Source organism: Oryctolagus cuniculus, chromosome 4 (assembly GCF_051225735.1).
Source record: "Oryctolagus cuniculus isolate XC-2025 breed Fujian yellow rabbit chromosome 4, ASM5122573v1, whole genome shotgun sequence".
NCBI classification, from domain to species: Eukaryota; Metazoa; Chordata; class Mammalia; order Lagomorpha; family Leporidae; genus Oryctolagus; species Oryctolagus cuniculus.
In genome coordinates this window covers 96,323,983-96,393,358 of record NC_142870.1, presented here as the reverse complement: position 1 = coordinate 96,393,358, position 69,376 = coordinate 96,323,983, and the positions used below count along the sequence as shown (strand labels likewise).

The window sequence follows — 69,376 nt, the reverse complement described above, 5'->3', positions numbered from 1 at the left end:
TCCTGACCTTGCCCTGAAAACAGGCCCTGCATGCTCAGGCCTAGCTGTCCTCTCGGGGCACACTGCTGGTCCTTCTACATCCTGGAAAACTCACTCCTGAGGGTCTGTGCAAATGCTGTTCTGCCATCTGGAAAGAGCTTCCCCAGGCCCATTATCTCCAAAGGGCGATACATCTCTCTTAACCCCACCTCTACAGAGGGGCCTTCCTCCACTGAGGGCTCCTCAAGATTCTATCTAAAATAGTTCCATCCCTCTCCATTTCCCCTGCTGGTGTAGAACTTAACAGCATATAATTTGATGTGCTTGTTTTTGGTCCTCTCCTCCTTCTAGAATGTAAGCTCCATGATGGCAGAAGCTATTGGTTCAGATAATTATGGATCCCCAGTGCCTAATACAGACTGGGCTTGGCACCTTTCCATATTTTTGTGGAATGAATGCATGATTCCAAGACTAAACAGTGAATTGAACGATCAACAGCAAATCTGTCAAAAACTCACTGAATGATTGTTGCTCAGAATGATCTCTGATATAATCTAATCCAACCTCCTTCATGAGCAGATGGCCAACGGAAGTGCACAAAGTTGGCACAAGTTCCCCCAGAGCTATATTGCTGGTTACTCTCTCTGCTTTCTGAAAACAGCATCAAAGATTAACAGATTCAGCTGGATGAAAAATGAGTTGACAGCAGATACAGCATCATCATGGACAGATCAGCCATTCTCTAAGTACTAACCTGGATTTGAGACCATCAAAAGGGCTCCCACTTCACTGATGTAATATGATTTTTCATCCTGCAAGACAGAATGTGTTAATCTTTCCATTAAAAGACAAGTTTATTGTGTTGCAAGGCATTTTTGAGATCCATGCACATGGATCTGAAAACCATGAGGATCTTCGGAAAATGCATATTGTGAAACAGCAATGCATGGATTTCAATGTTTTGTGGGTACTTCTGTGCCTGGCTCTATTTAATCCTCGCAATAACTATGAGAAGCAAAAGAGACTCAATGAGTTGCCCAAGGTCACAAACATAAAAGATATTACCTCAAAGCTGAGTGTATCCAAGTCTAGCTTTTTCATTTATTTATTTTATTTGAAAGACTGAGAGACAGAGATCTTCTACCAACTGGTTCACTTCCCAAATGCCCACAACAGCCAGGGTTGGGCCAGGCCAAAGCCAGGAGCTCAAAACTCCATCCAGGTCTCCCAGTGCATAGCAGGGACTTAACTACTTGTGTCATCACCTGCTGCCTTCCAATGGTGCACATTAGCAGGAAGTTGGATTCAAACCAGAGCCAGGACTTGAACCAGGCACTCTGATACAGGATACAAGCAGCATCTAAACCACTGCACCAAAATGCCTGCCCTCAAGTCCAGCTTTCACTCTTTTATATTCACCCCATGCCAGGCATTCTAGGAAGGGGTTTGTGAAGTTCATGGAGAGGCCAGTGTTGCGCTACAGCAGATTAAGCCACTGCTTGCAAGACCAGCATCACATATTGGAGTGCTGGTTCTGTTTCTGGCTGCTCTGCTTCTGATCCAGGTGCCTGCTAACACACCTAGGAAAAGCAACAGATGATGGCCCAAGTACTTGGACCCTGCCTGGGAGACCCACTTGGAGTTCCAGGCTCCTGGTTTCAGCCTGGCCCAGCCTGAGGCTTTGTAGCCTTTTGTGGAGTGAACCAGGAGATACAAAATATCAATCGCTCTCTTCTTCTCTGTGTGTCACTCTTCCTTTCAAATAAAATAAATAAATAAATAAATAAATAAATCTTTTTTTAAGTCAATGGAAAGTAGAATTAAATGATAAGCTTACTTTGTTGCCAAACACTTTGAAATCCATGCATGCTTTTTCCTTTATATGTATTTTCCAAGAACTTTTTAAAACTCCTTGGAGAAGACCTGGTGGCGCCCCTCGAGGTGTTCAGTCTCAGGGTCTCAAAAGCAGTTGAACAACATGCTTGGACCATCTGTGGTCCAACAGCAAAACATCTGTGACCCAACTCCTTTCTGGTTTGCTTTCACATACCATTTATTCAGCTTATTCTTTATTTGGGGCTCTTTTTTAGCATAAGAGAGACCTGTACTCCAGGGCCCATACTTACAAGGCCCTCTGCCCATCCTAAGGGCAAAGAGGTTCCCTTAAAGGGACCTGACAGGAGGACAGTGACAGGAGCAGGCCTTCGTTTTTAGAAACTGATTGGACTGCACTATGAGAATGATCTAAGGAGCAGCAGGAGAACAATGACTGGTGAGGCAACCCCCCAGGAGACCTCCTAGAACCTTCCCTTCCCTTTCACATCTCCCAGATCTGCTCTCGCCCAAGGAAAGTAGGCTTGGCATTCGCTAAGGGTCTCACAGTTGGCCAGCTGCATGCACCCACCTGACCTCGCCGTCTCACTGACCATCACAACAAGTCAGGACAAATATCATCAGCCCATTCTACAGCTGAGAACAAAGAGGCTCAGAAGAGTTCAGAATCCACCTCAGAGTTACCTAGCTTGCAGGTCACAAAGCAAGATTCTGCCTTCAGGATCCTGTCCTAAGTTTTCCTCCATGCGATCTGGGATATGTGGGTATAGACAAAAAATTCATTATGTGAAAACTTTCTAAGACACTCCCTGAAATGCACTTGGAACTTAAAGCCCTCTATAGAAAGCAAGACTGGGCCCAGTACAAAGTGAAAATGTAGAGTTTCTGGTTCAAAAATCATTCAGAATTTCAAAAGGCAACAGCAAAAAATATTAAAGGAGGCATGAACCCTTCTAAACGCACAGGTCACATGCCTGAGAAGCTGGCCCTCATTAGAAGATCTCTCCTATTCCACAAGAATCAAGCTTTTTAGGGCTAATCCAAGACACAAAGACTTCTTTGGCAGGGTTCATATCCAAGTTCCTTTTTTAAATGCAGAAATGCTGCAAGAGCACTAAGGCTGTGAGCATTTTCACCTTCTGTGAGCCTCTTTGCTACCCTCCTGCTATGGATAAGGTCAGGTGCTGGGGAATGGGACTGGAGAATGGCAGGAAAAAGGCAAATGGACAGGAAATGCGGCGACTGCAGCTCTGGAAGCCATGGATTGAGGAAGGCTCACCTTGCCCCTTCAGGAAGGCGGCTGGAAAAGGTCATGAGGAAGGGAGAACCTGCTTGTTCTTCTAGCTCTATCTCATCACTCATGCCCTGTCCAGGAGGGAGGGAGAGGGAGAGAGAGAGAGAGAGAGAGGGAGGGAGGGAAGGAGGGAGGGAGGGAAGGAGGGAGGGAGGGGCAATTAAGAGGCACATAGAATTTTAAGAAAATTGAGAACTCAACATTTGGGTGGAGTTTGATCCAACTGGAGGCATCTGAAAGGCCAGACCGGAGCAAAAGGAGACAGAGGAAAGTAACAAAAGGAGAGGCTGAAGGGTCCAAGGAGAGCCTGTTTGCAGTTCCGCCTGAGGCCTGCCATCCGCAAATGCTGGGGGTTTCTAGTACCTTCCCGTAGGCCGCTACGCACACAGGGATCCGGGCAGTGATACAGGTGGGACTGGGCCCTGAACTAAAGCACAAATGTTTATGTCTGTCTCTTCTGCCATTTGGTGGCTTTTTAAGAAATTCCTGACACCTCTATGGTTCTACAGTTTAACTTCAAGTGCTCAGGGAGAGAGCGTGAAGTCTCCCTCTTCTGATGCGAGGGGGTTACGTCTTTTCCACTTGGCACCCAAAGGGAATCCCTGACTTCTCAAGTTCATCCCTACTTTTGGAGAAAAGCATCCTCCAGGAGGATGAAGCCTTTGAGACCAAGTTATAACAACAACAACCATAGCCACACCCTTTCCTGAACATGGTGTTAAATAATAAAATGTATGGAGGCCATTGGACTGGATGGGACTCACTCCTGCACCAGGCCCAACAGGTTACACCAAAATGAAGCTACTCATGCCGAAGTTCCAGGCCAACATGTTGAAACTAGGTTGTTTATTTGACCTTCCAAGAGATCAGGAGAGAGAGAGAGAGAGAGAAAGAATCCCTAAACAAGCCAGTTTTACTTAGCATGGTAAGGAAGTGACCCCCCCCCCCCACAGGAAAAGGAACTTTGACATGACCAATTCACTTCTTGTTTCTGCTCTCTTTAGCCTTTTTCTGTCAGTACAACCAACCTCCTCGGCTCAGTTCCTCAGAACACGCATTCTATTCTATAGAATGACACATCACAGCAAGTCCCAGCGTCACAAATAAAGGCCAAGGGAGACTTCTAAACTGAATTTGTTCGGTGTCCTTGGATGGTTGTTAAGTGCCAGACCTTGTGCTAGACAGTTTACATACCCCATTTCTAATCCTCCATGGGGTCCTGCTAGGTAGGTGTGAGTGTTCCCATCTTAAACATGAGGGAACAGTCCTCAGCTAGCCCATGATCAGGCAGCAGGTCCCAGCTGAAGGGTGCTACCATGCCTCCTCCCTCCCCGACTCTCACTTGGCCTACTCAGAGACACCTTGGGGCAAGCAGGGGCGAGTCTGCCCTGCAGAGTGAGGGGACAGCTTCACCCAGGCCCCAGAGCTTTCGCCTAACTCTCTCACTGCAGTTACAGCCACTGTCTGTCTATGCGCATGCTCTTTACAGAACTGACTACTAATTCTCTGCCCTCATTTTTCAGATAACACGATTCAGCTTGGATGGGTTAAGTTGCCTGCCCAGTGTCACAAGGAGAGCAAGTGACAGAGCTGAATTGGTGACTGACCCACTGACTTCAAGGCCCAATGCTCTGGCCACTCCCCCTCATTGTCTACACACTTCCGGAAGATGGTCTGGAAAGCCCAGTACCTGGTTAGTCCCTGATTTTTGCCCACTGTGGTTGGAAAGAACCCATTCTGACATTTGCTTTTGGTCTTAGAAAAATCTTGCTTCTCTGGGGTTCACCAGGAATTTCTAGGGATCTGTTGATGTGTACAACTTCCTCCTTTGGGCGGCTGCAAAGGGCATGGGTGGTTCGGTACCCCAAGGCCAAGTCTCCCCTAAGAGGCACTGAAGGCCTCCTTGGGCTACACAGAGGGGGCTGAGGGAGAGGAAGGCAAACAGGAGATGTCGACACTTCCCTCCTCTCCCTCCCCAGGCCCCTCATCTTATCACACAGACTTCAAAAGGCTCTCAGATCTATTTCTGCTGGGCCTTAAACTCAAGTGTGGGATTGCATCACGGGGTCCCAGGGTGTGGCAGAGGAAAAGCCACAATGGAGCTGGTTACCGCCAAAGAGCTCTTGCTTTACCCTGGTAAATGTCAGATTCACAAATCCACGCTGGAAACTCAAGAGAAGGTTGGATTTTCGGCAGCCACAGTTCCCAGAAGCTTGGGTTGTGTTGGGGTCAATGTTGAAGTATCTCTGAGGTGAAAAAACCTAGAATAAATCAGACAGATGAGCTCAGTGAGGTTTAGAAGGAAACCCTGGCAAGGGAACTGCAGGCACAGAGAGCCCAAAGCCAAGGCTGAGAGGGTATTCCCTTGAGAACTGCGAAGTCCCCATCCTCGCACTTCCAAACTGTTACTTCCAAAAGCGTTCTTTTTTTCTTTTTCTTTTTTCAAAGATTTACTTTATTTATTTGAAAGACAGAGTTACAGAGAGAGGTCTTCCATCCGCTGGTTCACTCCCCAGATGGCCGCAACGGCCAGAGCTGTGCCAACCTGAAGCCAGGAGCCAAAAGCTTCCTCGGGGTCTCCCAAATGGGTGCAGGGGCCCAAGGGCTTGGGCCGTCTTCCACTGCTTTCCCAGGCCATAGCAGAGGGCTGGACTGGAAGAGGAGCAGCTGGGACTAGAACTGGTGCCCATATGGAATGCTGGCGCTTCAGGCCAGGGCGTTAACCTGCTGTGCCACAGCGCCAGCCCCCAAAAGCTTTCTTTTTTCTTTCTTTCTTTCTTTTTTTTTTTTTTTTTTTTTTTTGACAGGCAGAGTGGACAGTGAGAGAGAGAGAGAGACAGAGAGAAAAGTCTTCCTTTGCCGTTGGTTCACCCTCCAATGGCCGCCACGGCCGGCACACCACGCTGATCCGATGGCAGGAGCCAGGTACTTATCCTGGTCTCCCATGGGGTGCAGGGCCCAAGCACTTGGGCCATCCTCCACTGCACTCCCTGGCCACAGCAGAGAGCTGGCCTGGAAGAGGGGCAACCGGGACAGAATCCGGCTGCCCGACCTGGACTAGAACCCAGGGTGCTGGCACTGCAGGCGGAGGATTAGCCAAGTGAGCCATGACGCCAGCCCATAGTCACTGTTTACAATGTTTTCACTTATTGGCACTGGTGCTGTGGCTTAGCGGGTAAAGCTGCTGCCTGCAGTGCCGGCATCCCACGTGGACCCATCTGCTCCACTTCCGATCCAGCTCTCTGCTGTGGCCTGGGAAAGCAGTAGAAGATGGCTCAAGTCTTTGGGCCCCTGCACCCACATGGGAGACCTGGAGGAAGCTCCTGGCTCCTGGCTTCGGATTGGTGCAGCTCCAGCCATTGCGGCCAACTGGGGAGTGAACCAGCGGATGGAAGACCTCTCTCTCTCTCTGCCTCTCCTTCTCTCTCTGTGTAACTCTGGCTTTCAAATAAATAAATAAATCTTAAAAAAAAAGTCTTCACTTATTTATTTACTTGAATGTCAGACAGAGGTCTTCCATCTGCTGGTTCACTCCCCAGACTTCCACAACAGTCATGACTGGGTGAGGCCAAAACCAGGAGCCAGGAACTCAATCTACGTTTGCCACATAGAAGGCATGGACATAACCACTTGAGCCATCACTTCTACCTCGCCGAGTGCACATTAACAGGAAGTTAGAATCAGAAGTGGAGCTGAGGCTCAAACTCAGACCCTCTGCCCCAGATCTTCCAATGGAGCACTGTGGAGAAAGATGAGCTCATAGCTATTCACTTTCATTCAAAGGCACGGATGCAGGGGAGTGCTCACGTGTAGCAAGACAAACTCCACTCAAGCCTTTTGCAGACGGTGTTACGGCCCGACAACCCCAACTTACCGACTCCTTGTCTTGAACCATAAGCTCTAACCCCATCTCTGCTTTTATACAGAGTCTGCTTCCATTTAGAACTTGATAAATTCCAGTCTTGGCTGACGAAGGCTGAGGTGCAAGGGTGGGCCCACTAAGTGTATAGGCAGGGGAAGTGGTCCGGGTGTCATTGTGTGCCGTTGTAGCTGTTCCTGGGGCCTGGGAGGGCTGGATAGACTTCTGACTGGTTGTGTTTCTGTGTGGTGCTGTGGTCCGAGTTGTCACAACAGTGGTCTGCTTACTGGGTTGGGTGGTTTTCCCAGGTGTGTGGCTGACAGTTGATGGACTGCTTCTGGTTGTATGGCCTTGTGGGATGGTGGTGGGTAGCTGGGAATGAGTGGCTAAGCTGGGACCAATTGTAGCCTCTGTGACTGGAGCAGCTGTGTGTGAGTTGTTGGGTGTGGCCTGAGTTGTGATGAGGGTATAGATAGCAGTTGGGATGGTGGATGGGGTACTTTTGGTAGTTGCTGGGGTAGTTGGGATTTCTGCTGTGTGTGTTGTTGAGTTCTCAGAGGCGCTGCCAGTGGCCATCATTGGAGAAGTGATGAGCCCATCTGTTGAACTTGCTGGCGAAGTGTTGCGAGGCATTTGGCGAGTTGGCTGCTGGAGAGAAGGTTGTGCTCTGGCCTGTATTGTTGCCGCTGTCGTGGGCTGAAGATGGCCTCTGATTTCTGGAAAAGCCTTGGCACTCATTTGACCGCCATCCTGCAAAGTTACTGGGATTTAGGAAACAAAAGTGTTAGAACAACAACTTATTGGTCATTAAAAAAAAAACAACATGCACAGTTTTAGATCTGAGGGACATTCACGAGGCTATAACCACAAACAAAAGATTGCCAAAGACTCCTTCACTAGGCTACAACTCTAATGTTTCGGTTGTACTCAGGTTTTTTACAGGGGAGTGATCATACTGCACACATTTGTCCGTACTCAGCCCCTTTGTCTGGATGGGGCTTAGTCCTAAGACACAAAGCGATTGCACTCAGCTAAATATCTAAGTGTCAACACATCTTTCACTACCCACCTTCAAATGTGAAACCAGTCAACACCAAATACGTAGGTACTTTAAAAAGCATGCAAAAACAGAATTAAAAGATAAAGTTATTTTGATGCAAAAACCAAAAAAAAAGGAACCACCTTGACATCCATGTATAGTTCTTTCATAACTTTCCATGAACTTTTGAAGACTCCCCTGTATGCTTGGATTTTGCAAAATTTTGCACCACAATAAATTTATCTTTTAATTCTATTTTCCCCACAGATTTTGTGAAGTACCCCCGCAGTGCTCCTAGGTAAACAGCTGCACTGATGATCCGGCAGCTTGGATAATGACAATTTACAGGTTTTATAGAATTTTATAGTTTTCATATCAAACAACCTGAGATCTGCAAGGAGTCTTAAAGTTCATCTCACGCAAACACTAACCTGATGCATGAATGGTTCCTAGGAATATTTCTCATGTGTTACACAAGCTAAGCTTAATTACCCCCAATGATGGGAGACTCATTTCCTTACAATATAGTCCCTTCTGCTTCTTAACATTATTTATTTATTTATTTATTTATCTATTTTAAAGGCATAGTTACAGAGAGAGAGAGAAAAAAAAAGGGAAAGGGAGAGACAAAGATCTTCCATCTGCTGGTTCATTCTCCAAATGGCCACAACAGCTGGGGCTGGACTAGGCTGAAGCCAGGAGCCTGGAACTCTATCCAGTTCTCCTAAGTGGGTAGTAGGGACCCAAGCACTTGGGCCATGGTCTATTGCTTTCCTAGGAGCATTACAGGGAGCTGGATCAGAAGTAGAGCAGCCAGGGCTTGAACAAGCACCCATACGGATGTCGGCACTACAGACAACCTAACCCACTACACCACAACACTGGTCCCCTTCTGCTTTTTATCATTCACCAGTTGTTTTTCTCAATATAGGCCAGTGTATGCCACTTCCTTGCTGCACTCTTTGAATGGCTGGGCCTTTCTCATCCAAGAAAGAAAATTAAGTCATAATTGCTCTGTTATTGGGTGGGCTGTGCTTCCTGCTTTGGCTCAAATCCCAGCTCTCTAAAAGTCTTCCTTGTCCTTCTGATATAAAACAGGTCCTCACCCGCACACTCATTTCTGAATACCTGGTTTGCAAAATGGGAAAGATAAAAGCATCAGTTCAAATAGCCTTGGATAACTTTTTAAAAAGAGTTATTGCCATGAAGTGATTTGAGATTAGTGTTTAAAGAGTCGTCTTTGTATCTAATTTATGCGCTTGAATAAACTAAATGCAACTTGACAGTTGTAGATTTTAAGGTTACTACAGATGGGACCTTGACATCTACATCGTAGAGCTGGGAGGACGATTTTTCACCTCCACGGTTGTTATGGAGGTGAATTCTGTTGAAGATTTATTTTAACAATTCGTTTGAGCTAAATATGAATTCCTGGTTCTTTGATCGGGAGCCAATAAGAACTGCACTTGGTATATGCTATTCCTACAAAGAAAGAGAAATCACTGTCAGATGTGGTTCCTAGAAATATCTTGCGATAAGAAGTAAAGATTGCCACAGAGAGCTTCCGCAGACTAGGAACCATACGCCTGGTGTTCTCTTTGGGAGGTTATCACATGCTTGCTAAATTCCTTGTAAATTAAAGCAAATTATCTCAACCAAGTAGAAATAACTAAATGCAACAGCACACCCTTTAAAAAGGGGGTGCCTTTTATGAGTTGCAATTAGAACTCCCCTTTCAGGAGTGATGAACGAACTCAAACAAAAAAAGAAAAAAAAAAAACACTTTGTCACTCACAAACCAGTCAAGAAAACGCATGGTACCCCATCAGGGTACGAGTCTGGCGTGTAGGAAGCCTTGGCAGACGACTGGAGGGGATGGTAGTCATGGCGTCTGCTCTGGCATGCAGGTGTGCCGTTGGGGGATGAGGAGTGTGGATGGTGGACAAAAGACTGGGTTGGCAGGGAGCTGCACCAAGAAGCCAAGTTCACTGCTGTGGTACAGACCAAATCACACTAGGGACTGAATCACACTGACAGTCCCCTTCTCCTTCTCCTTGACTCTCTCCTCTCTTCCAGGTATACAGGGCTCCTGAAGCTTCCATGTTTTGCCAGTACTCTTCCTCCTGTCTGGAATACCATCTACCCTCTTGTCTGCCTAAAGAATTTTTCCTTGTGTGGGGTACAGAAGATGGGCAGGTAATGAGATGGAAAACCCATAGGGTTGATATGGAGTAGGCCAAAACTGGGGCATGGTTTTTAAATTGGACCTTTAATTGCCACAAGTTCATTCAAGGTCACTAGTCTTATGTAAGAGGGAAGGGGGCAGAAGCAAGTTCAGGGCATAGCTCAGAATCTGTCTAGACCTTCCCTGTATTAAAAGAACACAGCACTGGGAGCAGGCGTTGTGGCATAGCAGGTAAAGCTGCCACCTCCAGTGCCGGCATCCCATATGGGCACTAGTTCAAGTCCAGGTTGCTCCACTTCCCATCCATCTCTCTGCTATGGCCTGGGAAAACAGTAGAAGATGGCCCAAGTCCTTGTGCCCCTGCACCTATGGGGGAGACTCAGAAGAAGCTCCTGGTTTCAGATCAGCTCAGCTCCGGCCATTGCAGCCATCTGGGGAGTGAACCAGCAGGTAGAAGACCTCTCTCTTTCTCTCTACCTCTCACTCTCTCTTTCTCTCTTTCTGCCTCTCCTTCTCTCCATGTAACTCTGACTTTCAAATAAATAAATAAATCTTTAAAACAAAAATAACACAGCACTGGAGTTCACTCACTGATCTGCCAACCTCTCCCACCTCAGCATCCCCTCTCCAGGATTCGGGAGACTCAGATCCCGAGTAGCCCAGGGTCTTGGTGCACTGCTCAGACTCCTCTAGCTGACCACCTGCAGCACGAGGCGTGAGAAGGTTTTGGTTCCCCTGTGACCAGCAGGAGGGGCTGAGATGAGTCACTGCCCAGTCCCCAGGGGAAATCAGCGGCCGTGCAAGGGCTCAGGATGACCTCTTCCCTCGGTTATTTCCCTGGCCAGCAGTCACTCCCCAGACTGCCTTCGAGCCGTCTCCCTGCCGCACCCAGCTCACTGGGTCTGTAAAGGCCTTCAAGGCAGGCTCATGCCAGGCACTGGTGCAGGGAGCTCTAAGCCCCTGCACACTCCTCACTGGAACAAGGGTTATCATCCAGCCCCGGTGCGATGGGAGTGTGGGGTGGGGGCGAGGAATGCAACACAAGGAGAAAGTCTTCAGGCAGTAAATGGAGGAGAGACGGTCTTCCAGACAGGAGGAAGAGCAGGGGTAAAACATGGAGGCTTCAGCAGCCTGGTGCATTGGGAGGGCTGTCAGGGCTCAGGAACACCAGGAGTGTGGAGCAGCGGGCAGAGGGGGCACAGGCCAGGCAGGACATAGAGAGTGCACTTTGCCTGCAGTGCTCTTATGGGGAGTAAATGGAAGTTCATGGCCATGTCCAGGTATGGGGCTGGAGTCCATCCCCACCCACAAGCACCTTGCCCAGAGCCCAAGCAGCCCCAGCAGAGTACAGCCAAGAGGGAAAGGAAACCCTAGAACAGAAGGCACTTTGGGCCGCCGTGCCAAATCCAGACTCCCCTTGCTCCTTCCTTACAGAACGTTGAGTTTAAGCTGAGTACTTACAGAACGCCATGCCCGAGCCTCCTCTCTGGGCGTGGGCATGTGCGACTGAGTTTTGGGCAAAGCAATACAAGCGACAGGGTCCTGTGGGCCTTCTGAAAAGGCTGGCTGAAGGGCGCTCAGTTACCTAGGTAGCCTGCTTCTTACTGTTTTACCTCCTGCAACCTTGTTTGTGATGGCTGGAGCTCCCACAGACATATGGAACCACGAGGAGACCATGAAGCTGGAGGCTGTATATACTCGTATGTTGGGAGATCGCCGACGATGAGCCCCCTTGCTGAAAGCAGTACGAATTCTTGTGGTCATGTTTGCATATGAGAGAATAACAAACAGCTGTCTGGCTTAATACTGTTATTTTGTTCTTGTCCCGGACACGCAGCTGAGCATAAACTTCACCGATATGAACTTCAACAGGGAGGAATTTGAGAGCAGGGGAGACAAGTGACAGCATAAAGATTACTCCTCTAGTTCACCTAGAAGCTATGCTTCCCTTTGCAAAAAGTCTAGTGCCCTTTGTTCATATCCAACTCAACAAGCATTTCTTTTATTTCTTTTTTTTTTTTTTTTTTTTTTTTTTTTGACAGGCAGAGTGGATAGTGAGAGAGACAGAAAGGTCTTCCTTTGCCGTTGATTCACCCCGCAATGGCCATTGCTGCTGGCGCACCGCACTGAGCTGAAGACAGGAGCCAGGTGCTTCTCCTGGTCTCCCATGCAGGTGCAGAGCCCAAGCACTTGGGCCATCCTCCACTGCACTCCCTGGCCACAGCAGAGAGCTGGCCTGGAAGAGGAGCAACTGGGACAGAATCTGGCTCCCCGACTGGGACTAGAACCCGGTGTGCCGGCACCACAGGCGGAGGATTAGCCTATTGAGCCGCGGCACCGGCCAACAAGCATTTCTTGAATCTAGGCATCCAGTACCATGTAGGACACCTGTGCGGACCAGGAACCCGAAAGCCAGACTTCTTAAATGCCAGTCACAGGGCTGCCACTTGCTAACTGGGAGAGCACGAGCCTTTGCCTCAGCACCCTCATCTGTAAAATGGGGATAATGATAGCACCTATTTTCAGGATTCTTAGAAGTAAGACAGGCTAGCAGAGAGCAGACAGCTACTGCAGGCGCAGACCCTAGTTCAGAGCACAACTCTGTCACTGACCAGCTATGTGACAGCGGACAAGTTATTACACCCCTTCCTCTGCCTCCACTTCCTCACAAGCAAAGTGTGTTCCTCACTAGCTGGTTGTGTGATACAGTGCCTAGGACAGTGCCTGGCACACAGGAAGTGGTGGCCATCACTGTTCCCACCGCGTGTGGTCAGCAGGTGGCACCGGTGAGGGGGGAGAAGTGGGACGGACAGAGCTGAGCGAAGGCAACAGGGCTGCTCTCGGCAGATGCTGGCTCAGTCTGCCTTCCCAGCACCCCTGGGAGAGGTCAGGGAGGGAGCTGAGCACCCGACAGGCCAGGCACGGTGAGTGGGCCTGCCTGCCATGAGTGTCAACCCCTCAAAGGCCATGCAGGCGCCATCTGTCCCAGGGCAGAGAGAGGTCACTACTGAGGAGGAACCTCTCAGCTTCTGCTTTGCTCACCTCTGAGTACTGCCGTTCAGACAGGGAAGGAGAATGGGCCGTTTCTCCTCCTCTTGGCCTTGCACTTGTCAGAAGTCCCTGGGGTCCTGAACCTGTCAGTCACCTGTCAGCCAATTGGCAGCTGTTCAGTGAGTAGGGTTACTACTAGCTGGAAATGTTGGTTTGTTTGTTTGACTTGCTTGCCCTGTAAAATGCAGCAATGACTTCTTCTGTTCAAAGAACATGGCCCTTTAATTCTGAAAGCACAGCACAGGAAAGCCAGCCTGGAGTAGGGCAGTGGCATGACCCTTCACACTGCCGTGACAACACCCAACATTGATGTCACAACCACGGGCCACCATGTGCCTCATCTGAACCTGCTACAGGGCAGCCTGGACGGAGCAAGTCATCCCACACAGCCAATTCCAGTGGTTCTGGGAGGAACTGGGAATGAACTAGTGAACACAGTAACAGGACCCAACATCCTAGTTAGAAAAATGCTCCAGTGAAAGCCAGGGATTGGGGTTTATAAAACACAAGGGTATGGGGGGCCAGCACTGTGGCGTAGTGGGTAGATCTACCGTCTGCAGTGCCGGCATCCCATATGGGTGCTGGTGAGTCCCTGCTGCTCCACTTCCCATCCAGCTCTCTGCTAAGGCCTAGGAAAATAGTGGAGGATGGCCCAACTGCTTGGGCCCCTGCACCAGCTTCGGAGACCTGGAGGAAGCTCCTGGCTTCTGGCTTTGGATCAGCCCATTGCGCCCAGGCAGAAGCGCAGGCAGAAGACTTTCTCTCTCTCTCGTTCTCTCTCTCTCTCTGCACCTACCCCTCTGTAGCTCTGCCTTTCAAATAAACAAATAACTCTTAAAACACACACACACACACACACACACACAAGGGTACTACAGACAGTGGAATATTAAAAGATAAGCCTTAGGCCGGCGCCGTGGCTCACTAGGCTAATCCTCCACCTTGCGGCGCCGGCACACCGGGTTCTAGTCCCGGTCGGGGCGCCGGATTCTGTCCCGGTTGCCCCTCTTCCAGGCCAGCTCTCTGCTATGGCCAGGGAGTGCAGTGGAGGATGGCCCAGGTGCTTGGGCCCTGCACCCCATGGGAGACCAGGAAAAGCACCTGGCTCCTGGCTCCTGCCATCGGATCAGCGCGGTGCGCCGGCTGCAGCGGCGGCCATTGGAGGGTGAACCAACGGCAAAGGAAGACCTTTCTCTCTCTGTCTCTCTCTCTCACTGTCCACTCTGCCTGTCAAAAAAAAAAAAAAAAAAAAAAAAAAAAAAAGATAAGCCTAAGGGGGCTGGCATTGTGGCAGGGTGAGATAAGCCGCTGCCTGTGACACCAGCAACCCATATCAGAGCATCAGTTCAAGTCCCAACTGCTCTGCTTCTGATCCAACTCCCTGCTAATATGCCTGAAACACAGAAGATGCTCCAGGTACTTGGGTCCCTGCCACCCATGTAGGAGCCCTGCTTGGAGTTGCAGGCTTCTGGATTTGGCCTGTCCCAATCCCAGCAGTTGAGGTGGTTTGGGGAGTGAACCAGCAGATGGGAAGATCTCTGTCTCTCCCTCTATCTCTGTCACTCTGCCTTTCAGATAAATAAAATCAATCTTAAAAAAAGACAACTCTATTTTGATGCCAAAGACCCATTTGAAATCTATGCACGGTTCTTTCATAATATGCATTTTCCATAAACTTTCTGAAGACCTCTCAGATTATTATAAACTCTGCTTCCCAGATAGCATCCTGAATCTTCAGTGCGGCAGCCGGTTTGTTTCCATCTTTGACGCCCTAGCTTACACCTGTCTGAAAAGGCAAGTTAGACCACCCCTGATGAAGCATCTTCACAGTTCCCTGTGCTCTGATACAAGCACAACCCCTCCATGGGAGAAAAAAAGCTATGACTGCTTTTTCCAGATCACAGAGAGATCCCGTTTCTAAGCCCGGGCTCTATGTCCCTCTCCTAAATCTAAGTGATTTCGCAGACTCTCCCTGATGGGTGCCCAGAACCCATTTACTCCTCCTCTTCTACTCTACCTGCCTCACCTAAAACATGTCCAGCTACGAAAGCCCTTGGTGAGAATGAGCGGCGCCCCACATCTGGAAGGGGCAAGTTGGAGGCGTTTTCCGGAGGAAGGATCCACGACCTCAGGCGCGGGATCTGCAGCCCGTCCTGCCTGGCCAAAGTCAGGGACATCCAAACGCGCTTCAAGAGGACCCGACCTGGCAGGGCCACCCTGGGAAGTCACTCACCGGCCAGAGACACCAGGAGCGCGGCCGCTGCCGCCGAGAGCCGAAGCATGGCTGGCGGGCGCAGGCGGGCGCGGGCTGCGCGCAGCGGCGGCTTCCGAACCTGCGGGGCTGCTCCCGGCGCACGGCGCAAACGCGCAGGAACACGCGGCTCCCGGTCCCTCGGCCACGGGCGGCGCAAAACCGAGGACCCACTTTATGAGAAGTGGCTGAGAGGCCCGCCCCAGGGGCGTGCGGGCGGGCGGGCGGAAAGCCACGAGGGCCCCGGCTGCAAAAGCCGGTGCTTTCCTCGCGGCAGTCGGGGTTTGCGCGGGCGGGGACGCCGTGGGGTCGACCGAGGGCCAGGGCCACTGGGCTTTCTCGTTCCCTCTTTTGTCTAACCGCTTGGGAACATTTGTGGAAGCCCACGAGAAAACCGTCCCTCGGTCTCCAGAAGGAGCAGGAGGCTTGAGACAGTGGCTGGACGCACAGTCTCTGGCACTTTTACAGAGGGTCCCAGGCCGCCTCGCTGGGTGGGAAGCAGAAGGAGCTTGAATTTGACAGAGAAATCTGGGTTTGAACCTGACTCTGCTAACGCCCTGGCTGTCTGACCTTGGGTAACCTCTCTGAGCCTGCTGTGAAATGGGTACAATGCTGCTTACTCCCGGGTGCATCTGCAAACCCCAAATCCCTGCAAGATGGAAGATACTCGATATCTTAGGAAGGCAACCTTTAAAGATGTCTTCATAGCCCCCAGAACCTAGCAATGTTCTGCCTGGCAGTGGATGGGGTGGGAGACCAATAAAGTGGCTCCAGCTGCTTTTGAAACACCCAGCTGTGGCACCTCTCCTGCGATCCAAGGCTGAAATCCTGAAAACCAACTTAAATACTCTGATCCTCGAAGCACCTGCTCGGGAAGATGGGTCACTGACATCTGCCAGTAAGTGCTGGCTGAACCAATGAACGAAACTTCTGGCAAAGCCATTCAGGCCTTACCAAGTTTCAGAATAATCTCTGCTTCCCTAGTCAACACTCTCTCTCAAAGCCTTCATTGTCCCTCCTCCCTGCTCCCTCAACCCCATTGCTTCCTAGGTTGAGGCTGTACTCCTTTATCTGGCGTTTTGTAGTATCTCCAGGGTGGCACTGTCTTAGCCTTTCAGTCACATTCTCCCTGCTCCCAGTACTCTGGCCACCACTCCAGAGATTTTGCTGGTCCAGCAGAAAGGACACAGGCTTCAGGACCACACACGCCATCATCCAATTCTTGAGCTGTTGTGTGATGGTGGGTAGTTCAATTTCCACATCAACAAAATGGAGGTTTAAAAAATTTTACCTAGGCTGGTGCCACAGCTCACGAGGCTAATCCTCCACCTGCGGCGCCAGCACCCCGGGGTTCTAGTCCCAGTCGGGGCGCTGGATTCTGTCCTGGTTGCCCCTCTTCCAGGCCAGCTCTCTGCTGTGGCCCGGGAGTGCAGTGGAGGATGGCCCAAGTGCTTGGGCCCTGTAGCCGCATGGGAGACCAGGATAAGCACCTGGCTCCTGGGCTGGGCACCACAGTGCATCAGGGTAAGCCGTTGCCTGGGACACCCACATCCCATATTGGAATGCCTGGGATGGCATCCTGCCTCCGTTTCCAATCCAGCTTCCCGCTTGCGCATATCCTAGGAAGCAGCAGAAGACGGCTCAAGTAGTTGGGTCCCTACCCATGTGGGAAACCTGGTTGGTGTTCCTGGCTCAAATAAACTTTTAAAAAATTCTGAAAACTGGCCGGTGCCATGGCTCAATAGGCTAATCCTCGCCTGTGGCACCCGGCATCCCGGGTTCTAGTCGCAGTCGGGGCGCCGGATTCTGTCCCGGTTGCCCCTCTTCCAGTCCAGCTCTCTGCTGTGGCCCGGGAGTGCAGTGGAGGATGGCCCAGGTGCTTGGACCCTGCACCCGTGTGGGAGACCAGGAGAAGCACCTGGCTCCTGGCTACGGATCAGTGCAGTGCGCCAGCCACAGCGTGCTGGCTGCAGCGGCCATTGGAGGGTGAACCAATGGAAAAGGAAGACCTTTCTCTCTCTCTCACTGTCCACTCTGCCTGTCAAGAAGAAAAAATTCTGAAAACTATATTCAAGTCTAATACCAACATTTTAATATTTTTGAGTCATAGAATCCTTAACTGATCTACATGCTTCTAAAATACTCAATGGTGAGAATCACAGTATGTGGTAGGAGGTACTCTTTTATGGGAAGTTAAATTAACTGAACTCAATAACACTAACCTGGCCCTACAGAAGAAAAAACTGAGGGAATTCATCTCCTCTAAACTGGCCTTACAGGAAATCCTTAAAGGAGTTTTACAAGTAGAAGCAACTAGATAGTGCCTAGCATCATGAAAGCATGAGAAAGCATACAACTCACTGGTACAGCAGACACACAAAGGAGAGGGAGAAAGGAATCAAATGTTACCACCACAATAAATAAATAAATCACTAATCCCCAAACAAGAAGAGAGCAAAAACAGAACAAAAGATATACAGAACAACCAGAAAACAATTTACAAAATGACAGGAGTATGTTCTTGCTTATCAATAATAACCTTAAACTAAATGGGCTAAATTCCTCAATGAAAAGCTGTATGCAATCTGCCAGAAACTCACTTCACTAGGAAAGACACAGCAGTAAGAACTGAAAGAGGGACTAACGCTGTGGCATAGCGGCTAAAGCCGCCACCTGCAGCACTGGCATTCCATGTGGGCGCCGGGTCAAGCCCCTGCTGCTGCACTTCCGATCCAGCTCTCTGCTATGGCCTGGGAAAGCAGTGGAGGATGGCCCAAGTTCTTGGGCCCCTGCACCCTGGTGAGAGACCATGAGAAGCCTCCTGACCTCTGGCTTCGGATCAGCACAGCTCCGGCCATTGTGGCCATCTGGGGAGTGAACCAGCAGATGGAAGACCTCTCTCTCACTCTCTCTCTCTGCCTCTACTTCTCTCTGTGTATAACTCTGCCTTTCAAGTAATAAATAAATAAATCTTTAAAAAAAATACCTGAGAGAGAGGAGATGGGAAAAGATACTCCATGCAAATGGAGACCAAAAGCAAGTAAGATTGGCTCTATTTATATGTGATAAAAATAGACTTTAAGTCAAAAACTGTAAAAAGAGGCAAAGAATGATATTATATAATGATAAAGGGATCAATTCAGCAAAATGCTATGACAGTTGTAAATACATGTGCACCCAATACTTGAACCCAAATAGATGGGGGTACTTCAACACATTTGTGGGAAAGTGGAATTAAAAGATAAAATTTAGGGTTGGGCATTTGGCCTAGTAGTCAAGATGCTGGTGAAGGCATTCATGTCCCACGTCCGAGTACCTAGGTTCACTTCCTGGCTCTGGCTCCTGAGTCCAGCTTCCTGGTAATGAAGACCTGGGAGGCAGCGGTGATGTCTCAAGTGGTTGAGTTCCTGCTACCCATGTGGGAGACCTGGGTTGAGCTCCTAGCTCCTGCTTTGGTCCCCGGCTGTTGAAGGTATTGGGGGAGTGAACCAGCAGATGAGAGTGATCTGCCTTCTCTCTCTTTCTCTCTCTTTTCTTCTCAAATAACTTTAAAGAGGCAAATTTATTTTGGTTCAAAAGTACTTTGAAATCCATGTACAGCTTTTTCATAATACTCATTTTTCATAAACTTATTGAAAATGTCCTCATATGCATGGATGAAACAGATATATTAAATGTAAACGGAGAGATAGTCTCCAATACAATAATAATTTGGGGACTTTAACATCTCACTTTCAGCAACAGGTAGATCATCTAAACAGAAAATCCATCAAGAAACATTGGCATTAAACTACATGTAGAGCCTGGTGTTGTGGCATAGTGGGTAAAGTCACTGCCTTACAACACCAGCATCCCATATGTGTACTGGTTCGTGTCAAAGGCTACTCAAATCGAGCTCCCTGCTAATGGCCGGGGGAAAGCAGCAGAAGATGACCCAAGTGTTTGGACCCCTGCCATCCATGTGGGAGACCTAGAAGAAGCTCTTGGCTCCTGGCTTCAGCCTAGCCCAGTGCTGGCCTTTGTCACCACCTGGGGAGTGAGCCAGCAGATGGAAGATCTCTCTCTTTCTTTCTGTGTGTCTCTCCCTCTCTCTACAACTTTGACTTTCAAATAAATAAATAAATAAATAAATCTTTAAAAATAAAGAGATAAAGTATACTGTGGACCAAATGGACCTCATAGACATCTACAGAGCATTTCGTCCAATGTCTGCAGAATACACATTCTTCCCACTGAGACATGGAATGTTCTCCAAGACAGACCATAGATTAAGCCACTAAGCAAGTCTCAACAAGTTTTAAAAAACAAAAAATGCATCATGTATCTTCTCTAACTGCAATGGAATAAAACTAGAAATCAATTATGCTTTTTGAAAAGCCTAAAAACTCACAGAAATTAAATGACATGCTCCCAGATAACCAAAGGGTCAATGAAGAAATTAACAAGGAAATAAAAAAAATTGAAGCAAACAAAAATAGAAATACAACATACTAAAACCTATGGGATAAAGCAAAAGAAGAACTAGGAGGGAGTTTTATAGTAATAAATGCTTACATCAAAAAAAGTAGAAAGATATTTAAGTAAACAACCTAACAATGCACCTCAAGGAAGTAGAAAAGGAAGCACAAATCAAACCCCAAATTAGTAAATAAACAAATTGAGTAACTAAAAATAAATTGATAAACAAATTGGAAACTAAAAAGAAATATAAACATCAATGAAGCAGAATTGACAAACCTTTAGCTAGACTAAGAAAAACAAAGAGAAGGTTCAAATAAATAAAGTCGGAGAGGAAAAAGAGACATTGGAATGGGTACCACATCATAAGAAACGGCTACAAGCCATTATACAGTAAGAAATCGGAAAGCCTATGAGAAGTAGATAAATTCCTGGACACAGATAACCTAGAAGCTGAACAGAAAAGAAATAGAAGAGTATAAACAGACCAATAATGAGTAATGAGATTGAAGTAGTAATAAAGTCTCTCTTCAAAGAAAAGTCTAGCGCTTCACTGCTGAATGCTACCAAGCATGTGAAGGAGAACTCATACCAATTCTTTACAAGCCATTGCAACAGGACCTCTCGGAGTTACCCTCCATTGAAGTCTCCTCAGTACAATGGGCCCAGTGTGTGCTAAGAAACTTCTTGTTTTCCTGCTGTAAACCTATCCTGTTTACAGGGAACTGCACCAACTATGAATTCAGGAGAGCTCTCTTTGCTGTTGCTAATGATTTGTAATGTCTCTTTATAGATCAAGGACATTTTTCCATTCCTTTGTGTGTTTTTTTAAGATTTATTTATTTATTTGAAAGGTAGAGTTACAGAGAGGCAAAGAGAGAGCGAGTCTTCCATCTGTTGGTTCACCCTCCAAATGGCTGCAAAAGCCGGAGCTTTGCAACCTGAAGCCAGGATCCAGGAGCTTCTTCCGGCTCTCCCACACGGGTGTAAGGGCCCAAGGACTTGGGCCATCTTCTACTGTTTTCCCAGGCCATAGCAGAGAGCTGGATCAGAAGAGGAGCAGCCAGGACATGAACCGGCACCCATATGGGATGCCAGCACTACAGGCAGCAGCTTTGAAGTAGGCAGGCATACAGGTTAAAATCAATTAGGTTTGTGAGCTGGAAGACCATGCCTTCACCACGTCCCTATGTGACCTCACGCCCTACCTGATACCTTCGCCATGCCCCTGTGTGACCTCATGCCCCTACCTGGCCACACCTGGGTGCCCACCAGCCAGTTAGATTAATTAACCACTCCCCTTTAGAAGTGGGTTAAAAGCCTAGGACATGGTGTGTCCTGCCTCTCTTCTTTGCCCTGGCCTCTTGCCAGGAGGGGGCTAGCTGTAGCCCTGTGCCCCCTAGGCTTCCTGGCCTAGATGCTGCTCCAAGTGGCTGGTTCTGTTTCTCAGTATGAACCCAGATTTACCTCCCTCTCTTATGTAAAGTGCTCACTCTCCTACGTATCTTTCTCACTAAATAAAAGCTTAAAATGTACCATGCTGCCTCATTTATTTATGCTGGTATTTAGAATGCTTTTCTAAATATTAGGCATGAAACCTCTCAGGCTTATTAATATTGGAGATCTATTAATAAGCATGTGGTGATACCGTATGGCACCCCTAATTCCGGTAACATATGTGACATCCCAGATGGCACTTCTGGGGAACTTTAAGGGTCACATTTTGTAGATTTTAGATATCAGCTTTACCCAGCTAGGCCACAGCACCAGGCCCCTCCTTTGGGTTTTGAAAATGTATTTCTCTTTGGACTTTTTAACTGTTTTTCTATGCAGATGTTCCATGAGTTATGATGCAGTCACACTCCAATAAAATCCTTAATGAGGATGGAGAGCCGGCAGTGTCTGACAGTGTGTCTGACACTGAGCTAGGTGCAGAGAGCAGACAGTGGTGGGTGGGAAAGTGGGGAGGAGGCTGTGAATCCCTCAAAAATGGCACCCAAGCAGGACCCAAAGCCTGAATTCCAGGAGGGTGAGTGAGTGTTGTCCTTTCATGCGCTTTTTTTTTTTTAAGATTTATTTTATTTATTTGAAAGATTGAGTTACAGAGAGGTAGAGACAGAGAGAGAGGTCTTCTATCTGCTGGTTCACTCCCCAAATGGCCGCAACAGCCAGAGCTGCACTGATCCAAAGCCAGGAGCCAGGAGCTTCTTCTGGGTCTCCCACATGGGTGCAGGGACCCATGGACTTGGGCCATCTTCTACTGCTTTCTCAGGCCATAGCAGAGAGCTGGATCAGAAGTGGAGCAGCCGGGTCTCAAACCAGCGCCTGTATGGTATGCCAGTGCTTCAGGCCAGGGAGTTGACCCGCTGCACCACAGTGCCGGCCCCAGTGCCTCTTCTTTATAAAGCAAAGTATGTAAAGGTTGCTAAAGGACAAGCAAAGGAAATATTTTATGCATTAGAATGGTTGGAATAAAGATTGAGGTGAATGGGTTCCATACAGTAGAGTACTTTAATAGTGCACCATATATATATATATATATAGTAATAGGGGAACCAAGGGAACATAAGAGGAGATGTCGAGTGCCATGGGACAGGTTGGACCTCAAAACATTATTTATCAACATTGCAAATCCTTGTCCTTTCCTGGGAGCTGGGAGCCAGACATTCCTGAGAGCCACTCTGGACTTTGTAGACAACAATGATGTTGCAGGGGATGGTGGAAAAACCAGATGCCAGGAAACTGGGACCCCAAATGTTTGGAAAGCAGAGCAGCCTGCACACCCCAGCTGACCGAACTCATGAGACAGAAATATTCTGTCAGTCACTGTATTAACAGGTCTCTTTTGTATAGCAGCTTAGCCTGTCCTCTTATGCATACGTGAGTGCTATTACACTCGACAAAGGGAAGGGTTCTGTGCTCTGGCAAGGAGAGGAAAGGATGAGTTTAAGAAAAGTATACAGACTTCCTTCCTGGAGGAATTCTCAGCTCCTTTGATTTGTTAATTAAGATGAACCGAGAGAGGGATAGAATGTGCAATATTTTAATATGTATTTATTATTAGATACTTTTTTCTTCATAGCATATTGTGGCATTAACTCTCGAAACTCTTACACATTTCTGCATATTCTGCAAATGCACTCTGGGGATGCTGGTTTAGAGGTTCTCTCAGTCTTCTTTTTAAAAAATATTTGTTTTATTTATTTAAGAGATAGAGTTATAAAGAGAGATAGAGACTGGGAGGGGGTGGTGGTTTCCATCTGCTGGTTAACTCCCCAAATGGCTGTAATGGCCAGAACTGAGCTGATCCAAAGCCAGGAGCTTCTTCTGGGTCTCCCACATGGTGCAGGGGCCCAAGGACTTGAAAGACATTCCACTGCCTTCCGAGGCCATAGCAGAGAGCTCAATCAGAAGTGGAGCAGCCGGGACTCCAGCCTGTGCACTCATATGGGATGCTGGCATTACAGCCCGGGGCTTTAACCTGCTGTGGTTCTCAGCCTTCTAATTCCTCATAGTGCATGGCTGGTGCTTAGTATGGATGCAGGCACCCTCCAGATTTCATAGATTGGGGCTGTTTTTAGAGGCCCTGCTGTAGCCTGGATTTCAGTCTGGGGCCATGGCACTCCTAGTCCTTGGCAGCACACTCAACTTTGAGCTCCCCTAGTCGGCAGCAGGCAACGTTATAAAGCTGTGGAGGACTTCAACCATTCCTAAGGAGAGCTGAGGAATTTTCTCTTGTGGCTTTGGATTCTTTTCCAATTGTTCAACTGGGAAGATGACACAAATTTCACTCACATAAAAAAGAAAAAAAGAGAGAGAGAGAGAGAGAGACGAAAACCACTATTTTCCTCCTGCTTTAAAGAACTTTAAAAATTACTACTGCCTTAGCAAGTGGCATGTCTGAGCATAGAGGAGGAGATGCAATGTCCCTGGGGACCTACTGTGTGCCTGGCATGACTTTATAAGAACGATCCCACTATTATTTTATTTCCCCCAAATTTATTTATTTATTATTCATTTGAAAGCCAGAGAGATGGAGAGAGGGAGGCAGAAAGAGATCTTCTATCCACTGGCTCACCCCTCAAATGCCTACAAGAGTCAGGGCGAGGCCATTCAGAAAACAGGGTTCAGGAGCCAGTGATGTGGCACAATGAGTAAAGCTGCTGCCTGCAGTGCCAGCATCCCATGTGGGTGCTGGTTTGAGTCCCAGCTGATCCACTTCTGATCCAGCTCTCTGCTATGGCCTGGGAAAGCAGTGGAAGATGGCCCAAGTCCTTGGGTGCCTGCACCTATGTGGGAGAGCCGGAAGAAGCTACTGGATCCTAGCTTTGGATCAGCCCAGCTCTGGCTGTTGCAGCCAATTGGAGAGTGAACCAGTGGATGAAAGACCTCTCTCTCGCTCTCGCTCTCTTTCTCTCTCTGTAACTCTGCCTTTCAAATAAATAATCTAAGAAAAGAAAGAAAGGAAGGAAGAAAACAGGATTCAGGAACTCCAAATGGGTCTCCCACATGGGTCAGGGGTTCAAGTATTTGAGGCATCACCAGCTGCTCCCAGGTGTGTACTAGCAGGAAGCTGGAATCGGAAGTGAGCCAGGACTCAAATCCAGGCCATATGGTATGACATGTGGGTATCCCATGCAGTGTCTTAACCACTGGGACAAATGCCTACTCCACCCCATTGTTTTCATCCCACCCTGCTGTCTACCTTGGGCTCAGTGGAAGTCGGCAGCTTTCTCCCCAAGGACACCCTATGCAAAGCAGCACTGCAGGGCTTTGACCAGAGGTCAGAGTGGGAGGTCTGGTAGGGCAACACCATGGAACATTCAGCAATGGCCAGGGTGAAGGTGGCTCTCCTGCTCTCCCGCTGTGATGTGAGACCGCTGAGAGCTCCTCCAGGGAGGGTCAGGCACTTTGCATTCTGCCAGCACCCCCGGGCGGGCGGGGACATTTTCACAGAGTCAGGGAGAGAAACAGATCCAGAGGCAGAGTGCTCAGAGCTGTGTTTCTTTAGTGAGCAGCTGCCTATGCCAGGCTGACGCGTGTTTGAGAGAGGCCAAGTGGTGCGTTTCCTGAGGCAAGTGCCCAGAATGTTGAAGAGTCTTCTGTTCAGCTAAGACGTGAAACCGTGGGAAGTTCCTAGCTACTCTCCTCGAGAAATGGACACACTGTGATTGACAGGATAAGCAGGGAAGTCGCTGAGAAACGCGCGCGCGCGCACACACACACACACACGCCCGGGACTGAATGTACGTGTGTTATAAAATGTGTGCAGATACGCCATCGAAGATTGTGTAGGACCACACTTTCTTTGGACTTGGCATATATCTTCATTGTGGTTAACACAGCAAAGGGTTTGTACGCTTTTTTAAAAAATCCCAGTCTTGAATTCACAAATGCAGGTTGGAGCTGAAGCAGCTTCCCCTCGGGGAGGGGCAGCTGCACCCCTTTCCAGGGTGGCTGCTTGCAGCTGGAGGAAGTCAGCTTCGGCTATGCCGGGAGCCCACTTCCCAGGGCGCTGGGAACTAACCCTGCAGAACTAACCCTGGCAGTCCCCGCCGCAGCTCTCCGCCGCTCTCCTCGCCTCCACTGCCCTCTGCCGACATCACCTGCGCTTCACAGCTGGCTGGTCCCAACCCTCACCCTCTACAGCTGCTGCTAACGCTGGAATCGGAAGGCGAAGGAGGGAGGGACTCAACTCCAACAGACTAGCGAAAACAGGGGTGGGAGCACAGAGCCAGGGAGGAGTGAGTTCCCACAGATGTGAGCTTCGCAGGGAGCAGCGCGGTCAGGAGAAGCGCAGGACGCGGAGGTCGCTGGCTGCCATCTTGCAGGGTCGCGGTGGGGACCCCAGGAGGCGGGGTCAGGGTTGCGTCGGTGCCTGTCTGAGCCCCGGGGCCAGCAGCCCCCGCCAGGCACGGCTGCTCCGTGTCCCCGAGCCTGAGCACGTGCAGTCCCTCCCGCTAGGATGCCACCCTCCCTTCTGTCCACCTGCACGGCCGCTCGGGTGTCACCCTTCCCTGCCTGCACCAGGAAGGCTGCGTGGATCTGACTGGGGAAGGTTCCAGGTGTGAAGCAGCCAGCAACAGGAGGAGCTCCAGTGGCTGCAGCAAATTTCAGCCCAGCACTGCTGGAGGATATCACACTGACACCAGCAGGGTTTCACGGCAACAATGGCACGAGCCCCCCACGGAAGCTTCTCCCAGGCCCTCTGCAGATTGATGACATAGAGGCCATCACTTTTCCTTCTGTAGATGTCTTGTTCCATTTGGAAGTCAAGGTTGGTGCCACCTGGGTGGGCTCCTGCTGTGAGGAATTTGAGGACATCCTGCTCCTTCATTTGTAGACATCAAGGGCTCCGGACATTGTGACAGCATCCTTTAAGTTACACTGGGAATCAAGAACAATGCTGTATGGACCCCTTGGTAGGAAGTGCAGAAGGCTGGGCAGAATTTGTACTGTGCAAAGAAGAACTGCTATAGTCTACAAATTTGAAACACACGGTATCTACCAGGAAAGATAATTTGTCCTCCAGACAGAATGTGAGCATGGAAGGGTGGCCCTGCACTGTAACTCTAGGAAAGAGTCTGGATCCATTTTTGTTTGATTACTGACAGCTTCTCAAGCCCACCTCCCCAGATCTGGGACAGTTGACAAGAAGCGCACACTCGGCCCTCGGCACCAGAGAGGGAGTCCAAGCCACAGAAACTCCAGCCCTTGCAGGGCGCCCTCACCTTAAGCACAGCAAAAAACCAAAGCCCGGGGCCGAGGACGGTGCTGTGGCATAGCAGGTAAAACCTGCAGTGCCGGCATCCCATATGGGTGCCGGTTCTAGTCCCAGCTGCTCCTCTTCTGATCCAGCTCTCTGCTAAGACCTGGGAAAGCAGTAGAAGATGGCCCAAGTCCTTGGGCCCCTGTACCCACGTGGGAGACCTGGAAGAAGCTCCTGGCTCCTGGCTTCAGATCAGTGCAGCTCCTGCTGTTGTGTGTTTTTAAAAAAGTTTCTTCTTTTTTCACCTCTTCCTCCTCCTCCTCCTCCTCTTCCTTCTTCTTCTTCAAATTTATTATTTGAAGGGGAGAAAGAAAGAGAGAAGGAGAGATTTTCCATCCACTGATTCACTCCCCAAATGGCCACAATAGCCAGGGCTGGGCTGGGCCAAAGCCAGGAGCCAGGAGCTTCTTCTGGGTCTCCCATGTGGGTGGGAGGGGTCCAAGTACCTAGGCCATCCTCTGCTGTTTCTCAGGCACATTAAAAGGGAGCTGGGCCGGCGCTGCGGCTCAATAGGCTAATCCTCCGCCTGTGGCACCGGCACACCGGGTTCTAGTCCTAGTCGGGGTGCCGGATTCTGCCGCAGTTGCTCCTCTTCCAGGCCAGCTCTCTGCTGTGGCCTGGGAGTACAGTGGAGGATGGCCCAATACCTTGGGCCCTGTACCCGCATGGGAGACCAGGAGAAGCACCTGGCTCCTGGCTGCAGCCAGTGGCCATTGGAGGGTGAACCAACGGCAAAGGGAGACCTTTCTCTCTATCTCTCTCTCACTGTCCACTCTGCCTGTCAAAAAAAAAAAAAAAAAAAAAGAAGGGAGCTGGATCAGAAGTGGAAGAGCCGGGACTCAAACTGGTGCTCATAAAGGCTGTGGGTGTCACAGGTGGCAGCCTAGCTCACTGTACCACAATGCTGCCCCCCTCCCCCAAGGTCTTCTTTATGAACAAAGTAAAAAACACTTTTTATTTTCTCTAATTAAAAAAATTAAAATTTATCTGAATTTGAAAAGCAGAGAGATAGACAGAGATTTTCCATCCTCTGGTAGGCTCCACCAATGCTGCAATCGCAGGGCTGAGCCAGGCGTCTGTGTCTCCCATTTGGGTGGTAGGTACCCAGCTATTTGAGTCACCACCGCTGGTGTGTATAACCTGGAGGCTGGACTCATGCGTGGAGCTGGGACTCAAACCCCAGCAGTCCAGTATGGATGCAGGTGTCTCAAGCAGGAGCTTAACCACTGTGCCCAACACCTGCTCCTGCTTTCTAATTCTAAAGTGATGTCCTTCAGTGGGATGGAAGGGAATCCTCTCAGGTGCTTGTCGGCCCTCACCATCCCAGAAACAAATTAGCAGACAGACAGCAGGCTCAGCCACATCTGTGGTGAGCAAAAATTTATAATCAGATCACCCGTAACATTTCCAAAATGAATTAAATCCAATATCAACTCTGAAGCAGAGTAACTCCAAAGCTAAGTGTGTTTGTTAGTAAGCCTTGATTTCTCAGCTTCCAGCCTACTCTTGAAACTGAGTCCCTATCCCCAGTGCCCCAGATGGAGACTTTGTCAGGCCTCAGTCTCTCTCCCTTGGCTTGCAGGTTCTCTGCTTCTGCTTTGATAGTTACAAGTCAACACCTTAGTAAAGACCTACTCACTAAATTAGGGCAAGGGTCAGGCCATCCTCATGAGACCCCAAAGACTCAATTCAGTCATCACCTCTATAGTTAGCATCCTATAACTAGACTCTATTTTGAGACGCTCCATGGGAATCCCAGATCCTGCAAAGTAATTACCAGTCTACCCAGTAAACCCCAGATGGACTAATGCCTGCATTGCCATTACAGCATCTTCAGAAGAACATGCTGGGCTCTTATCGCTAACCCACCAAAAGAGGGCCACATGCAAGCTTACTCTGCACTGCTCTGTGAGATTCACCACCCTCCCTGCCTAAGGAACCTTGGGAAGTGAGTGATAGCTGCCCGTCTCCTTGCTCTGCATTGTATAATAATCACTGACTTTGTTCCACCAGCTCAGTGTCGGTGATTTCCTTGCTGTGGGACAGGTGAGCAGACCCAGGTTTGGGGATCTAAATGCTTTTCTATGTCTACCTTGTCGTGCAGCCACACGAGTCCTTGGCCGGGTTAATGGAGGCTGGAGAAGACAGAGACATGCTTGTGTTACACTTCCTTGTGACAGAGACACACTTCCTTGTGTGCCTGGTCCCAGGGGAGCACTTCTCCAGCCACAGTTGGTTCCAGTGATGGCAGTGGGTTCTGATTTGCCATTTTCACAACACCCCCTTAACCAGCCTCATCAGGTCCCTTCACAGACACCAGCACCAGCTGGTCACGTTCCCTCCTCAGAGTTCTGCACCCATGATTCCGCATCTGGACCCCAGCCTCCAAGACCGAGTCCCCTATATCATCAGCAGTGCTTCCTCCAAGGACTCTCCCCAGCTGCAGAAGCCACCCCCAAGCTTCTGAGTGTGTGTTAATTCCAGTCTTTTCCCCTGTTCCCTTTGCTCCTGGGGCAGTAACTGGTTCTTGCAGTTGAAATCTTTGTGGTATTGCAATATCATTTGTTATTGGATTTTTAGTTCTCTAATAACTAGGTAAACATTCTTCATATTACTATCTCTGGAAAAATAATCAGCATGGTGTCTCTGCCAGTGACCGGATCCTGACAGATGGTGCCATCAGGCCTCTATATTCATGGGTTCTGCATCCATGGGTTCAACCAACCATGGACAGAAAACATTTGAGAAATAAATTGCATCTGCACTGAATGTGTATAGATTTTTTTGGTCATTATTCCCTAAATAATACAATATAACAACTAAATAGCATTTATGTGGTACTGGGTATTTCAGGTCATCTAGAAATTATATCAATTGTCTAGGAGGATGTGAAGGCTGGCTACAAATGTGATGTGATTTTATAGACGGACTTGAGCATCTGCTGACTTTGTTATCTTAGCAGGGGACCTGGAATCAGTCGCCTACAGATACTGCAGGACGACTGTGATTCTCAAACTCAGCAATCTGAAAACAAATAAAACCAACAACGAAATAAGTAAAAGTACAGGAAAATTTTTAAAAGAATTGTAAATAATACCTCTGAAAAGAATTCAAAAATGTACAGCAAAAAAAAAAAAGTTTCTGAAACAAATTCCTGCACATAGTGAGCAGGTGTTTGGTGCAGTGGTTAAATCCCTGCTTGGGGCACTCACATCCAGTGTTGGAGTGCCTGGTTGGATCCAACTCCCTGCTAAGCCAAACCAGGGAAGATGCTGTTTCAAGTATTTGAGTCTCTGCCTCACATGTGGGAGACCTGGAGGCAGTTTAGATCTTCTGGCTTCAGTATGGCCCAGCCCTGGCTGTTGGAGGTATTTGGGGGGAATGACCCAGCAAGATGAAAGATCTCTGTCTCTGTCTTTTGCCTTTCGATTAAAATGAAAAATAGCTTTTCTGAAAATAAAAGGCTCAATACTATTGTGTAGGTATGGCTTGAATGTGCTTTCCAGGGGTTCATGTGTTGAAATTTAATCCCTGCTGAGAAAGGCAAAGAACCTTCTTGGAGAGTAAAACCTTTACTCTGGTCTCCTCAGCTCTTGGTGGCCTGGGTGAGGGTTAGGACTCCTGGAGGCACCGTGGACCTTCCTCTGTTAAGTGTGTAGCAGGGTTTTCCTAATGTCTTGAAGTAAGATATAAATGCTAAGTCTTGACCCAGAGCACACACACATGCAGACACACATCTGAAGACAAGTTTATACAACAGTTGTAACTGTTTATTTGAACCCTGGGAACTTAATGAATGAGCAGATGAGAAGGCGATTAGCAAAGAATTTTATGGACACAAGTGAAGAGACAGAAATTGCTACACCTGATAGAGCAGGCAGGTGTCTCAGGGAAGCCTGAGAGCGCACTCCGCATTCAGACTGGGTCTTTATGGCCCCCTGCTTCTTCTCCCCTCCCTGCTCTTCTGGGGAAGTCTGGGTGGGGGACTTTTGGACGTGGAGTTCCCCTGAACAAACCCCTCCACACAACTCTGGCTATCAAAGTTCTTATCTACTGCAGAAGCAAATGACTCCTGCAGTCCAGTCGGGCCAGCTGCATCCCTCCCTCAATTCAGCGAAGTCCTTCTGATATAGGACAGGTGAGGACACCTTGGGCAGGGAAGACAGCCAAGAGGCTGGGTCCTGCTCTCAGGACCTGTTTCCTCATTCCACTGCACATGAATTCATTTTCTTTAAAACTTCACATTTTCTCCAACCCCTCGTTCACACGTAGACTAATACCTAGCTGCCTTAACACAATACCTGCCTTTGTGTTCTAGTTCATTGTTTTCAATGCTGATACAGACCCACCAACTTGCTAAAGTGTTACACCCCACAGTTAGAAAAGCACCGTTTCAGCGCAGGGCAGGGGGAGAAAGAAGAGGAAGCGTAGCAGAGGGGAAGTGGGAAGAGCAAGGGTGAGAATGAAGGCAGGGGCAGAGTGGGAGGAGCGTCTTGTGGGAGATGGTGGGAGGTTTCGCAAATGCCTTTGAGGCATCTCCTATGACATAAACCACATTCCGCTCTGTGTGGCCTGAATCTGTGTTCTCTACTGGACTCGGAGCTACATGGCAACAGGGACAATATTTCCTACCTCTTTCTGTACACATTTCCAGCACAGGAAGTCTCAGAATCAGGCAATACTTGGAGAACATCCCTCCATGAAGACAGCTTCACTTTGCAGGGGGACTCAGTCAAATTGTTCACCACCAGGCGCAGTCAGAATTTGCTGATGCAGGGTCACAGGCATCAGTCTCTTATTTCCTTTCTAAAATTTTTTAAATTAATTTTTATTCTATTTTATTTACATATTTATTTGGGAGGTGGAGTTACATACAGAGAGAGGCAGAGACAGAGAGAGAAAATCTTCTGTCTGGTGGTTCACTCCCCAAATGACCCCTGATCTGAAGCCAGGAGCCAGGAGCTTCTAGGTCTCCCACATGGGTACTTGGGCCATCTTTTACTGCTTTCCCAGGCCATAACAGAGAACTGGATCGGAAGTGGAGCAGCCAGAACTCGAACTGGCGCCCATTTGTGTTGCTGGCACCACAGATGATTTTTAAATTTATAATATGTAAATATAAATGTTTTGGGAAATCTAGTGCTTAATATTTACAATACTGGGTTGTTGTTTTTCCTTACCAAGATTAGTGAATCTGTTAATAAGTGAACTTAGTACAGAGTTTAATCTTATACAGTCAGGGGACTGGCGCTGTGGTATAGTGGGTAAAGTCACCGCCTGCAGTGCCGGCATCCCATAGAGACGCCAATTCAAGTTCCTGCAGCTCCTCTTCCAATCCAGTTCTTTGCTATGGCCTGGGAAAGCAGTAGAAGATGGCCCAAGTTTCTGGGCTCCTGCATCCATGTAGAGGACCTGGAAAAAGCTCCTGGCTCCTGGCTTCAGATCAGCCCAGCTCCAGCTGTTGCGGCCTTCTGGAGAGTGAACCAGAAGATGGAAGATATCTCTCTCTCTCTGCCTCTGCTTCTCTGTAGCTTTCAAATAAATAAGTAAATCTTTTAAGAGAGAAAATATTTGTTAAAAAATTATACAGTCAGGGACTGGTGCTGTGGCTTAACGGGTAAAGCTGCTGCCTGTAGTGCTGGCATCCCATGTGGGCACCAGTTGGAGCCCCAGATGCTCCTCTTCCGATCCAGCTCTCTGCTATGGCCTGGGAGAGCAGTAGAAGATGGCCCAAGTCCTTGGGCCCCTGCACCCGTGTGGGAGGCCTGGAAGAAGCTCCTGGTCCCTGGCTTCGGATAGGCACAGCTCTGGCCATTGCAGCCAATTGGGGAGTGAACCAGTAGTTGGAAGATCTCTCTCTCTCTCTCTTTCTCTCTCTGCCTCTCCTTCTCTCTGTATGTAATTCTGACTTTCAAATAAATAAATAAATCTTTAAAAAATTATAGTCAGAAAGAACTTTTTTGGTTATTGACAGCAAGTCATGACAAAATCATTTGCTGTAAATGTGGCTTTTTCGCTCCCTGTCCACTAGAAGGCAGAACGGAGCCACTCTAGAGGGTGCTAGGAAGTGTCGCTCCCCCTCTTCGTGGAGGAACGACACAGGACCCTGCGTTGTTCTTTTGTCTGCTCGGCCCTCCCCGGGTTTGCTGCTGGTTCTTCCCGGGTTGGCTACCGTCCCTTCCACCTCCGTGGAAGGGCGGTTCCCCCTGCCACTTTCCCCACTTCCGCGGGGGAGCGGCACACCGCCGGCCGGCTCTCTCGGGGGCTGCACAGGTGTTCCTTCAGGTGTTCCTTCAGATGTTCCCCTTAGATGTTCCTGGTGCATGTTGTCTCTCTCCTCCTTTATAGTCCTCTTCCACCAATCCCAACTCTGCTACCCACATGCCGAGTACGCTGCTCTCCTCCAATCAGGAGCAGGTCCTACAGTTTATTGGTTGAACTGGAGGCATCTGTGTAGAAGCTGTTTCCTCCTCTCCCAGCGCCATATTGTGGGAGAGCAGATGCATAGAATAAGTCTTTTTTTTTTTTTTTTTTTTTTTTTTTTTTTTTTTTTGACAGGCAGAGTGGACAGTGAGAGAGAGAGACAGAGAGAAAGGTCTTCCTTTGCCGTTGGTTCACCCTCCAATGGCCGCCGCGGCCGGCGCGCTGCGGCCGGCGCACCGCGCTGATCCGATGGCAGGAGCCAGGAGCCAGGTGCTTTTCCTGGTCTCCCATGGGGTGCAGGGCCCAAGCACCTGGGCCATCCTCCACTGCACTCCCTGGCCACAGCAGAAGGCTGGCCTGGAAGAGGGGCAACCGGGACAGAATCCGGCGCCCCGACCGGGACTAGAACCTGGTGTGCCGGCGCCGCTAGGCGGAGGATTAGCCTAGTGAGCCGCGGCGCCGGCCTAGAATAAGTCTTAATTCCAGTAACTTAGTCTAGTCCGAGTTGCTCCCAGTTGCTCCCCACAGGAAGACGAGTTTTTCTTCCAGCAGATTTAGTCAAAGTATATTTTTGGTTAAGTCCCTTCTAGACTTTTCTCTCATCTAATGGAAAGTAAAGGTAAAATTGTATATGCAAATTTCAGAGCCATTTCTAGAATGCCAACAGAGTCAGTTAGACTGGAGATTTGGAGCTCTGCTCGAAAGACTAGCACCTCGTCCATCTGAGGGCTGAATCTGGGCTGCTTCTGTTGCTTTGGAGGAACAGTGGGCCACACCACGGTGCTAACAGGAGTGAAAGGTTAATCTGGGCCAGGGCCATGCCTGGAGCACCATCTCATTTAATCCTCACAGGGAGACTCCATGGTGCTGTCTCCGTTCTGTAAAATGAAAGATTAAAAGAGCGGCCAGCACTGTGGCACAGCTGGTTAAAGCCCTAGCCTGAAACACTGGCATTGCATATGGGCACCAGTTCTAGTCCCAGCTGCTCCTCTTCCAATCCAGCTCTCTGCTATGGCCTGGGAAAGCAGTAGAAGATGGCCCAAGTCCTTGGGCCCCTGCACCCACATAGGAGACTCAAAGGAAGCTCTTGGCTTTGGATTGACACAGCTTCGGCCATTGTAGCCATCTGAGGAGTAAATCAGCAGATGGAAGACCTCTCTCTCTGTCTCTACCTCTCTCTATAACTCTTTCAAATAAACAAAATAAATCTTAAAAAAAAAAAATCGAGCCGGCGCCGTGGCTCACTAGGCTAATCCTCCACCTTGCGGCGCCGGCACACCAGGTTCTAGTCCCGGTCGGGGCGCCGGATTCTGTCCCGGTTGCCCCTCTTCCAGGCCAGCTCTCTGCTATGGCCAGGGAGTGCAGTGGAGGATGGCCCAGGTGCTTGGGCCCTGCACCCCATGGGAGACCAGGAAAAAGCACCTGGCTCCTGGCTCCTGGCTCCTGCCATCGGATCAGCGCGCTGCGCCGGCTGCAGCGGCGGCCATTGGAGGGTGAACCAACGGCAAGGGAAGACCTGTCTCTCTCTCTCACTGTCCACTCTGCCTATCAAAAAATAAAAAAAAAAATAAAAAAAAAAATCAAGAGGAGCAGGCCTTCGACCCAGTGATTAAGCTGCCTCTCACATCAGAGTACTGGATTTGAGTTCCAGCTCTGGCTCCTGATGCCAACTTCCTGCTACGGCAGACCCTGCAAGGTGGCAGTGATGGCTCACGTAGTTGAGCTGTTGCCACCCATGTGGCAGATCTGTATTGTATTTCTGGTTCCCACCCTTGGCCCTGGCTCAGCCGCAGATGTTGCAGGCATTTGGAGAGTGAACCAGTAATGGGAGCTCTGTCTGTCTCTGCCTCTCAAATATTTAAAAACAAAACAAGGGGCTGGTGCTGTGGTAAAGAGGGTTAACACCCCGGCCTGAAGCACTGGCATACCATATGGGCGCCAGTTCGACACCTGGCCACTCCACTTCCAATCCAGCTCTCTGCTATGGCCTGGAAAAGCTGGAAAAGCAGCATCAGATGGCTCAATTCCTTGGGCCCCTGCACCCATGTGGGAGACCTGGAAGAAGCTCCTGGCTCCTGGCCTTGGATCAGCTCAATTTCAGCCATTGTGGCCATTTGGGGAGTGAACCAGCAGATGGAAGATATCTCTCTCTCTCTCTCTCTAACTCTGCCTTTCAAATAAATGGAAAAAATAATTTAAAAAAGTATTTAAAAATAAAAATACTATTATTATTTGAAAGACAGAGAAAGAGAAACAGAGAGACCTTCCATCCACTGGTTCACTCCCCAAATGCCCACAACAGACAGGGTTGGGCTTGGCAAAAGCCAGGAGCCTGGAACTCAATCGGGATCTCCCTAGTGGGCGGCAGGGGCCCAAATACTAGAGCCATAACCTGCTGCTTCCAGGGTGCACACTAGCAAAAAGCTGGAATTGGAAGAGAGCTGGAATTTTTTTTTTAAGGTTTATTTATTTATTTGAAAGTCAGAGTTACACAGAGAGGGGAGAGGTAGGGAGAGAGAGGTCTTCCATCCGATGGTTTACTCCCCAATTGGCTACAACAGCCGGAGCTGCGCTGATCTGAAGCCAGGAGCCTGGAGCCTCTTCCAGGTCTCCCACACTAGTGCAGAGGCCCAAGGACTTGGGCCATCAACCTCTGCTTTCCCAGGCCAAAGCAGAGAGCTAAATCGGAAGTGGAGCAGCTGAGTCTCGAACCGGCGCCCATATGGGATGCCAGCGTTTCAGGCCAGGGCGTTAACCCGCTGCACCACAGCGCTGGCCCCAGGAGAGCTGGAATTCTGAACCCAGGCATCCATATGGGATGCAGAAGTCCCAAGCAGATTCTTACTGCTGCACCAAACACCCGGGCCTCCACAAACTTTTTGAAGTACCTTGTATGTTCTCACACTCCGCTACTTCCTCTGCCTAACACAGATCACATTGCAGAGGGGATCTTCAAGTCTGTTCCTTGTTGTATTACAGCAGCTAGCACAGTTTGTGGGAATCCCTTAAATACTTGTTGCAAGGCAAATGAATAAATGTGAATTTGACCACGAATGAATGTCATGCTGAGTCAAAAAAAAAAAAAAAAAAAAAAAAGCTTGTTTTTCTTTGGAGAAGACCCAGATCAACACAAAGGACTGTGGAGGTCAAATTAAGGAAGGGTTAGGTTTATTTATTTTTTTCCCCCAAGATTTATGTATTTATTTATTTGAAAGGCAGAGTTACAGAGAGGCAGAGGCAGAGAGAGAGAGAGAGAGTCTTCCATCTGATGGGTCACTCCCCAGATGGCTGTAATGGCCAGAGCAGCGCCCATCTGAAGCCAGGAGCCAGGAGCTTCCTTCAGTCTTCCACGCGGGTGCAGGGGCCCAAGCACTTGGGCCATCTGCTACTGCTTTCCCAGGCCACAGCAAAGCGCTGGATCGGAAGTGGAGTAGCCAGGTCTCAAGCCAGCACCCATATGGGATGCTGGCACTGCAGGCAGAGGCTCTACCCGCCATGCCAGAGCATCAGCCCCAAGCGTTAGGGTTAATACGACTAAAGAACAAACCAGAGCTAAACCAAGCATGCGGGGAAGATCAAAGGGATGACCAAGTCCACAACACAACAGCTGACACTGCTAGAGGTGTGAGCCCCGTTCTACAAGAGGGCAAGGTAGGGCCTTAAAGCACACAGGAAGCACGGGGACCAGCAGGGTGCCCTCTTCTGGCCAAAGATCGAGCCCACTCTGCCTGCCCCAAGTCCTCCCGGCCGAAGCCGGTTGCAAGCCGAGCAACTGGGTCGCCATAGCAACGCCCGTGAGACGCCTCAGAGCGACAACTTAAGTTCACAGTGACGTAAGCATCCGGCACGCCGGACCTCACAACAGTGGATTTCCGAAACCTTCGGTGGCCTGCCGGGCTGCCCAGGCTCGCGCCGCGGGCCACGCATGCCGCCGGTGCCCAAGCACCCTGTCCGCTAGACCCCCATTCCGTCGGGGACGGTCGTGCTCAGGTGCCTCGCCCTACAGTCTCGAGTGGGAGCAGAGCCCAAAGCCAGGGCGACGACTCTCCAGTCCACGCATTTCTAAAAGCTCGCACGTCTGCTCTCACGTTTAAATCTACCACCGCACGCCCGGAAACCAGGGCCTCCGCGGGCGGCGCGCGCCCTGGCCGGAAGTGACGCGTTTCGTGCCCGCGGATTCCCGCGCTGCACTTCGCGGCAGTTCCGTGGCGGGAACCGAGGCTGCTCTGGGCACGGCGTTGGCTGTAAGTCTCCAGGGCTCGTTACTTTCGGGTTGCGGGGCGGAGCTGAGCCATCGCGAGCATCTCCTCTCTCGCTCCCGGATACCCCAGGAACGAGCCGGCGGCTGAGAGGCCCAGGCTGCGCCAGGTACCGGCACTGGGAAGCTGGGCTCACGTTGCGTGCTTGCCTTCGCCCTCCCCACGCCTGCCGTCGGTGCCCCAGTGCGGTCCCGGCTGGCCACCGCCTCTTCCCGCGCCTGCAGCCTGGGGAAGCGGGACTCCAGGGCGCCCTGCTGCGGGCCGTGCTCTGTTTAACAGCCCGCGGCAAGATGCAGTAGCCCAGTAAGGTTAGAAAGCTGGGCTGCTCGCGGGTCTGAGCAGTTTGCTTCGTTTTACGAGTATTTACTCATCTGCCACGCCCCGAACTACGTGTTTACCCACCTTCTTTTATTTAATTTAACTTGCCTTATGTAGTAAGCCTTAGCTTTATTTGCAGGTAGGGAAACAGACTCATGGATGCCCTGTTCATTCACCAAATACTATGAACCAGGCACTATTGTAGGCACTGGGATGGAACAGCAGTGAAATTAGAATTGCTAATGCAATAGCTAATGCTAGAGGTTTTCAGGCAAGTTATTTTGTTGTTGTTGTTGTTTGTAAAGATTTATTTGAAAGTCAGAGTTACACACACACACACAGAGAGAGAGGTCTGCCTTCCGCTGGTTCACTCCCCAATTGGCTGCAGGGCCGGTGCTGTGCAGATTGAAACCAGCAGCCAGGAGCTTCTTCCGGGTCTCCCACACGGGTGCTGGAGCCCAAGGACTTGGGCCGTCTTCTGCTGCTTTCCCAGGCCATAGCAGAGAGCTGGATGGGAAGAGGAGCAGACAGGTCTCAAACTGGCACCCTTATGGGATGCCAGCGCTTCAGGCCAGGGCGTTAACCCGCTGCACCACAGCGCCCTGGTTTGTTTTTGTTTTTGTTTTTAATCCCTAAAACAGTCTGAAAGAATGTTTACCTAAATGTTAGTGGTAGTTAACCTGGGTGGGATGAATTTGTTAAACTCCCCTCACTTTCTACACTGGTGCTTTGATTTCTTCAAATGAGCAGGCTATCAGAAAAACAGCTGTTTCCATTTTAGCTCCACCCTCCCTTCCCCACAAGAAAGTCTCCGAAGGCAAGCGTTGGCTCAGCCAGTGAACTGAATGGGCCTTGAATGGGGCTGTCACACACACAGAAATGGGCCTTCACAACCATGGCCCAAGCACTCCTAAGGGCTGGGTTCATTTCAGGGTTTGAGCTAGAGTGGGACCCAGGACTGAAATGGAAGAGAACGTAGAAGCTCAATACAGTTTGATTGTTAGTGATGTCATGTTTAATTTGCTTAAAATTCTTACAAAGTTTTTCTTGCAACTTGACTTTGGAAATTTTGCTGACTTACAAGTGGGCTTTGTTTTCTAACTGCTTCACTGTAAATAGAGTCTAAGTTCCTTAAGGATTTTGCCCTGCTGTATGTCCTGTAGTCCACAGGACAACACATTCAGAGCGTCGGGAGGTCTGGGGTGCTGTCGTTTGGTAAGTGGTTCTTGACTGCCTTTGTGCAGAATGGTTGTGCATTTAGGCTGCGCTTTCTTATGATGTTTCAGAAACGTTTTTTCCTCTTCTACCCTGCAGCTGGTCAGAGTGAAGTAGCCATGCAGGCGTTTCTCAAAGGCACATCTGCCAGTACTAAGCTGCCACCGACCAAGGATCGAGGAGTAGCTGCTAGTGCAGGAAGCAGTGCAGAGACCAAGAAAGCCAAACCCGTTCCGTGGGTGGAGAAATAGTAAGAGTGCTTACGTTTCTGTTGAAATGACTAATACGTTGCCTCTCTACCCAGTTCTCATCACTCAGTTTTTACTTTGTTTTATTTAAATGTCCTTGAAAATCACCCAGTTAGTGTAAGTCATAGGGTCTTGGAACTCACAGGTACTTGGGAGAGATGTAGTTTAATTCCTTTGTTTTATAGATGAAGTAAGATCTTTTCTACAAATAAGATCTACCATTTTAGGAGTGGGATCAGAAGTGAAGAAATCAAAGTTCCTGTAACCTGGCTGTAAGTCTTGGTCAGGGATTGTCCTTAAATCCAAATAATCTGGTCCCTTTGCAGTACTAATAGGTGGGGATTGTTGAGTTTTATTTTTATTTTTGGCAGGAGCACTTGAAGTGGTGTTTAAATTAGTATCAGCTAAGTGATTTTATGGCAGGTAATTTTATCCACTGGATGTAGCCTCAGTTATTCCAAGGGTTTGCAGATAACTTGGCCAAATAAAGCACTCATGTTTTGCTTGGCGCCAGTGGTGCTTATGAATTTTAAATTAAAAAATTATGCAGGGGGTGGGGAAATGGAGATTATTTTTTGTCTTCTCAGGAGATCAGGATCACTAGGTGTTGCTCATTTGGGAAAAGCTAGGTGTCCTCAGTGTGTCACAGTCCAGCTGTCTTCTTATGCCTTACATGCTGCCTTCCTCACTTATTATCTGCCTAATCCCTGCAGCTAGATTTGAATATGAGACCCTGCTTTATAACATACACAGGATTCCCTAGAAAATATCACTGGACATAATTCCTGCCTCTCATGAATTCAGTTAATTGGAAGAATATGGACCAAAGAAAGTTTGATTAAGCTGAAAGCTTAATTTTAGTGCTGAGAGTATAACTTTGGTCTAGCTTCTCCTAAAATCACTAATGACATAAGATGAAAATTATATATTATTAACTTCATATTGGTTAAACTTGTTATTAGCTCTCCATAAAGTAAATAAGCCTTCTTTTAAGTTGGTATTAGCACAATAACAACATATTATGCATACATATTTAACTAATATTAAACAAAATAATTCCCTACCCTTTGGTTATTAAGTTTTTCCTCTTCAGCTTAAGTTTATTCTTAATTGTGTCAGAATATAATATTACTTTCTCAGCAAGTGTTCACTTTATTTAACCAGTTAGCATTTGAAATATCCTTTTGCTTAATTTTTTTAAGCATAACAGATACAGGCAACACAGATAGGAAGTGAAAAATTATTTTATTTCTAATTTTTTTAAAGATTTATTTATTTGAAAATCAGAGTTACACAGAGGGGATGCAGAGAGAGAGGGAGGTCTTCCATCCGATGGTTCACTCCCCAATTGGCTGCAATGGCCAGAGTTGCGCTGATCCGAAGCCAGGAGCTAGGAGCTTCTTCCAGGTCTCCCACACGGGCGCAGGGGCCCAAGGACTTGGGCCATCTTCTACTGCTTTCCAGGCCATAGCAGAGAGCTGGATTGGAAGTGGAGTAGCCAGATCTCAAACTGGCGCCCATATGGGATGCCAGTGCGTTAACCCGCTGTCCCACAGCGCCAGCCCCTATTTTATTTCAATATATATTTGCTTAACATAAATATGAATGCGGTTCCCACCTACTTAAAATTGTGAAAAGTTCTCATTTCATTACCAATATATAAGAATTACCATTGATATTTTAGCAGAAGGGACAGAGACTTCTCTAGCCATTGTATATGCTAAATAACCTCTCTCTGTCTCCCCAGTCGCCCAAAATGTGTGGATGAAGTTGCTTTCCAGGAAGAAGTGGTTTCCGTGCTGAAGAAGTCTTTAGAAGGAGCTGATGTGAGTAGCAGATGGTGTTCGGCATCATGAGAAATTTAAGATGCAATTTATTCACCCTCTTCCTTCTTTGTACCCGCTTGCCTCCAACAAATACCATGCTGTAAGGTCTTTTCTGACTATTCCTACATTGGTGATTAGTTCAACAAATTCTAAGCTTCCTATTCAGTCCTGTGTGGCATCGTTATACAGTATTCAAGTAAAGACCACTGAATAAGATAGACTAGATCCTCCCCTTTCTGCCTTTTTTTTTTTTTTTTTTTTTTAAGATTTATTCATTTTTATTTGGAAGACAGAGTTACAGAGAAGGAGAGGCAGAGAGAGAGAATCTCCCATCTACTGGTTCACTTCTCAAATGGCTACAACGGCTGGATCTGGGCCAGTCTGAAGCCAGGAGCCAGAAGCTTGTTCTGGGTCTACCAGGTGGTTGCAGGGGCCCAAGGACTAGGGCCATCTTCTGCTTCTCCAGGCCATAGCAGAGAGCTGGGTTGGAAGTGGAGCAGCCGGGACTAGAACCGGCGCCCATATGTGATGCTGGCACTGCAGGCAGTGGCTTTACCTGCTATGCCATAGCACCAGCCCTACATCTTGGATTTCAGATGAGAGATGCTCATCTGCTGGCTCACTCCCTAACAACCAGACCAAGGCCAGGCTGAAGCCAGAATCCTGGAACTCCAGCTGAGTTTCCCACACGGGTAGCAGGTGTCCAAGCACTTGTGCTATCATATGTTGCCTCCCAGGATGCATTAGCAGGAAGCTGGATTGGAAGTGGAGTAGCTGGAACTGGAACCAACACTCCAGTATCAGATAGGAGTGTCCCAAGCGACAGCTTAACCTATTGTACCATGACACCTGCCCCCTTATCCTGTTTTAAGTAATTTCAATTATATGTGATATTTACCTAGATGAATCATTACAAATGTTGAATTGTTCACAAATCAAAATAATAGTATAACCTTAAAAACCAGGAAGTCTAGGGTATTTTTAAAATAATGAGTCTTATAGTCTTAAACCTTATAGGCCGGCGCCGCGGCTCAATAGGCTAATCCTCCACCTGTGGTGCCGGCATACCGGGTTCTAGTCCCGGTTGGGGCGCCGGATTCTGTCCCGGTTACCCCTCTTCCAGTCCAGCTCTCTGCTGTGGCCCAGGAGGGCAGTGGAGGATGGCCCAAGTGCTTGGGCCCTGCACCCGCATGGGAGACCAGGAGAAGTACCTGGCTCCTGGCTTTGGATCAGCGCGGTGTGCCAGCCGCAGTGGCTGTTGGAGGGTGAACCAACGGTAAAGGAAGACCTTTCTCTCTGTCTCTCTCAGTGTCCACTCTGCCTGTCAAAAAAAAAAAAAACCTTAGGTTACCAATGTTAGTAGTCTTCTAATTAACATTTGTCTTTGTTTCGGTTTATTCATTTATTTGGAAAATAACTAATATTCTGAGAATACAGATGCAAATAGAACAAATAAGGCTCCTTCTGGGGCCGACACCGTGACTCACTTGGTTAATCCTTCGCCTGCGGTGCCGGCATCCCATATGGGCGCCAGGTTCTAGTCCCGGTTGCTCCTCTTCCAGTCCAGCTCTCTGCTGAGGCCTGGGAGGGCAGTGGAGGATGGCCCAAGTGCTTGGGCACCTGGCTTCTGGCTTCAGATCGGCGTAGCTCCGGCTGTAGCGGCCATTTGGGGGGTGAACCAACGGAAGGAAGACCTTTCTCTCTGTCTCTCTCACTGTCTGACTCTATCTGTCAAAAAAAAAAAAAAAAAGACCAAATAAGGCTCCTGGCCTTTTTGAGTTTATTATGTAATGAGGTAGACATTTTACAATTAAGTCAGCTATTCAATAGCAATAAGTAGATGCTAAATGCAACAAGTACAGCAAAGCCAGATACGAGTATAGGAGAGAAGGTCCACTTTACATTGGATGGTCAGAGAAGGCTTATGACTTGTAGTGCATTAGTTTTGGGATATTTGTGTATATGTAATGAGACAGAAGTTTGTGTATGTGTAGTCACAAGAAAGAAGGGATAGCTTCTAGGTTGAGGAAAGAACATATGCAGAAGCCAGGAAGTACTTAGTTGTTGGAGGCCATTGTAAGCTGGAGTCTAGAAGGTGAAGGAGGTAGTGGGCAGACCACAGAAGTATTCTTAATTTTAAAAAGTTTATTCAGGGGCTGGTGCTGTGGTGTAGTAGGTTAAGCCACTGCCTGTGGCACCAGCAACCCTTTGGGTGCTGGTTCATATCCTGGCTGCTCCTCTTTCAGTCCAGCTCTTTGCTTATGGCCTGGGAAAGCAGCAGCAAATGTTCCAAGATTTCAGGCTCCTGCACCCATGTGGGAGACCTGGAAGAAGCTCCTGCTTCAGATCAGCCCAGTTCTAGCTTTTTGCAGCCATTTAGGAAGTGAACCAGCAGATGGAAGACCTGTCTGTAACTCTGCCTCTCAAATAAGTAAATAAATCTTTTTTTATATATATTTATTTTTTTTTATTTTTTTGACAGGCAGAGTGGACAGTGAGAGAGAGAAAGAGAAGGGTCTTCCTTTTTTCTATTGGTTCACCCTCCAATGCCGCTGCGGCCGGTGTACCGCCCTGATCCGAAGGCAGGAGCTAGGTGCTTCTCCTGGTCTCCCATGGGGTGCAGGCCCAAGCACTTGGGCCATCCTCCACTGCACTCCCTGGCCACAGCAGAGAGCTAGACTGGAAGAGGAGCAACTGGGACAGAATCTGGCGCCCCAACCGGGACTAGAACCCGGTGTGCCGGCACCGCAGGCAGAGGATTAGCTTATTGAGCCGCAGCGCTGGCCGTAAATAAATCTTTAAAAAAAAAATGTATTTAAAAGAGAGACACAGAACTTCTGTCTACTGGTTCACTCCCCAAATGCCTACAATGGCCAGGGGTGGACCAGACCAAAGCAAGGAACCCAGAACTCAATTTGGGTCTCCGACATGGGTGGCAGAGACCCAAGTCCTTCAGCCAGCACCTGCTGCCTTCCAGGGTGTGTATTAACAGGAGGGTGAAGTCCAAAGCAGAGCTGGTACTTGAACCCAAGCAGTGCAGTATGGGGTGCAGGCATCTTCACTACTGAACAAACACCCACCTCCATGAAGTCCTTAAAGGCCATGGTAAGCAATATAGGTTTGATTGTTTTTGCTTTTCTTAGTGGAGTGTGAAACCAATAAATAGTCTTAAATAGCAACAGAGTGGTATCAGACTTGGGAGAACAACAGAGGAAGGTAGATGATTAAAGAGGAGCAAGTACACTCATTGGTTAGTTTCCTGTATGCAATAATTTCCCTCTATGAAAAAACATTTGAAGATGTAGTTTCATAGAATTTGGAGCTTAAGGGATTGATGCTGTGGCACAGTGGGTTAAACTGCCACTTGCAATTCTAGCATCTCCTATCGGAATGCTCTGTTTCTGATACAGCTACCTGCTAATGCACCTGGGAAAGTGGTGAATGAAGACCCAGTACTTGGGTCTCTGCCATCCATGTAGTAGACCCAGATGGAGTTCCAGGCTCCTGGCTTCAGCCCGGCTCAGCCCTGGCTGTTGTAGCCATTTGGAGAGTGAACCAGCAGACAGAAAATCTGTCTGTTCTCTCATGCTGCCTTTCAGATAAATAAATCTTAAAATTTAGAGCTCATTAGTACATTTATTAATCTTCTCCACATATCAATTGCCTCCTTGATGGGAGCCAAGTTGGCTAGTTTTAAGAAATAAAAGAAGGTACTTGCTTAGGCCGGCGCCGCGGCTCAATAGGCTAATCCTCCGCCTTGCAGCGCCGGCACACCGGGTTCTAGTCCTGATCAGGGTGCCGGATTCTATCCCGGTTGCACCTCTTCCAGTCCAGCTCTCTGCTGTGGCCAGGGAGTGCAGTGGAAGATGGCCCAAGTCCTTGGGCCCTGCACCCGCATGGGAGACCAGGAGAAGCACCTGGCTCCTGGCTTTGGATCAGCGTGGTGCGCCGGCCGCAGCTCACCGGCTGCAGCGGCCATTGAGGGGTGAACCAACGGAAAAGGAAGACCTTTCTCTCTGTCTCTCTCTCACTGTCCACTCTGCCTGTCAAAAAAAAAATATATATATATATACTTGCTTAATTTTTTCAAGAATCAGTTTTAAGAGCATACACCACAATAAGACATATGAGAGTGTGCTTCGTATATCTTACCCTTTCTGCTTCTATTGAATTCTCCGTGGTACATGCAAGTATCCTTACAGAGCACATAATCATGATGTGGGACTAGGCCTGGTGTTTAATACAAAGGTACTTCAAAAACTTTTTGGAAAATGAAATTAAAAGGTAAGTTTAAAAGGTAAGTTTATTTTATTTTTAAATTTTATTTAGCTTTAAAGATGTATTTATTTATTTGAATGAATTAGGACTTCCATCCTCTGATTCACTCCCCTAGATGGCTGCAGCAAAGCCAGGCACTTCATCCTGGTCTCCCAGGTGAGTGACCCGGACCCAAACACTTGGGCCATCTTCTGCTGTTTGTCCCAGGCCTTTAGCAGGGAGTTGGGGGCTGGCGCTATGGCATAGTGGATAAAGCTGCTGTCTGCCTGCTCCTCTTCCGATCCAGCTCTCTGCTATGGCCTGGGAAAGCAGAAGATGGTCCAAATCCTTAGGCCTCTGCACCCACATGGGAGACCAAGTGGAAGCTCCTGGCTCCTGGCTTTGGATCAGCCCATCTCCGGCTGTTGCAGCCATTTGGGGGAGTGAACCAATGGATGGAAGACCTCTCTCTGTCTCTCTGCCTTTCTGTAACTCTGCTTTCAAATAAATAAATAAATCTTCAAAAAATAAAAATAAAGAAGTGGAGCAGCCAGGACATGAACTGGCACCCCTGTGGGATGCCGGTGTCACAGACGGTGGCTTAACCCACTATACCACAATGCCAGCCCCCCAGTTTACACCAATTTTATGAAGTACCTTTTTAGATGTTTAGTTTCCTTTTTCAGTATTTCTGTTCTTAAATCTTCAGCTCATTCAGTGTCTTGATTTATCTCCGTCAGTCCTTTTTCCTCAGCATTGTCCAAATCAGTACTGTTTTGGTCTCTTTCCTTCTTGAAACAGCTCACACCTCTGTAGAATATAAAATCTCACCTAGTCTTGAGCAAGGGAGTATGTAGAGAACTGACAGAGGCCTGAGGTTCCCCTCAGAAATAAGATGGTTCTAATTCTAGTTTTGAAAATTTCACTTAAGTAGATAAGTTATACAAGCAAGCATAACTATTCAGTTTAAGAGATTAGAAAGACATTGTCGGGGCAGGCATTACGGCACAGCAAGTGAAGCAGTGCAGCCTGGGCTGGAGTCCTGCCTCCACTTCCGAGCCATCCTCCTACTGCTGTGCACCTTGTGAGGCAGCAGAGTGCGGCTGGAACACCTGCGTCCTTGCCACCCATGTGGGGGACCTGGATTGAGTCCCCAGCTCCTGGTGTCAGCCTGGCTCAGCCCTGGAATTGCAGGCCTTTGGGGAATGAACCAGTGCATGGAAGATACCTCTCCTCTCTGTCACTAACTAAACTTTTGAAAAAATACTTTGGGAAAAAGTGGGGGTATATGAAAGAGCAATATTTAGAACTGTCAGCCCTATGATATCAATTATATTGGACATCTTAATAAGACATGTACCGGGGCCAGCGCTGTGGCATTGAAGCTTAAGCCTATACCTACAGTGCTGGCATCCCATCTCCAATGTGGGAGACCCAGAAGCAGCTCCTGGCTTCAACCTGGCCCAGCCCTGGTCCTTGCAGCTATTCAGGATAGGTGAACCATCTGATGGAAGATCGATTCTCTCTCTCTCTCTCTCTTTCTCTCTCTCCCACTTCCTTCCTCTCTCCCTCCCTCTCTCTCTCCCTCTGCCCCCCACCCATTTCCCTCTCGTTCTCTCTGTATCCCTGCTTTTCAAATAATCTTAAAAAAAAAAAAAAAAAAAAAAGAGGCTGGTGCTGTGGTGCAGCAAGTTAAAGCCCTGGCCTAAAGCACCAGCATCCCATATGGGCACCAGTTCTAGTCCCAGCTGCTCCTCTTCCAATCAAGATCTCTGCTGTGGCCTGGGAAAGCAGTAGAAGATGACCCAAGTCCTTGGGCCCCTGCACCTGCGTGGGAAACCTGGAAGAGGCTTCTGGCTTCAGTTCGGCATAGCTCCAGCCATTGCGGCCATCTGGGGAGTGAACCAGCAGATGGAAGACCTCTCTCTCTCTCTCTCTCTCTCTACCTCTCTGTAACTCTTTCAAATAAATAAAATAAATCTTAAAAAAAGAGAGACACATGTACCCTCTCTATTAGGGAAGTCATTGAAATGTTCTAAAGATACTTTTAGTCATTATTTTCATTTTTGTGCCACAATACAATTTATTTTTTAAAAAATTTAATTTCTACAGCTCCCTAATCTGTTATTTTATGGGCCACCTGGAACTGGGAAAACATCCACTATATTGGCAGCAGCTAGAGAACTCTTTGGGTAAGTTGAAATACTTTCTCTCTCTCTCTCACTCTCTCAGACCCAACACCACAAAAACTCTGGTCCTAGTGATTTTTCTCTAAAGATTTGAATTTAGCTTCTCTGTGGAATGATTGAATTTGTTTTTATTTCTGAATTTTTGAAATTAGTTCAGTGGGCTCATTTTGTTTCTCTTCCCCAGTAAATTAGCTTGCTGCATCTTTTATGACCTTCCTTCTGAATCTTACTCAGATGTACAGCAAGGGAAGCTGATTTTTTGTGTCTCTGTCTTCATCCTTTTGGAGTCCAAAGGCCCAGGTTTTTTCCAGTCATGCTGATAGTCTCATCACCTCTTCATGATTACGTACACATTGTGTGGCTGCATGACAGAATCTGCTGTTTCTGTTGCTCCTGTCTGCACCACTCCTCTGAGTTCATTCTGCTCTGAACTTGCTAGGCCCTGCCTTGACTGGCCAGGCCAGCGCCTTGCTCTCTAGCCACTCGAGCATAAGCAGACTGGGTAGTTGTCCATGTAGTATGTTTCCAGATACACCAGAAGATCTTCCTGTGAGCCACCTTCTTAGATTCTTCATGACTGTCTTGGCTTAGGCGACCATTCTAGAGCCCTTTACGTAGAAGTAAAAGATAGTGGCCCAGGTCTGATGTCCATGAAACATGCGCCAGTATAACAAAAGCTATCTTGAATTTAGCCGTATTTTTTGTATGAGGCTTACGGCCAGAGTATATCTTAAAATCCTACACATGAAAACAATTAGATGCCTCGGGGCCAGCGCTGTGGTGCAGCGGGTTAAAGCCTTGGCCCAAAGCGCCGGCATCTCATATGGCCTGGGAAGGCAGTGGAAGATGGCCCAAGTCCTTGGGCCTGACACCAAAATGGGAGACCTGGAAGAAACTCCTGGTTCCTGGCTTCAGATCAGCGCAGCTCTGGTCGTTGTGGCCAACTGGAGAGTGAACTGGCGGATGGAATACCTCTCCCTCTCTCCCTCTCTCCCTCTCTCCCTCTCTCCCTCTCTCCCTCTCTCCCTCTCTCCCTCTCTCCCTCTCTCCCTCTCTCCTTCTCCTCTCTCTGTGTAACTCTGACTTTAAAATAAATAAATAAAAATCTCAAAAAAAAAAAAAAAATTAGATGCTTCTAAAAGAACCAAATATGTAAGGAGAATTAGCGGTGCCGTGGCTCACTAGGCTAATCCTCCGCCTGCGGCACTGGCAACCCGGGTTCTAGTTCCGGTTAGGGCGCCAGATTCTGTCCCGGTTGCTCCTCTTCCAGTCCAGCTCTCTGCTGTGGCCTGGGAGGGCAGTGGAGGATGGCCCAAGTGCTTGGGCCCTGCACCCGCATGGGAGACCAGGAGGAAGTACCTGGCTCCTGGCTTTGCATTGGCGCAGCGTGCCGGCCGTAGCAGCCATTTGGGGGGTGAACCAACGGAAGGAAGACCTCTCTCTCTCTCTCTCTCTCTTTCTCTCTGCCTGTCAAAAAATACAAAGACAAAAGGAAAAACTGCTGTTAGCCTAATATTTTATTTACTTGATAGCAACTTTTTTTTTCTAATTTAAAGTACACAGAACTGCTCATCAGAAAGTTTGTGGTTAATGTATATTCTGGAAAAACTGCATGGATTTCAGATTTTTTGCACCAAAATAAACTTACCTTTGATTTTCCGTAAACTTTTTGCAGTACTTTTGTATACGTAGAAGAAAAGACTTAGAAGGAAGTTTCAAAACAGTGTTTTGAGAATATGGCAGTTATTTTTATCTTCTTTTGATTTCTCAAGCTTGTCTACCATAATATGCATGTTACTTTTAGTAACCTTTAAAAAAACTGATTTTTAAAAAATCTCATGTTCCCATTTATTTCTTTATTTATTTGAGAGACAGAGCTCCCCATCCACTGGCTCACTCCTCAGATGCCACCAGCAGCTGGGGCTGAGCCAAAGCCAGGAGTTGGGACACTCTCCAGGTCTCCCAGGTGGGCTTCAGAAGCCCCATTAATTGAGCCATGCCCACTGCTTCCCAGTGTCTGCATTAGCAGGAAGCTGCAGTCAGGAGACAGAGGCAGGCATCTGTCAAACCTGGACACTCTTGGTACAGGGTGCAGGCATCTTAACCACTGGGCCAAATACCCACTCCCTGTTCATGTTTTAATCTTACAGCTCTCTTTTCCTAAGTTTATGAACAGAGAGAGGGAGAGACAGAGATATCTTTTTTTTTTTTTTTTTTTTTTTTAAGATTTATTCATTTATTTGAAAGGCTGAGAGACAGAGAGAGAGGTCTTCTGTCCGCTGGTTCACTCCCCAGATGGTCACAACAGCTGGAGCTGGGCCAGTCGAAGCCAGGAGCCAGGAGCTTCTTCTGGGTCTCCCACATGGATGCAGGGACCCAAGGACTTGAGCCATCTTCTACTGCTTTCCAGGCCATAGCAGAGAGCTGGATCAGAAGTGGAGCAGCTGGGACTTGAACCAGTGCCCATATGGGATGCCGGCACTGCAGGCGGCAGCTTTACCTGCTACACTACTGCGGGGGCCCCAACAAACTTCTGTCCATTCCCCAAATCTCCACAGCAGCGGGGGCTGGGCCAGGTCCCGGAGCCAGAGACTCCATCTTGGTCTCTCATGAGTGGCAGGAACCCAAGAACTTGGGCCATCATCTGCTGCCTCCCAGGTGCATTAGCAGGGAGCTAGGTCAGAAGCACGGAGTATCTGGGCTTGGAACCCACACTCAGATACGGCATGTGGCATCCCAAACAGCAGCTTTACCCACTGCACTACAGGACCTGGCTCTTGTAATTTTCCTTATAGCAACCAACCTATGGAAGTAATTCAAATTATACTATATTTTAACACATTTAAAACTATCTAGGGGGCTGGCATTGTGGCATAGCAGGTTAAGCCACCTCCTATATGGCTGCTCCATTTCCAATCCAGCTCCCTGCTAATGTGCCTGTTAAAGCAGCAGCAGGTGGCCAAAATGCTTGGGCCACTACCACACACATGGGAGACCTGGATGAAGTTCTTGGCTCCTGGCTTCAGTCTGGACCACCCTGGCCGTTGTGGCCATCTGGAGAGTAGATGGAAAATTGCTTGCTTGCTTTTGCTCTCACTCTCTATAGCTCTGCCTTTCAAGTAAATAAAATGAATCTTTAAAAAAAAAAAAAAAACCTACCTAGATATCTAATAGAAGAATAAGTAAATTATGGTTCAGTCATAAGGCGGAATATTATACAGCCATTAAAATGGTTTTGTTAACATGGCAAGATGTTTATTATACAATGCTAAGTGGAAAATTGATTTAAATGTGTATGTTATGTAATAAGTGTGTGTGTGTGTGTGTGTGATGCATGGGAAAAAGCCAAAATGTTAACTGCCTGGCTCTGCAAGAGAGAATACAGAAGTGACTGTGTTCTGTCCAGGTTGTACTAGATGGTTTTCAAACTTGCAAATTGCACAAGTGTTAAAATGGTACATGAGCTTGGATTCTTTTTTCTACCATGTTTTATATTTTTTTCTTTTTTACATAGGCCTGAACTTTTCCGGTTAAGGGTTCTTGAGTTAAATGCATCAGATGAACGTGGAATACAAGTAGTTCGAGAGAAAGTGAAAAATTTTGCTCAATTAACTGTGTCAGGAAGTCGTTCAGAGTAAGTAAACTTGCTTTTTCCTCTTCAAAGCATATCATTATATGTTTTAAATGCATACAGTGGTTATTAGAAGACAAACTAGCCCACTGTGGTCGTGTGATGCCTTCCAACATGTTACGAAGAAGGCTGTCACCAGATGTGGCTCCCTGTCTTCCAGAAGCTGTGAAAGATGATTTTTTTTTTCTCTGTAAATTACTCAGTTTCGGGGCCGGCACTGTGGTGTAGTGGGTAAAGCTGCCGCCTGCAGTGCCGGCATCCCATATGGTCGCCAGTTCAAGTCCCGGCTACTCCACTTCCAATCCAGCTCTCTGCTATGGCCTGGGAAAGTAGTGGAAGATGACCCAAGCCCTTGGGCCCCTGCACCCAAGTGGGAGACCAGGAAGAATCTCCTGGCTCCTGGCTTCAGATTGGAGCAGCTCCAGTTGTCGCAGATGGAAGACCTCTCTCGCTGTCTCTCTGCCTTTGCCTCTCTGTAACTCTGCCTTCAAATAAATAAAATTTTTTTAAAAAAATTACCTAGTCTCAGGTACTAATAGAAATAACCATTCTATTATAATAGTGAATTTTAAGTTCTCAAGGGTTTCTACTGATAGTTTGTCTAAGAAGTTACAAGCTGCTTCAAAAAGTTTATGGCAAATAGAATTAGAATGTAAATTTGTTTTGGTGCCAAGAGATTTTGAAATCCATGCATATATGGTATTCTTTAAAAAGTTCATGCAAAGTTTGTATTATGAAAAAAACTGCATGTATTTTAAAAAACTTTTGCACTAAAAATAAACTTTTTTTTTTTTTAAGTCAAGTTACTCACAGAGAGGAGAGGCAATGAGAGAGAGAGAGAGAGAGAGAGAGATATCTTCCATCTTCTGGTTCACTCCTCAATTGGCCACAGTGGCCGGAGCTGTGCTGATCCGAAGCCAGGAGCCAGGAGCTTCTTCTGGGTCTCCCACGTAGATGCAGGGGCCCAAGGACTTGGGCCATCTACTGCTTTTCCAGGCCATAGCAGAGAGCTGGATCAGAAGAGGAGCAGCCAGGTCTCGAACCAGTGCCTATGTGGGATGCCGGCACTGCAGGCGGCAGCTTTACCTGCTATACCACAGCACCAACCCCTAAAATAAACATTTAATTCTGTTTTCCCACGAACTTCTGGAAGTATCTTTATATTTCTCAAATTTGATTGGTGGTGTGCACTCATAATAAAAATCCTGAGTTTTATAGTTGTGTTAGGAAAAAAGTTACATCTTGTTAGCTATCTCTCAATGGTATTTCGTCATTATAGTGCCCATTTAAGTTCTTACCAAACTGGGCCTCTTAGAATGAAAGGATATAATATTGAAAATTAAAGTAGGACTGTCCTGCCTGAGGTAAACAGGAATTTAGTCAACTACTTGTGCTCGTTAGGTGGCAAAGTTCCAAGATTCAGTGGTTTTTTTGTTTGTTCTTTAAATTTATTTGAAAAGTAGAGTTATACAGAGGGACAAAGAGAGAGAGATCTTCCATTTGCTCGTTTATTCCCAAAACAGCAAGGGCTGGGCCAAAGCTAGGAGCAAGGAGCTTCCTCCTGGTCTGCCAGGTGGGTAACAGGAGACCAAGCCATTGGGCCGTCCTCCGCTGTTTTCCCAGGCACTTTTCTCAGGGATTTATATTGGAAGTGGAGCAGCCAGGGCTGGGACCAGCATTCACATGGGATGCCAGCATCACAGGAAGTGATTTAACCTGCTGCGTCACAACACTGGACCCAAGATTAAGTTTTAAGTACCTGGAAATATATTTAAATTTTACATCAGAGCACATTTCAAAATTTGCAGACAGTGGTTTATTATTTCTTATATCCTCCTTGATTTGAGATAATAACAGCCTCTGCAGCACTCAATTTCCTCTTCTGTGAGTTAACTGTAAGATCTCTGAGAGTCCCTTCTGCCTTTAATATTTAAAAATCCATTTTCTTGATAATATTTTCATTTAGTTGTATTAGTGACATTTTTGGTTGGAGAAAAATTTTAATGGCTGATTATCAAAATCAGTGTACAGAAAGTGAAAGTCCACAAAGTAGGAGAAGGTATTTACAAATCATTGATCTGAAAAAGGACATACATACCCAGAATACATGAAGAGCTCTTAAAACTGATTAACAACCCAATTAAAAGATGGTCAAGGGATTGGAATAAACATTTCTCCAAAGAAGATATACAGGTGGCCAACAGCCCATGAAAAGATCTTCAATCTCATTAGCCATTAGGGAAGTGAAAATCAAAACCATGATAAGATGCCACTTTGCATTCAGTAGTATGGTTATAATTAACCAGACAGAAAACAGCAAATATTGGCAAGGATGTGCAGAAACTGTGACCTTCATACATTGCTGAGTGGAACGTGTAATGGTAGTGCTTCTCTGAAAAGTTTGGCAGTTCCTCAAAAAGTTACCCTATGACCCATACTCCGAGGTACATGCCTACAAGAAATAAACGTGTCTGCTTAAAGATTATTATATCATTATTTCTGATAGCCAAAACATGGGAGAACCCAAATGTGTACTTGATGAATGGATGAATAAGATGTGGTGTATTCATTTACCATAGCATTCAGCAATAAAAAGGAATGCAGCCACGACACTCTGTACAACATGGATGAACTCTGAAAAACTTAAGAGGGGCTGGCATTGTGGCATACCAGCTTAACTGCCACCTATGATACCAGCATCCCATACAGGCGTGGGTTCTAGTGCTGCTGCTCCACTTCCAATCTAGCTCCCTGCTATTGGCCTGGGAAAGCAGCAGCAGATCTTCAGGCCCCCACACCCAGGTGGGAGACCTGGAAGAAGCTCCTGGCTCCGGACCAGAGATCAGCCCAACTCTGGCTGTTGAGGCTATTTGGGGAGTGAGCCAATGGATGGAAGATTCCCACCCCCACCCCCCACCCCCCACCTCTCTGTAAACTCTGCCTTTCAATAAATAATAAATCTTTAAAAAAAAAAAGTAAGGTGCTAGCCTTATGAGATGTCAGAATAGGTAAATCTTTTGAGACATAAAATAGACTAGAGATAACTTAGAGGTGGGAGAATTGGAGGTGTGACTCCTAATGGGTACAGAGTTCTTAGCTGGAGTAAAAAGTTCTCCCAAAATTAGACTGTGGTGATGGTTACACAACTCTGGGAATTCAGTCATCTCCCTTGTTGCAGTTTGAGTTTTGCTTTTTTTATTTTTAAAGATTTATTTATTTAGAGAGGGAGACAGAGAAATCTGTCCGCTGACTCATTCCATAAATGCCTGCAATAGACATGGCTGGGCCAGGCCGAAGCAGGAGCCAGAAACTCCAGCCAGGTCTCCCACGGGTGGCAGGAACCCAAGTACCTGGGCCATCATCTGCTGCCTTTCTGGTGCATCAGCAGGGAGCTGGATTGGAAGCAGTGACGGGACTCTATCCAGGCACTCTGATATGAGATATCATGCCACAGGGCTCCTCCTGGTTTTGCTTTTTGGGGTTTCAGTAACCCACAGTCATCTAGTCTGAATGTACTACATGGAAAATTCTAGAAACATTTCATAAGCTGTCTTGGTTATCAGGTTGACTGGAGTATCACAGTGCTTATATTCAAGTAACGCTATTTTACTTAATAGTGGCCCCTAAGTGCAAGGGTGGACGCTGGCAATTTTATTACAGTATATTATACCTGTTCTGCTATCATTAGTTGTTAACCATACTCTGCCTGATTTTTAAACTGAACTTTATCATAGGTATGTCTATATATGAAGAAAATAGATTCGGTGTTGTCCAGTTTCTGGCATCCATTAGGGATGCCTGAGGTGAGGGGTCTACTGTATACTAGAAAGCACTGTCTTGTACATATAAAGTGGGTAAACTGCATGTGTATTATATCTAAGCCATGCTGTTAAAAACAACATATATGTTAGTGTTCAATTCCTGTGTTTCTCTGAATTAGTGGGAAGCCATGTCCTCCTTTTAAGATTGTGATCTTGGATGAAGCAGATTCTATGACCTCAGCTGCTCAAGCAGCTTTAAGACGTACCATGGAGAAAGAATCAAAAACCACCCGGTTCTGTCTCATCTGTAACTATGTAAGCCGGTAGGTATATCGCCCAAAAGATAAGTATTAGACAGCCTTATTTTGGTATCTTCAATTTGGAGGAGAAAAAAAATTAAATTTTTGGAGGCTGCACTTTGTCATGCATCAAATCGGGGTTTTGTTTTGTTTTTAAGATTTATTTATTTATTTGAAAGTCAGATAGTGAGAAGAGACAAATCTTTCATCCACTGGTTCACTCTGGCTAGGCCAAAGCCAGGAACTTCATCTGGGTCTCCCATGTAGGTGGCAGGGGCCCAAGTACTTGGGCCATCCTCCATTGCTTTTCCCAGGCCATCAGCAGGGAGCTGGATCAGGAGCATATGGGATGCCTGTGACACTGGTGGTAGCTTTACCCACTATGCCACAACGCAGCACAGGTTTGTTCCTGACTCGTTTTTTGTAATCTTTTGCAGAATAATTGAACCCCTGACCTCTAGGTGTTCAAAATTCCGGTTCAAGCCTTTGTCAGATAAAATTCAACAGCAGCGATTACTGGACATTGCTGAGAAGGAAAATGTTATAATTAGCAATGAGGTAAATACTGATTATTATTACAATTACTGATTGCTTTGATGAATGCATGAGACCCTAAAACAGTTAAATGTATTTCCTCAGTCCTGATGCTAATTCTTCAGGAAACCTAAGTTAAATGAGCAACAATAGGAATATCTAGGAATCACACGGTTTAGCTTTTGGTCACTGTTTCGAGATTTCAGAGTCCCAACCCAAAACTGAGGGGGATTTCATACATATAACACAAATTCTGCAACAAATCTCTAGTCTCCTACCTAATACTGTGCTGTCTCAAGTTATAGGAATATATAAGGCCTTAGTCATTATAAGAAAATTTAACTACGATAGAGAAGTTAGAACTGTCTTTTTGTCTCATCCCTAATCCTTCCACTGGACACATGCTTTGTCCATGAACTCAGTTACAATAGGACAACAGGACTGATGGTATTCTTCCATACACAGAAATGATGGCATGCCCCCCCCCTTTCATTTTATTAAAGGAAAATGCCTTAATTGGCCATCACAGGTTAAAAACAACTCTTTTCTCTTCAGGGAATAGCTTATCTTGTTAAAGTGTCCGAAGGAGACTTGAGAAAAGCCATTACTTTTCTTCAAAGTGCTACTAGACTCACAGGTGGAAAGGAGGTCACGGAAAATGTAATCACAGACATTGCTGGGGTAAGAACATAGGATAATTCTGCAATTTTTAGGTGGCTGTAAGGGGATTTTCACCCAGTTAACACTGTCAAATTATACTTTAAAATTTTACAAGTAAATGTACCTTTGTGGTACTTAAGATTTTTCAGCAGATAGGTTTCACCTATTTTGCCAGAGTTGGTCATTCCTTGTGTATCCAATGAGGATTGGTTTCAGGGACCCACGGGTCCCCAAATCTTACCAATCCCTTTATACATAAAATGCTTTGTTAACTAGTTAATACTGTACTACTTAGTAAATACTGATAAAATTTGTGCATTCAGATCAGTACACACCTTCCCCCTTACTGAGCGGTGATGTAGAAGCCACGGATGAAGAGGCTTGATTTTAAGAGGCACTTCCAATTTACAGAAGTCATTTGAGTACCTGCCATACTACCTTGTACACTGTGAACTTAGCTGGGAAATGACTTGAGTAATCAGTGTTGTCGACTTTCCAGTTCCTTAGTGGCACCTTTCCATGGAGGAAAATTTGGAGAAAAGGGACTTTGTTGATTTTCACTACTGCCATGGAGAATTGTCACTGGAGTACCTCAGGGTCAATAAAAAGGTTGGGCTCCAAGTCCCCCAACCACTGGCTAGAGGAGCTGCTTATTCCTTAGACTATATACAGGAACCCCTGTGACTCAGGCCCATAGGGTTTTCAGGCTAATTCCTGCACAAGCTTCCTATTGAGTACTGCTTCTGCCAGTTAATACTACTTCAGAAACCAATGACTTTTCTAGGTAATACCACCAGAAACAATCAATGGAATATTTGCTGCATGTCAAGGTGGCTCTTTTGACAAACTAGAAGGTGTGGTAAAGGTAAGATTCGGCTCATTAACTCTGGGTAAAGGAAGAAGTGACCCATGCTCCCATCAACTGCTGCCTTTCTGTTGTAGGACCTAATAGATGAGGGTCATGCAGCAACTCAGGTTGTAAATCAACTTCATGATGTGGTTGTGGAAAATGACGACCTCTCTGACAAACAGAAGTCCATTATTACTGAAAAATTGGCTGTAAGTAGGCACTGCTTTTGCACATGCTTATTTGGGTCTACCTGAAAGAACACTAACATCTTGTTTGTATTACAGGAAGTTGACAAGTGCTTAGCAGATGGCGCTGATGAGCATCTGCAATTGATCAGCCTTTGTGCCACTGTGATGCAGCAGCTAACTCAGAATTGTTAAATTTTGTAACAGATTTTTTGGAATGTAAATAAAGTGACCAAAAACCTTAAAGTGAATATACAATTTATTTAACATTCAAACTTCATTAAGACATGTGCAATATGGCAATTTTACTGGGAGTTTAACCCTACCTAAGATATGATTGCTTGCTGGGGCTAGCAACAGGGTCCAGTTCACACTTAGCACTAATTAAATACTTTATTGAATAAATACAATACCAAACAAAAACGCATTCAAATGCTTTCTTAAAAAAAAATCAATTTCAAAGGCCTTTCTATTCAGGCTAATGACAAACACAATAAAGGCAGATATGCTAGTTTAACATAATTGGCTGATTTTATACAGCACTTATACCTTTTAGTCCACAAGTATATTATTAAATGATAGAGAACATCTAATACAACCATTTCTACAGAACTAGGAAATAAATGTCTAAGAAAGAAAGATTTTACAGACCCCATCTTTTATACCCACCCCAACAGTCTAACTCTAAAGAGGAATAAGCCAATGACTTTCCTCACAAGAGCTCACGACTAATGTCGCTTTGCTATCAAAATCTGTATTTCTGATCCGTTATGAGCATTGAGACAAGATTCAAATATTCCCAAAGAAAGAAGCACAATGCACGTTGTGATCGCCTATTCAGCAACAGCGAGCACTGCATTCAAACTATCTCATCCCAGGAATTAAATAAGGTCAGCCACATTCATGGGCATTTCCTCCACTGTAGTATTGTAGAAAGTCTCAATGTCACGAAGAATCCTCTTGTCTTCTTCAGTAACAAAGTTTATAGCCACACCTTTCCTCCCAAATCGACCCCCTCTGCCAATTCTGTGTAAGAAAAAGAAAGCAGCAATCAGAATACTTCTCATGCACTTGTGAACTATTGAACATGACGATCCACTTGTTAATCATCAGCTGCTGTTTACTTATCAAGGTTATAGTTCGTGCTAATTGGAGCACTACCTGCTAATCAATATCTAGAGAAAAAAATCTTCCTTTGCAGTTAGTGCCAAAAGGATTCAATCAAGGCTTTTCTGGCTGCAAAATGAGATTTTCAGGCATCTTGAGCATTATTATAATAAAGCAGATGACAGTACTGTGTTTGGGGTAGTGAAATTAAAGCCCATACCAAAGTGGGCCAGCCAAGAGCAGGTGTCAGCCTGGGACAGATGTAAACACCAGGGATAAAAAGAACAGTTATGTAATCCATTTCGACGCTCTTCTGGAACTGTAAACTGCAAATACAAATGCTACAAGGTTAACTATTTCCTGAAGTTTACAACTTTCTTCCAGTGGGAAAAGAAAGATTTGGTATGGTGACCCAAACTTATCACTGCTTTTTTGCTCAGTTTCACACGTTGTAACTGAAAATTACTCAAACGTGCTTACCGCCTAAACGGCTCTCTACCTTCCTTCCTGCTAGAAACCGGACAATACAAACCACCTAGCAAATTCTCCCTAATAGAACTGCTCAAGTACAAAATGCCCTGGCTGGAACAACTTAAAAATATCAAATAATCATGACAAAAGAAAAACAAATATAAATACCGACTCGCTCTTTATTCAAACAGTGTGCTGTTTCGCTTATGATTCCACGTCCTAAATTACGTCAACGCCGTTTCTGAGTGCCATCTCGTCTCATCAACTGCTGCTATCGACTCCTGTATTTTTTAAAAAGTCTTTTTTTACATCATATAACAAAGCACAATTCAATTTATTTAGGGATAAAGCCACTATAACTAAACCAGGGATCACTCAAAATGCTACCAGACGACACCAAGAAAATCCCAACTACGGAAGAATCACCAAGAAAAAAAAGCACATGGACACAAGAGCATCACTAAAAATAAGCTCAAACATAAGCTAAGACCAACAGATCTAAAACAACCTCATCTGCATCTATGTCCACAATCTGGCAACAGTTTTCCCACTTTGTTCAAACCAATCTTCCCAACACAATTTTAGATGCGTTCTAAGTTACTGTCCATTTTTACTCCATCTACTCTGATTTGGCATTACCGTTTAAACACAGAAAAAAAAGCAATTTATTAATTTTACCAAGTGTCAAAATGACATCTTCTCACCTGTGAATATAGTTTTCACGATTGGTAGGTAGATCGTAGTTTATAACCAAAGACACTTGTTGTACATCAATCCCACGAGCCTGAAACACAATGATGTATGTTTAAAATTCCCCCCACCCCAAAGACCCAAATGTACTGTAGGCCACAAGATAGTAGTGAACTATACTAAATGGTATAAGCCCACTGTGGAGTGTGGTCTTTTCTTTACTCTCCCAAATAGCCAAAGTTGGTAAAGGTTATTAACAAAACCTTCCCCCCAAAATGTTAACTTTTGGTAGATTTAGGAAGGAAGAAGTTAAGGCATACCAACAAGTCAGTAGTGATCAGAACACGGCTTGATCCTGACCGGAATTCTCTCATGATGACATCTCTTTCCTTCTGGTCCATGTCACCATGCTGCAAATAAAACCAACCTTTATTCAAAAATCACTGCTCAGGTCACTGAATTTATCAGCTTGTATGAGACCAAGCGTCCCTGGCTGCTACAGGGATAGAGCAGACAGGTATAGTAAGAAACAACCTTACTTTGAGCAGGGGGAACGACAACACAGCACTAAACAGCTATATTGTAGTCTGAATCCTGCTTCAATGTAAATACTGATGTTAATGTTAAGTTAAAACACCTCTTACCAGAGCAGAAACTGTGAAGTCCCTGGCATGCATTTTCTCAGTGAGCCAGTCCACTTTGCGCCTTGTATTGAGAAAAATAACAGCCTGCGTAATGGTCAGTGTTTCATACAAGTCACAAAGTGTATCCAACTTCCATTCCTATGGGATTTCAAAGACAAAAGATTTCAAAGACAGTCAGTTCATTTTCAGTATGATCAGTCATGAAATTTACTCTCAAAAACATATTGCACCAAATTTTAAGACAAAGGACATTGGACATTAAGAAAGAGGTCCACCCCAGTCTTTACAATCTAGTGCAGTTACTCTTCTTCTTGTGTGTACTCTGCTAGCATTATTACAAAAACCAAGACATGGTCCTAGTTTCTGCAATTTTAGCACAGTGCTTATACAAGAAGGTTAAAGTGTACATTTTTATGTTTAACAGATAAATTACCTCTCTTTCAACATTAATATAGAACTGTTTGATTCCTTCAAGGGTCAATTCTTCCTTCTTAACCAGAATTCGAATTGGATCTCTCATGAATTTTTTGGTCACTTCTAACACATCAGTTGGCATCGTGGCAGAAAGCAACACAACCTTCAAAAGACAATGATGGCACTGTCATACCAGCTGGTAGCACAACTTTCACATTTCACATTAAGACACTAGAAAAACAGACCAAGTGTCTGTCCTACTATGAAATGGTAGGTAGACAGATAATTCTGCATCAAATGTTGTATAAGCAGGGGGAACAATAAAACACTTCAGTTATGTTCTAACTGCACCTGTGTTAAATCTAAAACTTTTGGTATCAGACTTAAAAGAACACTTTAGAACACTTACCTGAATACTGGTATTTAGTTTTTGAAAAATCTCATAGATTTGATCCTTAAACCCTCTGCTCAACATTTCATCTGCTTCATCCAAAACGAACATTTTGATCCATTTTGGAGCTATTAAAAAAAAAAGATCATTTGACTTCTTTCCTGCTACAACAGTTAATATGTAAAACTCTCCTAAGGGAGAATACTTACAAAGGTATCTTCTGTTTAACATATCAAATACTCTCCCTGGTGTACCAACAACGATATGTGGTGCTTCTGCCTGCAATTTTTGCATTTCATTCCTAACGTTTGTTCCACCAATGCAGGCATGACAAGTTGCTCCCATATAGTCTCCAAGTGCCAGAATTACCTTTTGGATCTAAAAGCCAAAATCGGTAATTATTATCCTGTAGGGCTGCAGTTTCTATGACTAACTGCCAAAGCATAATGGCAAGTTATCTGGTCTGCCAATAGCTTTTATGCATGCACAGCAAACTACTTCCAAGCTTAAAATGCAGACTAACTGCTTCAAGAATAAAATTCCCTGTCTTTCTTATGCCTCAAACTGATCCTCTTGCCCCAGATTATCTGCTAGGCAACTAAAAAAAAAAAAAAAAGGAAGCACATCCTATCTTATTCTTCATTATGTAGGAAAGGTGTAAATATTGATTAAATTCTGTTAATTACAGCTAGGACAAATGTTGGTCATTTTCCCCACAGGGAACTGTACCTTTTTATGATCTTGACCATAATAAAGCCTGTGGCTTTATTAGGAAGGTTTACTTCAAAGCCAATTTAACAGTAAGCTTTGAAAACATAGCATGCAACAGATGCATCACAAACTACTGAGACAGTCAAATGGTAACATGTCACTGCAGTTTTCATGTTGCACAACTGCACTTGAACGTAAGGAAAATGGATATAGGAATGGGGTATCCTGAACAGAAAGCTTCACAGCCTCAGTCTGGGGAGACAACCCTACACACAGTACCTAGACACCCAGTTCCTATGTAACCTCCAACAAAAACTCCCTGCATGCATGGACAATTAAGAGGGCTCTGACAGGACTAATTTACCCTAAATTTTAAATTCTTCACAGTTGTGAAACCTGAAACCTATGCAACACGCAAGCAGTTTTTTTGAACTACACTATCAATACCTGTTGAGCCAGTTCTCTGGTGGGGGCCAATACTAGTGCTTGGGTCTCCTTGAACTCAATCTCCAACTGTTGCAGGATGGAAATAGCAAATGTGGCTGTCTTGCCAGTACCTGACTGAGCTTGAGCAATCACATCATACCCTAAAAAAAGTAGGATACATATTTACCGATCCCACATCAAATTGTCACTTCTACTTCACACCATGTATTCCATTTGGAACATAAATTATGCCCCAATAATCAAGTGATCAGCAATGAGTATTCTGTCATTTCAGGTCAGTCCCGAAAGATGATTGCCATCATTTCACTTTAAGGAATACAAACAGGTGCTAGTCCCCCACAGGTTCCGCTCCCTTTTATGGTCCAGGTCTATCATTAACAGTGAATTCACTTTCTGTTTTTAAATGCTAGAGAGTTTTCTTTTACCTTTAATGCAAGGAATAATAGCTCTTTGCTGAATAGCTGAAGGCTTCTCAAAACCGTAAGCATAGATGCCCCGAAGAAGAGACTCCTTTAAATTCATATCATCAAAGTTATCAACAATCTCATTCCAGTTGCTCTGTTAAGTTTAAAAAGAAGTTAAATGGGATAAATGAGATGCGCGCGCACACACCTTTGCAAGGCTTCAAAATCCACACCCATTTCTCACCTCGATGACACCATCGGGGTCCATTCCCTCTGGGCCGCCATGTTCTCTGCGGGCAAGTACACAACAGCAGTTAAGACAGCTCCCAAGCCGCCGCCACCCGCCTCGCCTCGGGGCCTGCCCCTACGCTGCCCAGAGAGCAAACGCAGCCCGTGTGCGGGCCACGCAACGTCCCGGCATGTCTCCTGCGGGAGAGCCCCAACGCAGGCCCCGCCAACACCAGCCCCTTCCCCCCGGGCTCTCCCGTTTTGGCGACGAAGATCTCGCGAGAGCTCCACGCGCTGAGCTCCGCCCCTGACACTGCGCAAGCCGGGGTGATTGACGCGGCCGGGGCGGCCCGGCGAGGGCAATGCCAACGGTTCGCCCCCAGCCCCGGTGCCGGTCCAGTCCCGTCTCCTTCCGGGCACGGCGGAGTGGACCCCGCTGCCCCCACTGCCCTCAGGCTGAAGCCCGAGACCAACTCGCGCCGTTGACCGCAAAGAAAGCGTCGGCCCCTACCACCCCGTTCCGAATGCGGATTGGGCCACGGCTTTTATTTAAGATATGTACCGTGTTCCGCACGGCGAGGAGTGAAGGCCGAAATTTCTAGACGTCTTTGAAAGGGGAGACCGCTCCAATTCCGTAACTCGCGTCCCCCTGCAGTCCTACCCATCATGGAAGCTTCTCGAAGGACTCGGGGGTTATTTGTAGCCCACGAAAACACCCGTGAGCCTGTTGCTTCCTGCCCTCACAGCACTCACCACAGCCTCCCTGGGCGCCCTCTGACCTTCACCACAGAACACCACCGCCGAGAGGCCGCCATACCTGTTGTAGTCCGCAGAGCCACCAGACATGTCCGAACAGCCACTCAGCGCCCGACTGAAAAGACAGCAGCGCCGTGCCACCCGTTTTTTATAGGCTCGCGGCCGGAACCCGTTTTCCGCGGAGGAATATCGTCGCCGCGCTTTGGTTAGTCCCAAAATTAGAATCCTGGGGCCGTTCTCTCAGGAAAGATTCCTAAGGAAGTCAGTGGAAAAATTCACATGTCGTAATTTCTCGATATTACAGGGTTGCTGGAAATCCCAAAACCTGGAGGCGAACTAGGGCTCTTTGCGTGGCGGCGGAAGAATATTGCAGCAGCGGCGGCCGCACGCCGCGCTCCCCGCCCGCCCCGCCCGCCTGCTCCTACGGGGTTTCCGCGGCTCTGACGCAGAGGCCGAGCAGGGCGGCGGGCGGCCGGGAGCCGGAAGCCTGCGGCGCGCTGCGCGCTCGGTGGCCGGGCGGCTGTCGGCGGGCGGACTAGCGGCTCTTTGCCGGGGCTCGGCTCCTGCAGGGTCCCGGCGTCTTCGCTCTGCTCCGCAGGGCCAGGGTTCTTCTGCCATGTCCCGCGGTCAAGAGCCGCCCAGCAGTAAGCCCGACCGTTGGACATGCATTCAGATCTTTGGAGAGATTCCGACTAGGGAAAATGTCGGCCACCCAGCACGTCCCAGAAAATCCGGTTGGCCGGTGCATTTTGCAGAGCGAGGAAAAAAATCTTAGTGTCGTCGAGACTAATATCTGTGGTAGTAACTCCGTACTCCATCTCCACTGATCCTCTCTGGTAAAAAATCGTGCTGACGATTCTAACCTAACAGGTGTGAGGATCGTTATAAACTTCTTTCAAATGATGAAAAAAAAAAAAAAGCTAAGGAACAGGAATTTTCCTTGCACTGAGGGAATGTAAAGCGGTGCTTCCGGAGGTACCGGTCTATACCTCTTTGGAACTAGATGCGTTTTGATTCCGGTCCGCATTGATCATTTTTAAAATGATTTTGAGTTTTAGTTGCCTGTGTATAGTGAAATGTTGATGTACTGAAATTCAGAGCAATACAGTCCTTGCTGCTGAAATAATCTGCATGATTCCTTAAACTCAAGACAAGTTCTCAACTAGCTGCAACGCAGGCCCCTTGGGTCGAAATAAAAACAATATATTTAATAATTTATTTGTAAAATACAATCCTATCTATAATCAAGATATGACTGCCTAGGAAGATGCTTTCTTGTCATTTCGGATCAACCTAGTCCCCGATTATTGGAGAAACTGACTCAGCTTTCTGTATTTTAGAAGGTACTTGATTCTAAATGCCACTTATTTCTTGTTCAAGACATCATCTATGTATTTGAAGATTATGGTTGTGCCGGGAACTGTGCAAAAATGAAGACTACCAAGGTGACAGCAGACCTGGTGTTCAGTCTGGTGCTGCTGCCACTTACCTGTCCCCCCGCGGTGTTCAGATCCGGAGTTGAAGTGATGCCAAGCATTTTCGGAGAATGATAGCACTTTAGAGACTACTGTAGTCTCATCTAAAAATCTAAAACTACCCTGGGACCTAAGAAACTGAAGAAAATATGAATTTAGAGAAGTGACTTGCCATTTAATTACACTTGAGTCTTAGGGTGAAATTAGTGGATGGTGGGGTGAAATCAATCAACAATTAACACCTAATTGTTGAGCGGCTCCTTCAGGGTTGTTACTATACTAGATGCTGAGGAGAGGAAATCGACAAGGGCTAACTCTATGAGTTAGGTCAGGAGTGCTGAGGGAGTTTCAAGTTAAGAACCCATAACGGAGTCACCATCCACACCTGCGGTGCCTGTAACCTTACAGTATAATTCTTTAAAAAAAAAAAAAAAAGAAGATTTATTGATTTGAAAATCAGAGTTACACAGAGAGAGAAGGAGAAGCAGAGAAGTCTTCCATCCACTGGTTCATTCCCGCAGTTGGCTGCAATTGCTGGAGCTGTGCCGATCCGAAGCCAGGAGCCTCCCCGGGTCTCCCACATGGGTGCAAGGTCTTTGGGCCATCTTCTGCTTTTCCCAGGCCATAGCAGAGAGCTGGATTGGAAGTGGAGCAGCTGGGACTTGAACAAATGCCTATATGGGAATGCTGGCACTGCAGATGGCAGTTTTACCCACTACACCATAGCGCCGGCCCCATAAAATTTTTTCTACCCTTGGGGTTGGTACTATGGCACAGCAAGTTAACGCTCTGGCTTGAAGCACCAGCATCCCATATGGGCGCCAGTTTGAGACCTGGCTGCTCCACATCCAATCCAGCTCTCTGCTATGGCCTGGGAGAGCAGTGTAAGATGGCCCAAGTCCTTGGGCCCCTGCACCCACATGGGAGACCCGGAAGAAGCTCCTGGCTCCTGGCTTGGATTGGCGTAGCTCCTACCATTGCAGCCATCTGGGGAGTGAACCAGCAGATGGAAGACCTCTCTCTCTTTCTCCCTGCCTCTCATCTCTCTGTGTAACTCTGACTTGCAAATAAATAAATAAATCTTTAAAAAAAATTTTTTTTCTACCCTTCTGGAGAAAGACTGAAATAAAAGTACATTACCATACTTCAAAGCAGGAAATCTAAAGCTGTGGCATGAGTAAAAATCAGACTGTTTCTGTGTCACTCTGCCTTTCAGTCAGAAAAAAAAAAAAAAGAACTTAAAAAATAGAGGCCGCTTGGGCCCGTGCACCACGTGGGAAGACCTAGAAGAAGCTCCCGGATCCTAGCTTTGGATTGGCACAGCTCCAGCTGTTGTGGCCAACTGGGGAGCTTGTTGAGCAGATGGAAGACCTCTTTGTCTCTCTACCTCTCCTTCTCACTGATTTATCTACCTCTCCTTCTTGCTGACTTTCAAATAAATAAATTAGTAATGCTTTAAAATAAGCAAAAAATAAATAAATAAAGAGGCCGGTGTTTGGCAGAGTGGTTCAGATGCTACTTGGGACGTCTGCTTCCCCTATCCAGTGTCTGGGTTCAAGTCCCTGCTCTGCTCCCCATGCAGCTTCCTGCTGATGAACCCCATGGGAGGCAGCAGACGAAGGATTAAGTGACTGGATCCCTATCACTCATGAAGGAGACCTAGATGGAGTTCTAAGTTCTTGGATTAGGCCTGGCCCAGCCCTGACTGTTGTGGATATTTGGGGAGTGAACTAGCAGGTGGGGGCTGGATCTCTCTCTGTCTTTCAAATAATATAAATAAATGATAAATCAATGGGAAGGTCTATTTGAAGTGGAAATACCCATAGTAGACTCTGCATGCCCACCCAGAACCTATTAGAATGAGTTCTCCCATCTAACATGTGATTGTTAGTCTACTGGTTAAAAAAACAATATATTGAGAAAAAAAGACAACTGAGAGTCACATAACCATACAAAAGTGTACAAGTTTCAATAGAAAAATCACTTGTTATACCAAAAATCATGAAGATCTCAAACTGAATAAAAGACAACAGCTGTTGACTAAGATGACAGAAATGTTAGAATTATCTAATCAAACAGGTAACATAGCCATGACCAAAAAAAAAAAAAAAAAATCAAAGCTTCAGTGGCCAATTAATGAACATAATTGAGACAAATGGAAAAAATAAGGAAATATTTCCAAATTGGTCTCATTTTCATAATAAAAAAACTTTTTTTTAACCGATGGCAGGTGCATTTTATTTTTTTTAAGCTTGGTTCATGGAGAGCTTTTAAGATCTTATTTATTTAGAAGAATGAGAGAGATTTTCCATCCCCTGGTTCATTTTCCAGATGCCCACAACATGAAGGAGCAGGGGCTGGGCCAGGTGAAAGCCAGGAGCCCAAAACTGCATCCGGTCTCCCATGCGGGTGGCAGGGACCCAAGCACATGAACCATCACCTGCCGCCCTCTGGGCTGTGCATGTGCAGGAGGCTGAGCTGGGAAGCTGGGCTGGAACCCAAGCACGGCAGCGTGGTGCGCAGGCGTCTTAACCCGCAGGAACGTCCGCCGGGAGGTGGGACACCGCGGACAGGGTAGGGTGCGGTCAGAGACACCGTACCGTCACTGTGTGGCCGGCCGTGCAGCAGACGATGAGCCAGGGAGCAGGCTGGCTGGTAGCTGCCAAGTCCAGCCTTTCCTGCCGGTTGCATCTGCGCAGGGAGCTAGAGATGAGGAAGGAGCCTAGGGCTGGGGAACAGATGAATCAGGAAGGCCAGGTGGCTGGTTGGCACGTTCCATTTGCTCTTCAAGGCCACAGGCCGGGGCTGCAGTTTCGGTGAGCTACAAACAGGCTGTAGCTGAGACAGGAGCCACACTTCGAAGAACACAGTGCTCTGAGCAGCTGTCTGGGCCCGCGGGACGGGATGCTGAGCTGAGCCAAGGGCGCGCGGGGCCATCTGGGCTTTGCCTACGCTCCAGGTTCCCACGAACGCAGCTGCTGAGCCCACGGGGCTCCTGGTCAAGCCCTTGGGAGCCAGATGGCGGTCTGGTCCTGCCCGCCATGCCGGGGCACAGATCGCCTGCTGGTCACTGGGCGCGCCAGGACACCAGCCGCCTGTCAGGAAAACCCTGGCTTTTGAAAGACTCAGACTGGGAGAAAATACTTGCAAACTGACAAAGCTCTAGCGCTGAGCAAGACATTTCACTGAAGTGGGTTATACAGGTGATAAGAAGCACATGAAAGGTATTTAGCGTTATTAGCCATCTGAGAAATACAAATTAAAAGCCACAATGAGATAGCACTACAGTTGGACACTTATTAGAGTGGCTACGATGCGATGAGCTGGCATCTCTTCCCAGATATTACTGGCCGCAATGTAAAATGGTGCAACCACTCTGGAAAACATTGGACAGTGTCCCTAAGCATGCAACCACCATCCTATGGGCTCCAGCAGTTTCACTCTTGGGCGTTTAGACAAGAGAAATGAAAATTTACGTTCCATAAAGACTTGCACTGAAGCGTTCATAGCGGCTTTATGCATAATAGCCAAAAACTGAGCACAATCCAGACGTCTTTGAACAGGTAAGAGAATGGTGCTAGGGACTATCATGCTAAAGGACAAAAAGCCAACCCCACAAGGTGACATGTCGCATGATTCCATTTGAATATTTCTGAAATGACAAAAATCATAGAAATGCAAAACAGATTAGTAGTAGCCAGGTTTGAGGAGGGGGCGGGGGGCGGGAGAGAAGGGGGCGTGGCTACAAAAAGGCAGCAGGAAGGAGGTTTGTGGGGAATGGAAACAGTTTGCACCTTGTCTCGCAGCTGAAGTCTTATGAGACAATGCTATTGTTAGAAACTGGGCGAAGAGTACAAGGGCTCTCTCCGCTTTATTTCTTACGACTGCATGTGAACGTGTGATTATCTCAAAATAAATAGTTTAACTAAAAAAAAAAAAAAAGAACCATCGCTAAATGTAACATAGCATCCGGGATTGGGTGTCGACATGATAAAATGGCAACAATGAGGTCACTGGATCTGTGTGTGCCAATATGGAAAGATGTTTAAGATGTAAACTTAAAAAGCTCCTCGAACAAGATTATATTTAGTAAAATCTTGTTTGTGTTACAAATGGATAGCTACACACTGGGTTTATACAGAGAACCACGTATTACACATAATTATCTCCATCAACGTTTCTAAAAGGAGACAGTGATTTCTTCCAGAAGGAGACTTGCTTTCTACTTGATACTTTCCTGTTTTTATGTTTTTTCATACCATGAG

General features: G+C 47.0%; 3 protein-coding genes and 4 non-coding genes across 20 annotated transcripts in view; 1 reads left to right on the top strand and 6 right to left on the bottom strand.

Annotated features, from left to right (window-relative positions):
- Positions 1-15,670, bottom strand: part of LAMP3 (lysosome associated membrane protein 3) — a 28,183-nt gene extending 12,513 nt beyond the window's left edge. The window contains exons 1-4 of one of the 3 annotated variants that reach the window (XM_089332090.1): positions 15,474-15,670; positions 6,981-7,726; positions 5,239-5,367; positions 734-791 (exon numbers count right to left, since the gene is read on the bottom strand). In XM_089332090.1, coding sequence (XP_089188216.1) covers positions 734-791; positions 5,239-5,367; positions 6,981-7,726; positions 15,474-15,522 — 982 coding nt within the window. In that variant the 5' untranslated portion in view covers positions 15,523-15,670. The remainder of the gene's footprint in view (positions 1-733; positions 792-5,238; positions 5,368-6,980; positions 7,727-15,473) is intronic. The other 2 variants (XM_089332088.1, XM_008266569.5) reach the window with 2 other exon arrangements.
- A 21,555-nt stretch (positions 15,671-37,225) lies between these two features.
- RFC4 (replication factor C subunit 4) lies at positions 37,226-57,619 on the top strand. Of its 2 annotated transcripts, none has more exons than XM_002716452.6 (11): positions 37,226-37,385; positions 39,033-39,183; positions 40,929-41,007; positions 47,377-47,456; positions 50,968-51,087; positions 55,025-55,168; positions 55,582-55,702; positions 56,234-56,359; positions 57,123-57,203; positions 57,281-57,397; positions 57,473-57,619. In XM_002716452.6, exons 2-11 carry the CDS (start codon positions 39,053-39,055, stop codon positions 57,566-57,568), a joined length of 1,095 nt encoding a protein of 364 aa, XP_002716498.2. In that variant the 5' UTR covers positions 37,226-37,385; positions 39,033-39,052; the 3' UTR covers positions 57,569-57,619. The 2 variants fall into 2 exon arrangements, with proteins under 2 accessions (XP_002716498.2, XP_008264794.2); XM_008266572.5 differs by having other exon boundaries at positions 37,296-37,509.
- EIF4A2 (eukaryotic translation initiation factor 4A2) lies at positions 57,615-63,759 on the bottom strand. 11 transcript variants are annotated; one of them, XR_011388026.2, is made up of 12 exons: positions 63,634-63,759; positions 62,897-62,942; positions 62,674-62,806; positions 62,249-62,388; positions 61,300-61,468; positions 61,109-61,218; positions 60,719-60,862; positions 60,286-60,423; positions 59,962-60,051; positions 59,656-59,735; positions 59,120-59,232; positions 57,615-58,399 (listed from the first exon to the last, which is right to left on the bottom strand). XR_011388026.2 is itself a non-coding variant. In XM_051859170.3 (11 exons), exons 2-11 carry the CDS (start codon positions 62,918-62,920, stop codon positions 58,255-58,257), a joined length of 1,173 nt encoding a protein of 390 aa, XP_051715130.1. In that variant the 5' UTR covers positions 62,921-62,942; positions 63,634-63,759; the 3' UTR covers positions 57,615-58,254. The 11 variants fall into 11 exon arrangements, 4 of the variants coding, with proteins under 4 accessions (XP_051715130.1, XP_002716499.1, XP_089188213.1 ...); XR_011388027.2 differs by having other exon boundaries at positions 59,124-59,232; XR_518467.5 differs by having other exon boundaries at positions 63,698-63,759.
- Positions 59,790-59,933, bottom strand: LOC127483075 (small nucleolar RNA SNORA4). The gene has a single exon (XR_007909041.1). It is a non-coding gene; the product is annotated as a small nucleolar RNA SNORA4 (small nucleolar RNA).
- Positions 60,109-60,242, bottom strand: SNORA63 (small nucleolar RNA, H/ACA box 63). The gene has a single exon (NR_033236.1). It is a non-coding gene; the product is annotated as a small nucleolar RNA, H/ACA box 63 (small nucleolar RNA).
- LOC127483097 (small nucleolar RNA SNORA81) lies at positions 60,505-60,682 on the bottom strand. Its single transcript, XR_007909060.1, has one exon. It is a non-coding gene; the product is annotated as a small nucleolar RNA SNORA81 (small nucleolar RNA).
- Positions 62,490-62,557, bottom strand: LOC127483100 (small nucleolar RNA SNORD2). Its single transcript, XR_007909063.1, has one exon. It is a non-coding gene; the product is annotated as a small nucleolar RNA SNORD2 (small nucleolar RNA).
- Positions 63,760-69,376: the final 5,617 nt, after the last annotated feature.

Coding starts and splice junctions, on each gene's coding strand:
- RFC4 (XM_002716452.6), top strand. CDS start 39,053: ATGCAGGCGTTTCTCAAAGGCACATCTGCCAGTACTAAGCTGCCACCG. Junction 39,184..40,928: donor GTTCCGTGGGTGGAGAAATA/GTAAGAGTGCTT, acceptor CTGTCTCCCCAG/TCGCCCAAAATGTGTGGATG. Junction 47,457..50,967: donor GCAGCTAGAGAACTCTTTGG/GTAAGTTGAAAT, acceptor TTTTTTACATAG/GCCTGAACTTTTCCGGTTAA.
- EIF4A2 (XM_002716453.6), bottom strand. CDS start 63,726: ATGTCTGGTGGCTCTGCGGACTACAACAG. Junction 62,807..62,896: donor ACCCCGATGGTGTCATCGAG/GTGAGAAATGGG, acceptor TAAACTTAACAG/AGCAACTGGAATGAGATTGT. Junction 59,736..59,961: donor TGATCACTACTGACTTGTTG/GTATGCCTTAAC, acceptor ATTGTGTTTCAG/GCTCGTGGGATTGATGTACA.